The sequence below is a fragment of the Pleurodeles waltl genome, chromosome 4_1 (genome assembly GCF_031143425.1).
Source record: "Pleurodeles waltl isolate 20211129_DDA chromosome 4_1, aPleWal1.hap1.20221129, whole genome shotgun sequence".
NCBI classification, from domain to species: domain Eukaryota; kingdom Metazoa; phylum Chordata; class Amphibia; order Caudata; family Salamandridae; genus Pleurodeles; species Pleurodeles waltl.
The window spans coordinates 215,591,625-215,663,713 of NC_090442.1; positions in this window are offsets into that span (position 1 = coordinate 215,591,625).

Consider the following 72,089-nt stretch of genomic DNA (forward strand, 5'->3'; position numbering starts at 1 on the left):
CTCACTTCTGGGATAGGGTTCAGGGGAAATTGGAGGGGATGCTGAGTTAGAAAATCTCGGGAAACCCTAGGCTTGTGCTTCTCCACGTAACAGATGATCTAGGCAGGACAAGATATCAGAGGGAACTTCTGTGGTTGGGCCTAGTTGTCCCCAAGAGAGATATTGCGAAGGCATGGAAGGAAGTGGCAGCTAAATCAGTTGAGGCCTGGTCCAAGGGAATGGACTTTTGCATGGGCATGGAAAGTCCAATTTACAGGGCAAGAGGATGCCCAAAGAAACATTACAAGATATGGAAGGGGTGGGCAGAACTTAGAGGCATAAACTAGAACCTTGTCCAGATAAGCCATGGACTCATAGGGGCACACAGTCAATGCAAAGGGGAGGTACGCGGGGTGCAGGTAAGGAAGGAGGAAGCAGATATTGGTTCAACAAATATTCTGTTTCTGCCTGATTGATATTGCTGCCATCTTGAGGTGTATTATTGAACATAATGCTGAGTGCTGTGCATGCTACGTGGAACACCGATTTTGCCCTGATTGCAACATTAATAAAATGTTTTTCAAAACAAGAATTATGGTATTCAAGTATATTCTACATTTTTGTTTTTCTTGAAGGATCCCAGAATCCCCTTTTTCCTTTGTTCCATACCTTTCACTTTTCTGCTTTGCTGTTGTACCTTTTTTTGTTCCCTTCTTCAGGTGAAGATCCTGACAACCTCCTTATTTTTTTATTTCCTGTATCTGAATTTATCCCTCATCTCTCCTTCCACTTTGCCCCTGCTCCTTCCTTCTTTTTCTCCTTTTTGACTTTCGTACCAGACCATTCAAACTCTTTTTTCACCCCCTTCACCAAATTTCTTTTGCCCCTATTCCTTTCGTAACTAAAGAGGTCTCTTTCCCTATAATTTTTTTGCTATTTATGTCCTTTCCCTTTCATCCTCCTCTGCCATCCTGTTTGCCAGCTACCTGCCCCTTTTGGTATACCTGTTTTCATTTTGGTTTTATGTGGCATCCATGGTTCCTCTGCTTTTCGGGCCCAGATTCAAATGAAAACTTTAATTTACCTGTTTTCTCATTTTTTATTGCTTCACACATTTTACAAACAGAATGCAGTTTTACGATTCCACCTTTTTTGGAATTGTTTGAAATATTTGTGTATATTGTTTAAATAAATGTCTTATCTTCAGACCTGGGATTTGATACCAGCTCTCTGATGTTTTTCTCATTTGTTTCTCACAAAAAAAAATAAGAATTTGGTTTCTCAAGTCATGTATTCTCCTCACATCGTCTCTACTATCCAACACACTACAGTCATCATTACCACATTGCCTTTTTCAAATATGAATGTATTTGCGTCATAGGCTGATACCCAACCACATAAAATAATGTTTGAAATAAATAATCTATTTAACAATAACTGAGGCTTTCATGATAGTATTTATGTCCTTGTTTATACTAATACATACATAGAATTACAGGCAAACATGGTTATGCTCCAAATATATTGTTGGGTGCAGATAGTTATGCAAATTGATTAACATGCTAAGGCCTTTGCCTCTTAGGATTATTTTAATGAATAAGCCGGAGTATTTCTAAATATTTGTTTGACTAGAGTTGTCAGAATATTTTCTTTTGCAGTTCAGAATTTCCCAAGGTGTTGCAGTGATCCTTGATTTTGGTTCAATAAATTCTTTGTGGGAGGAGGAGCCAAGATGGGGCCGAGAATGAACGCTCTGTGACGAGCTCCAGAGTAGGCCCCAGCCGAATCTGGAGGAAATCCTGCAAAATGATGGTGAGTGCCGTATTCCCGCTTGAGAAGATGCCGAGGTGGCCGGAGGGGGCTCATTTGGGCCCCGGGAACATGTCGTGCTAAGAGGAGAATCAGCGGTTACACCGCCAGTCGCGAGGTGCAGAGAGAGGCAGACTGTGGCCTAGATTGGGGCCGCGAAGGATGGTGGCTGACTCGGCTGGACCCCCCTCCACCACCTGGGGAGAGGTGGATCGACTACCCCCGAAACAGGGGAGATGCCGTTGGCTGGTGTGGGACCACGCAGGGTCTTGTTTAGCCCCTCCCCCACCCTCAATAGAGCCTGGGCCGCATCGAAAAGGCTGGGAAGCCTGAACTAAACAGATGAGGGGGGCAAACCCAGCGGCTCTGGCAGAGAGAGAGAGAAGCATGATGGGTACACTCTATAATGGGGGATAATGGGACTATACATAGCACTGACTCAGAGATTGCCAAGGTATTCGTGCAATACTATGAGAATCTGTACGGCAGGCACACAAACGCAAGCGAATCCCGCATTAGGAACTACCTGGCATAGGTCCCCCTGCCAAGCTTGACCACAGATGAGGGGAACACCCTAGAGCTAGATTTAGAGCCTGAAGAAGTTAAGACATCTATTGCTGCAATGTCCCAAGGTAGACCCCGGGACCCAACGACCTCCCGATAGAACTCTTCAATGGAAACTCAGACGCTCTCACCCCCTATCTCCTGCAGTTGTTCCATGAAGCCTAAGAAGTGAGTGAGCTCCCATGTGACTTGCGGAGGGCTATGGTAGTGGTGATTCCCAAGGAGGGGAAACCCCCAGATGAATGTAATTCTTACTGACCCATTTCACTTTTGAATGTAGAAGTAAAAATCCTTGCTAAGATATTGGCCACACAACTTGCTACAGTCATGCACTCATTGATCCACTCAGACCAAAGCAGCTTCATGCCAAAGAGGTCCATGAGACTCAATCTGTGTCATATCCATGCTTGGATCGATGCCATGAAGGACCATGGGGACCCCCACTTATAGTTAAGCCTTGACGCCCAGAAAGCATTTGATACAGTTCACTGGCCTTTCATGACACTAGCTTTGGAGAAGTTTGGGTTTGGCCCAAGATTTCAGGTGTGGTTTAAGCTACTGTATACCAACCCAACAGCAGTGGTCCGGGTCAATGGTCAACAATCAGATGAGTTCCGACTATAAAGAGGCACGTGCCAGGGTTGCCCTCTCTCGCCACTGCTGTTCGTCCTGACAATTGAACCCCTCACCAGTGCTATACAGTCGCGCACAGATATCCTCGGCTTTTGGGTGGACGAGGGGGAGAAATAATTGGAAAAGATTTTGCTATATGCAGATGAAGTTTTCCTTTGCGTCACTAGCCTGACAGTGACGCTGCCCCAGATCTGGGAGATACTTGAAGAATATGGAACCTATTCAGGCTATAGAATCAACTGGTCCAAATTGACACTCCTTCAGATAGGGGGCCACAGTCTATGTATTGTACTGCCAGCTAACTTACATATAGATAGAGTTGCCTTTAAATATTTTGGGGTCTACATCTCGACAGATCTCACTAAAAGAAGAGAGCAAAATCTAACAGCAGTTATCTCTGAGCACCACAGGGACATGGAGTGATGAAGGAAGCTCCCCCTAATGTTGCCCGGGACGGCAGCCATGTTTAAAATGATCTTGCTCCCTAAATTGCTGTATGCCTTCCAAAACACCTATGTGATAATTGCAGGATGACACCTTTGCCAAAGTAAATCAGGAGGTCTGTACATTCGTGTGGGGCAGGAAAAACCCCAGAATTGCACTGCAGACATGCCAGAGAAACTCATACAATGGAGGGATAGCTCTACCGGACCTCAGGGTATATTATTGGGCAACGCACTTGACAGCAATAAACAATTGGGAACACGCACAAGGGGACCACCCCACATATCAGCTCGAGAAGCCAATTCACGCATAAATCTCACCTGCACTACCTATACCGTGGTTGGGCAGGCAAGCTCTTTTGCTACCCACAAAACTCACGATAGAAGCTTGGTATAAGGCTGGACGCAAGATAGGTTGGCACGCTACACTCACTAGGGAAACTTCGATATGGGAGGGATCCTATCTGAGGGAACTGGGGAGTTTGCAGGGCTTTCTGGAATGGGCAATCATTGGCATTTCTAAACTGGTCCACCTTATAAAGGAGGATTCACTGAAGACCTTCTCGACCTACAGGAAGAATACTTTTCTTCCCATTCTCAATACGAGCCGAAAACTTACATGAATTGGGCCTTTCAGATTACGCTCCGTTAGAGGGACGCCTCCTTATGGGTTAACTGGAAGAGAAAGCCATCTCCTGGGTGTACAAAACCTTAAACAGTAACATGACAGAAACTGTCAGGTGGCTCAGGGGCCGATGGGAGGGGGACTTGGGGCCAATGGACGATACTGAATGGGAGATCGCCCTAATGGACTCCCGCACAGTGCACATACGAATCCGACTAAGGTTCATTCAGTTTAAAACCCTGCACAGGATTTATTATGATAGGGTGAGGCTGCACACGATGGGAAAGGCCTCAACCTTGACATGCCTTTGTTGTGGGTCCCCTGAGAGCACATTCATACAACTCTGTGGACATGCCCGAACGCACAGAAATACTGGGCAAACATTAGAGGTGAATTGGGGGAGGTGCTCGAAACACAGATACCAGTGGAACCTCGCTACATATTACTTAGATCCACACAGATGTAGTTTTTGCCTTGCGCCAAACTCCTCTTCAGTGTCCTGGACTGGTGGTGGCAAAGAGGGATGTAGCCTAGCAGTGGGGCTCTCCTGATCCCCCCATGATTACAGAGTGGATGCGAGGAATGGACCTGTATATGATGTCTGAGAGAGTGACTTGTAGAGCCTGTGGATGCCCCAAAATTTCTATAAGGTATGGGGCGCGTTGATGCCATACCACGGCCTGTAGGACATGTTAGCCCCTTCACATGTTGGTCACTACACTTGCATGTAGACGTGCAAACCTTCTTCATGGTATTATTTGTATTTGACTGTAATTGACTCATGGACAGCAGGTGGGGGCTCCAGGTGCTTAGCACTTTGTCTGGTGACTGTCTGCATGGTCACAATTATTACTGATAGTGTCGCTCACCTTATTCTAGTCCACAATACTGGCCACTGCCCAATGTTCATGCCACATTGTGAATGTCATAATACCTTCAACATTGCCAACTTTGGTGCTTATGGATTTGTATATGCTGCCCCATTGCAATGGTGGAAGAGCTACAATATACTGATGTCCTGTGCGATGCTTCTGTCTTCACTCTTATGGTTCTGTATTGTTATCGAAAAACTAATAAATACATTTAGTAAAAGATTTTAAAAGATAAAAAATTATTTGCGTACTCCACTTGTTAGCAGTAGACACCTTCACTGTTCTGGCGGCATAACAAACGTGTATGTATGCCTAGGTTTTGTTACTGGACAGGAAATAAATTAGCCTATGGTGTTTAATAATCCTACCTCCACACTCATACAACAAGAGTTTAGGAAGAGGGGGAGGCATCCTGTTCATTTTTCAGCTGCTCAGGAGTCCCCGGACAAGAGTCACTAAGCAAGAAAGCTATTGAAATAGAAAGGCTGCCAAGTGATGAAATAATATTTTGACTTGTTTACGCTCATGGCTTTATGGAGCACAACTCGTGCACATCTGTATGGGATCAGGGTGCTGTATAATGTGTCAGCTACTACAACAGGGCTGGGGTCAAAGTATCTACTAGCAAAGTGGCACACAATACAATATGTAACTGCCCCTTTTAGTTTTTAAATATATAGGTTTGTATTAATGTGGACATATAAGTTGCATAGAATAACATGTGATTGGGACTGAAACGGGTATTATATGTAGTGATGCCCACTAAATGGCATTCACTGTACTTAACAGCACTCGTTGTACACTTATTAGTGGCATGCAATAACATATGTCCTGGTCCTAGCCTTGAGACTGTTTCAGAATTTGTATATCTGTGACTGTGAAAATTGTCTTGAATTCCTGTTTGTGCTTTTCTTCCATAGGACAACCAAGCTAAATACTATCCATCAGAAACTACCGCTCAAAAAACAACTCTGGTTTTGGAAAATTCGTAGCTTTTTAGCTTCTGTCAGTTCTATCCGTTGACTGGAAACAGCAGTAGGATTTCATGCACACAAAATTTGGAACTCATTTAAGATCTTTTAAAATGTCCTCCAAATTGCCCAATGGTACACCCCTCAGTGCTGTAACGGGACAGCATATGACTATTTGAAAATACGTACTGTAAACGTTATATAAAGTTCAGTGACCGTGCTATATTAACATACGCACTGTTCGAGACTGGGAGAATAAAAGGCAACAGTAAATTAGTTTTCATTCATCACAGTGCCCATGAAGTCCTTCTCCAACTTTATTTTATCTGCACTAAAATTATTTATCAGATCAGATCATTATGTTTGGATACCATTGATATACTAATAACTTTTTATATATAATAATTTTCTGTTTAGGTTTGAGACATACCTGCCTGGGGTGCTCTACAGAATCGGTACATTGACGTGCAGTTGATTTTTTGCGTGAAAAGTCCAAGCACCAAAAACAAAATAACCAAAAGACAAGAATACGTGAGAATGCGATTAGTGTAGCTCTAGGCCTTCAGTTCATTTAACCCCATGAGGGTTCACTAAACAGAAAATACAACTGAAATCAACGATTCTTAAACTTTTGACTTCTGTAGACCCCCACTGAATTATTACTGGAATACATGGACCCCACTGAGTCATTACTGGAAGTCAGGGACCCCCACTGAGTCATTACTGGAAGTCAGGGACCCCCCTTCTGAGTCATTGCTGGAAGCCAGGGATATGGGCCTAAGCAATTTATGCAATTTGAACCTCAAAGCAATACAAAAAAATACAGAAACAAGCACATCTCAAAAAAAATCAGAAATAACTGGATGTTTTATTAAATTCACAAACAAGCATTTTAAAATCAGAACTTTAATTTTAATGGGAAGTTTGAAGCTGTTCGAAATTCGTATTTTGATACTAAACGGCAAAGTGATATGCCAGGCTTAGCATATTACAGTGTCTTTTTTGCACCTAACGCATGCTCTCTTTTTGTTGCCACTTCTGTTGATGCCGCCCATCATCGATACCATATTTTATTTGCCTTATTTTCTCCTCCCAATAATCAAGCGAAGCATACCACTTTAATATTTAGCCTCCAATTTCAAATCCCTTTACATTTACAGGTTGTTAAATGTTACATTTTACATTTTGCTTCTTTATTCATATAGTATTTAATGATTTGCTAATATTTTTCCATTTTCTAAACAGTTGCGACCCCTAAGGGTCCATGGACCACAGAACTAAATCAGCAGCAGATCATGCTCTAATAGAGAGCCCAACAAAAATACAGTAAGAAATCCCAAGCAATAAACACCCAAGAATAAAATAAAAGCAACAGTTCATCACACCGATGAGTTTGCATTGCAAGGTAATGTACTTGGACAGGCTAGAACCTTCTCTAGGCTCATTGGAGGTTCACCTTCAAACCGGAGGGAATAGGAACTACCAGGCCTTTGGCACAGGAAGGAACCCAACAAACGTATGGAGCGGGGCAAAATTTGCTGGGAAGGTGTAACCAGACGTCTCCAGACGCCGGTCTTCAGGAAGGCACAGAAACTGACGAAGGATTCCCCGGGGGCACCCGAGGAGCTCTGGACGTCATGACGTCAAGCGTCATGTACGCCAGAGTGAATATTGAAAAGAAGGAAGCCGCCGTAGACCCGGAGATCGCAAAGGATCGAAACGCACAAAGAACAACAAGAGAGCAGAACGAACGACCAAACGAAGCGAGTCCCCGGGAAGCAGACGAGCACCGCGAAAGAGGAGCCATACCCAGGGAGCCTCCCGCCCCTGAGCCGGTGAAGTCGGGAGACCGTCAGGAAGCCGGCGCGTCCCTGGAGGGGCGTGGCCTACCGAGGTACGGTCGTACCGAAAGGGGGAGGGGGACACCGGGTGGTTACGGGGTTTACGGGGCCTATGGAGACTACGGGGAACTGAGGGGAGAGGGCTGAGGTCTTATAGGGAGGGGGAGGTGGTGTAAAAAGAGAAACCAGGATACCCTCTAACCTCACGGGGACCCGACCATAAAAAGCTGCTAATAAACCAACAAGGGAGCTACACGAACGCACTGGGACAGGGAGAAGGACGTGAAGAAAAGTAACCCTCACCTCCCTGCACTCCTGTATCTATCCCCACCTCCCTACTAAACCTAAATAGCTCTACCTATTATTTAAACCCCACTTACCTGTTTTTCTTTTCTCCTTTATTTTGGGAACCTGGGCCGCTGACGCATGGGAGGAGCAGAATCTTCCTAAAGCCGAACCAGACCCCACAAGGATCCTTATCCAAACCCTGGAAGAGAAAATAAGGAAACAAGAGACTTTATTATTTATCCTTTGAGAGAATAAATCAAACCTGACATTCTAAGAAATAGTTAATTTGTCTTAAGACTGTAAGGGAAATAAATTAATTAACCCCGTAAGTACGCGTCTGTCGTCTTAATCCAATATCCCTTCGACCCGGGATAAAGAACCCGCCACAGTGGTGTCAGAAGTGGGATATTGGACCAGGCGACAGGCAGTTCAAGACCATGGAGGATAAACCCACAATCTCAGATATGATGCAGCAGTTGGCCGAGGGACAGAGGCATCTACAAATAGTATGGGAAGAACAACAGAAGGAGGCTAAAGTAGAAAGGGAGGCCCTGCAAAGCGCGCTCAAAAGTCAGGCCACTATCATGGCCAACAATCAATTGGTTCATGAAACTGCCATCAAAAATCTCACGGATACCATTGCTGCCACCCGGGTACATCCGAATGTGCCTAGTTCGGTCCTACAGCGTTACCAGGAAGGCAAAGATCCTGATGCTTTTTTCACCAATTTTGAGCGAGTTGCCACTTCCGCTACTTGGCCCCAAGAGCGATGGGGTCAATATATAGCACCATTATTAACAGGAACCCTCCAAGCGGCTTATCAAGCGGTGAACCCAGGGGGAATAACTCCATACCAGGACATTAAGAAGAGCATTCTGGAACGGGTGGGTTTCGATTCAGAACACTACCGAGTCCGGTTCAGAAAGGCTAAGTGGGGACCCTCTGAGAATCCCCGAGCCCTATACTTCCGGATCAAGGATTTAGGTCTCAAATGGTTAGGCCCCATTGGGACTAATCGGGAAGACATCATCGAGATCATCCTCTTGGAACAGTATCTAGACGCCCTACCCCCCAACACACGTCACTGGATTAAACAACACCCAAACCCAGACACTAACACCACCATCGAGTTAGCATGTGCCTTTCACCGCTCCCTCGAGTTTAAGGTCCCCCCCCTTCGGTCAACCCCTAGTCCGGTTCGACCGAGTCCCCTTTCATCCTCATCGGCAGGACGAAGAACCAACGAGGATACTGGAAAAACACGAGGGTTTGAAAAGCCGTATGTTCAACAGCCACAGTGTTTTAGTTGTGGTGAATGGGGACATATAGCCCGGGTTTGTCCCCTAAAAACCGAAAAACCCGAACCAATGGAAATAGGAATTACTAGGGGACGAGTCTTTTATACCGGGGGAAAAGAAACCCCATATAAGAAGAGACTGGTTATCAATGGAAGACCCACCCTGGCCCTCATTGATTCAGGATGCAGTCAGTCCGTAATCCGAGCTGATCTACTCGTTAACCCTACCTTTACTGCCGGACTTACTGTATCCATCTGTTGTATTCACGGAGAAACTAAGGAATATCCTCTAACCTGGGCAACCCTGTCATGGGAAGGAAAAGAAAATCCCATAAGGATGGGGGTAGTGGAACGACTAGTGGAAGAAGCTATTATAGGAACGGATTTTACAAAATTTCCAGAGCTTCTAGATAGTACCAGACATTCTGAAGAAATGAATACATGGTGGAAAAGTGCTCCCTTCTCTAACATACCTATACCGACCCCGTTAGACCGGTACAAACCCTCTCGGAGTGAAAAAAGAGCAACCAGAAAAGCCTACACACAAGAAAACTCGAGCCCAGAGAGGGTAATTACACCCGTTCTTACCCTTACTAACCTGCCCCCCTTCCGGAGCTGCCAAAGAGAAGATCCAAGTTTGGTTCATGCCTGGAAAAGTGCACGACCCCGGGCCCTCCAAGATAAAGGTCCATCGTTCACAATAGTTAAAAATCTATTATATCGAGTCACTAGCACTGGCCGAGAAGAAAAGAAGCAATTGATAGTCCCCGAACCCTACAGACAACAAGTTCTACACCTAGCCCACAGTCAGCCAGGGGGTGGCCACTATGGGAGAGAAAAAACGGAGGAGTATCTGTTGAGGAGGTTCTAGTGGCCGGGTGTCTTTTCTCAGATTAGGAAATTCTGTCAGCAGTGTCCTAAATGCCAAATGATTGATCCTGGTACGAGGAGAAGAGCCCCTTTACAACCCCTCCCTATCATAGATATTCCCTTCTCACGAATAGGAATGGACATTGTTGGTCCGCTCCTACCCTCTTCCCGGGGATACCGTTACATATTAGTGTTGGTGGATTACGCCACAAGGTACCCCGAGGCCCTCCCCCTTAGTAGTATTAACACCAAGAGCGTCGCCCACGCCATGATAGGCTTCTTCTCCCGAATCGGTTTTCCCCGAGAAATCTTCACAGACCAAGGCACCCAATTCATGTCCTCCTTAATGGCACAGATATGTCAACTTTTGGGGATCAAACAATTGTGGACTTCGGTCTATCATCCCCAGACTGATGGTCTGGTGGAACGGTACAACCGAACGCTGAAAAATCTTCTAAAGAAATCTATCTCTGATTCAGGTAAAGACTGGGATAGGAAACTCCCCTTAGTATTATACGCTGTCAGAACCCATGAGCAAGCTTCCACGGGCCATAGTCCGTTTAAACTGCTGTTCGGACGACAACCCAGGACCTTATTAGACATGGCAGCGGAATTATGGGAGGAAGAGGATGGGGAAAAGACCCTTCTGAAATATACCCAGGAATTAAAAACCCACCTACACACGGTGTGGGAAAACGTGAGAGTAAACATGGAAAAGGCTCAAGAGAAACAGAAAAGGTATTATGATAGGAATACTCAGTTGAGGACTTTTTCCATAGGGGATAAAGTGTTAGTGCTTCTCCCCAGTTCAGACAACAAACTGTTAGCAAAGTGGCAGGGACCATATAACGTGACTGGAATCATAACACCGGTGACCTATAAAATTCAGCTAACCGATAGACCCAATAGGTCACAGATCTTTCACGTTAATCTGCTAAAAAAATGGGAAGAACCTGTGACCGACCCGGTCTGAGGATGTCTGGTTAACACTGTTAAGGAATTGGAGGTAGGGTGGTGCCCCACTGATCGCCCTAGTGGAAGCGAGATACCGGTCATAAACACAGACATCTCGCTTCAACAACGCAAGCAGTTAAACAAACTCCTCTATGAACATACTCAGATATTCTCCCTGACACCTGGTAGAACCAAGTTGGTACATCATCAGATCATAACCCCTCCTGACAAGATAGTGCGGTTACGCCCTTATCGTATCCCTGAAGCTAGGAAGGTTCTGGTAGAAAGCGAAATAGAGAAAATGCTAGACCTAGACATTATAGAACCTTCTCAAAGTCCCTGGTGTTCGCCTGTGGTATTGGTACCCAAACCGGATGGGTCTATACGTTTTTGCATTGACTTTAGACAAGTCAATTCTATATCCCAATTTGACACGTATCCTCTCCCAAGAGTAGACGAACTTTTAGAGAAATTGGGGAAAGCTCACTACATGTCTACTCTCGATTTGACAAAAGGCTACTGGCAGATCCCGCTAGCCCCAGGAGACAGAGAAAAAACGGCCTTCTCCACTCCCTCCGGACTATATCATTTTAAGGTTCTCCCTTTCGGGTTACATGGGGCACCCGCCACTTTTCAACGTCTCATTGATACTATTCTACGACCGCATACCAGCTACGCTGCCGCCTATCTGGATGACATCGTCATATTTAGCGAGACATGGGGGGACCATTTAACGCATATAGGAAAAATCCTTACAGCATTACGAAGGGCTGGACTGACAGCCAACCCTTCTAAGAGCCGACTGGCCTTTAATGATATCTCTTACCTGGGCTATCACATAGGAAAAGGTATACTGAGACCCCAAATGGACAAAATTGAAGCCATCCTACGCATCGATGCTCCCACCTCGAAAAAGGAGGTCCGTTCTTTTTTAGGCCTGGTAGGATACTATCGACGCTTTATCCCTCATTATTCCACCTTGGCCGCCCCCCTGACTGATCTTCTGAGAAAGGGACAACCTAAAACCATTACGAGACTAAACCCAGATCAATATCATAGTTATCGTACCTTACAGAAATGCCTCACTACTCAACCGATCTTAAAATGCCCTGAATTTAATAAACCCTTCCATCTTCAAACGGATGCCTCCGACGTAGGATTGGGAGCCGTACTTTTTCAGAAAGATGAAACCGAAGTTAGCCATCCCGTGGTCTTTATTAGCCGTAAACTGTTTCCCAGGGAACAGAAATATCCCATTATCGAGCGAGAGTGTCTTGCCATTAAGTGGGCAATCGAAAGCCTCCAATATTACCTTTTGGGCAGGTCCTTCCTGTTGTATACAGATCATGCTCCCCTTACCTGGCTCTCAAGATATAAAAATACCAACAACCGCATCCTGAGGTGGTTTATTGAGCTTCAACCTTTCTCCTTTCAGGTCTGCCACCTCCCAGGTGACCTTATGGGTCAGGCCGACTATCTATCCCGGTTCCCGGGTCCTGTGGGACTCGAACAGCCCCATTCAAGTGAGGGGATGTGTAACCGGACGTCTCCAGACGCCGGTCTTCAGGAAGGCACAGAAACTGACGAAGGATTCCCCGGGGGCACCCGAGGAGCTCTGGACGTCATGACGTCAAGCGTCATGTACACCAGAGTGAATATTGAAAAGAAGGAAGCCGCCGTAGACCCGGAGATCGCAAAGGATCGAAACGCACAAAGAACAACAAGAGAGCAGAACGAACGACCAAACGAAGCGAGTCCCCGGGAAGCAGACGAGCACCGCGAAAGAGGAGCGATACCCAGGGAGCCTCCCGCCCCTGAGCCGGTGAAGTCAGGAGACCGTCAGGAAGCCGGCCGCGTCCCTGGAGGGGCGTGGCCTACCGAGTTACGGTCGTACCGAAAGGGGGAGGGACACACCGGGTGGTTACGGGGTTTACGGGGACTATGGAGACTACGGGGAACTGAGGGGAGAGGGCTGAGGCCTTATATGGAGGGGGAGGTGGTGTAAAAAGAGAAACCAGGATACCCTCTAACCTCACAGGGACCCGACCATAAAAAGCTGCTAATAAACCAACAAGGGAGCTACACGAACGCACTGGGACAGGGAGAAGGACGTGAAGAAAAGTAACCCTCACCTCCCTGCACTCCTGTATCTATCCCCACCTCCCTACTAAACCTAAATAGCTCTACCTATTATTTAAACCCCACTTACCTGTTTTTCTTTTCTCCTTTATTTTGGGAACCTGGGCCGCTGACGCATGGGAGGAGCAGAATCTTCCTAAAGCCGAACCAGACCCCACAAGGATCCTTATCCAAACCCTGGAAGAGAAAATAAGGAAACAAGAGACTTTATTATTTATCCTTTGAGAGAATAAATCAAACCTGACATTCTAAGAAATAGTTAATTTGTCTTAAGACTGTAAGGGAAATAAATGAATTAACCCCGTGAGTACGCGTCTGTCGTCTTAATCCAATATCCCTTCGACCCGGGATAAAGAACCCGCCACAGAAGGTTTGGTGCAAACGTAGACAGAAGTGACAATAACCAGAGGAGGAAAAGTGCTGTCGACGATGAAATGGATGAAGACGAAAAAGCTAATTTTTTCTTGTTGGGAATTTCAGTCATTTGAAAACAGGTGGTGGAGGGGTAATTATTAAGTGATAAGCACCTGTCTATATCTCTAAAAAAACTTAATGTAACTGTTCTATATACCAGACATTGAAGCATACAACCCTAGCATACGTTATGCAGACCTTACAGAATATGGCAGTCATACTGGAGAGAAGCACTTCCTCTGTAGGCTTCAGCTTGCCTATAGCAATATGTTATCCAGGAGATTATAAAAATTGCAAAACTTTGTCTAGATAGAAAGAGGCCTGTGCATTCAGCATGAGGTGAGGAGGGGCAGGCCTGCTGCAGTCCTTGGTGAATTTGCATATGTTATTCCATGTAGTTGTGGGAAGAAATAAAGACACAAGGGCACAGCTGACAGCACTCTTTGAGGACATATTCCTTCACACATGTATAGGCATGTCTATTGAGAGGGGAAAATCTCATTTTCATTTGCAAATCCATGTCAGTCTATGATTCTTTGAAATGTGCATCCCAAAGCGTTTTGCCAGACAACACTAGTCTACCAAATGCAATTTTTATTTTCATTGATAAAGCTCACATATCTGTGGTTTGACCATTGATTTTGCCATACTGTGAACTAGAGCATGTGGTGGAAGACATATCTTTCTCTCCCACAAATGTAATTTTTGGAATGTTTGGTTCCCTCATAGAACCTTGGCTTGCCTATCTAGTGCAAATAGCATTTGTGTAAATAGTCTTTGTGTAACTAGTATTATATTTTTCCTCATACAAGTTCTGATGAAGAAAGTCTCTTTTCTCTTGTATATTGCATACTAAATGTTATTGTCTGATTAATGAAAATCATTACAATTAAAACAAACTTAAAATCTGCATTTTGTCATTTCTATATATTTTACAATATAGTCTAACATCGTAAACAAAAGGCTGTGCAAGGTACTACTAGAATCTTTAGCTTAAAACCAGAAAAAACCACACCATGCTAAAAAAAAAAGCCTGGCTAGTCATTACAATCATTATGACAAATAAGTACGATAACTGTTTAAAACTACTTATAATTAGTCTTATTTAGATGTCTGTGCAAGATAATACTAAAGTACTTGAGTTTTAACTGTTTCCTTAGGGATAGTGCTAAGGTGCTTAGTTTCCATCCACTACATTCAGAAAAGGGCATTATAACACGTAAGAGGAAGCCACACTAAAAATACTAGTTATGGATCAAATCTGTTTATTGATATTTTGGATTTAGGAAACAAGGTACACAGCTATGCGCCTACAACCTTACAGGCCGGCAGCGTTGGTGGTTCTCCTTTCATACAATCTAAGAAGAGTTCTGGCAGAGAGTGTTGCTATAGTCTGAATCTTACGTGCAGTATTACCAGACAATCAACAGTCAACAATCAACAAGAGCAATTAGCGAAGAAAAAAATAAAAATAAATAAAATAAAAAATACAAATAAAAAAAAGATAAAGTAGCTCCCCCTTGTCATCACGCAGCGATTCCTCCACTTTCCACCCCCACAGGCAACCAGCCCAGCTGTCCGATAGGCCACAGGATCCAGAGCCCAAACTGAAGGGTTTGGCTGTCCATGTGAGGGTCATGTATCCTGCAGCAGACGCAGGGTCTTTAAGTATGCAGGGCAGGTAAGTTCATTAAATTCAGTGGACAGAATCTGTACAAAGGGTCCCCACAATGTGGCCGTTTCTTATACTCGCTAGCTGGCCACCAAGGATAATTTTTCCATCGCGAGGATGAACCAGAGTTTATGGAAGTGTAGCTCGGAACCTTGTCCGTGACCCACAGGGCTAAAATCATCTGATGCGCCGCATTGAAGGCAAGGGCAATCTGCCGTCCTCTCAAGGAGTGGAGGGGGAAGGTGAGAGAGTTGGGCAGGCCCAGAATAGTATAAGTAGGAAGTCTGGGGATCTCTGTGCGGAATACTCTGTCTATTTCATCAAGGATGTTACTCCAGTATCTTTTCAGCTTAGGACAGTGCCACAGCAAGTGTATGAGTGTGCCTGTGTTTCCACACCCCCTCCAGCCAAGCCCAGATTTAGTGGGATCCCACGCATGTATTCTCGCAGGGGTATGGTACCAGTGTGTTGCTATCTTATAGACTGTTTCGGCCCCTGGTATGTTGTGAGCTGTATGATGTGCCCTGTAGTGTGTTCCTTCCCACTCCTCCTCTGTTAGGTCCCTCTCCACCTCGCCCTCCCACCTTCTCTGTCCTTTAGTTTTGGAGAATGGTGTGGCTGCTTGAAGGTGCTTATACATTTCAGAAATCAGCCGTTTGTCATCTTTTTTAGTCAGTAGCCATTTCTCGAATGCTGTGAGTGTTCTCGCTACAAGGGGCTTGACCGCTGGTTGGAGCACCCAGTGTCTGACCTGGTAATATGTCAATCTGTCTGCCTCCGTAGGCCCATATGCCTCTCTTAGGCGATCAAATGGTGTAATGCCATCTGTGTCGAATAAACTCCTCACCCTTCTGCAACCCCCACCATGCCATCGCTGAAAGCCCTCTGATTTCAGGCCAGGGGCGAAGTCGGGATTCGCGCAAATCGGCATCATAGGGGAGGGAAAGGTCATCAGGCCGTTTCTGGTCGCCACCGCGTCCTACACCCTGAGAGTCGCGCCAGTGATAGGTGAAGAGTATAGCCCTGTCGCTCTATGTCTGCGCCGCAGCCAAGGTTCCTTCCAAATATGGGACCCTGCGAACGCTTGGTGCATGAAGGACCAGTGTTAGTGGGCGGCTCCACTCCAGCATGAAACTGAGCCGCTTGATAGTACTTCAATAGGCAGGGGACCGCCAGCCCCCCCCTCGCTTTAGGGAGGTATAATGTGTGACGCGAACTGCGTGCGGGTTTGCGGTCACATATACATTTTAATATCGCCGTCTGGAGCGTAGCTATGGTGTTGGGTTGTGGGGCAAGGGGGAGTGTTTGGAATAGATAGAGTATGCGCTGCAGAATTGTCATTTTGATTGCAGCAACCCTGCCGAACCAAGAGAGTTTATGTTTTCCCCATGTCTCTAGGTCTTAGTACCGTCCTTGAGAGGGCAGCATAGTTCTTATGGGCTGTTTTTGTGGCCGTCGTTGCTAGGTCAATGCCAAGGTACAGGACGTGTAAGGATGTCCAGATAAAGGGGAATTTCCTTGTGTTCAGGAAGGACCGACAAGTTCAGAATTTGAGATTTCTGTGCATTCACTTTGAACCCTGAAGTGGAACCGAATGTGCGTAAAGCGTCAGTGATCACTGGGAGTGAGACCATGGGCTCTGACAGAGAAAGGATCACATCATCAGCATAGAGACTGATAAGGTGGTAGTCACCCCCAAATTTGATGCCTGTTATACGGGGATTGGCTCGCAGTCTTTGTGCCAGGGGCTCCATGTAGAGAGCGAATAGGAGCGGAGAAAGTGGACAGCCCTGTCTCGTTCCTCACCTTATCGGAAACGGCAATGACAATGTGCCGTTGACTCTGACCGCTGCCTTGGGCTCTTGATAAACACATTTTATCCAGGTCAGGAGCATCGGTCCGACCCCGAAGCCCTCCAACATCTGGAAGAGGTAGGGCCAATGCACCCTATCAAACGCCTTTTCCGCATCAATAGTAAGGAGGAGTGCCTCCTTGCGTGATCTGTGCGTTTCGTCTATAAGATGTAAGAGTCGCTTAGTGTTATCCCCACATTGTCGATGGGGTATAAAACCCGCCTGATGCGGGTCAATAAGCCTGGGCAAATAAGGGTTGAGGCGTTGTGCTAGGATGCCAGTAAACAACTTGCCATCTATGTTTAAAAGTGAGATGGGTCGGTACGATCCACATTCCTCCGTGTCCTTCCCGGGCTTGTGGATTACTGTGATGATCGCATCGAGCATGTTGGGAGCAAGAGTTTTGGTCTCTGTGAAAGAGTAGAAGAGTCGTGTGAGTATTGGAGCTAGCTCAGGACAGAAGGTTTCATAGAAAAGGGGGGTGTAGCCATCCGGACCCGGCGACTTCCGGACCTTAAGATGGGAAATAGCCAAAATCACTTCTTCTATCCTGATTGGTTTGTCAAGGAGAGTTGCATCCTTTTCCCGGAGTGGGGTGATTGTGCAGTCAGCGAGGTACGCAGAGGGATCGAGGGCGATCGCAGTGTCTGCCCGTATAGCTCCCTGTAAAATTCAGAAAAAGCTTCCGCAATTTGTATATCAGTGCGCACCTCACCTCGGGAGGGGGAGTGCACCATCTTGATGGTACTAGTGTGGCGTTGTGCCCTTAATTTGTGGGCAAGAAGTTTCCCACAGCAGTTGCCCCCATGTAATAGTTATGTTTGAGCCGTGCTATAGCATACTCGGCCTGATACCAGTCCAATCTTTTCAGCTGGAGGCGAGTTTTCTGTAGTTCCCTCCAAACTCTGGGAGCTACCGTGTGTTTGTGAGAGCGCTCCAGTGCAGCCACCCTCTGCTCCAACCATGCTCTCTGGTCTCTCCGGGCCTTGTTTTCTTTTGTCGAGATCGAAATCACCTCTCCGCGTATTACTACCTTGAGTGCCTCCCAGAGTGTCTCCAGACAGGTTAGCCCATTATCATTCCGGCTAAGGTAGTCTATGATCGCCTGTCGCACTGCATCTACAACACACCGAGACTGCAAGATCGTGTCCCGAAAACGCCAGCCAGAACCCGGGGCTTGGCTGAGGTTGAATTGGGCTGTAAAAGTTATAGGAGCATGGTACGATAGAGCTCGGGGCTCTATCGTGGTCTCCTGGACCCGGGATCGGAACTCAGAAGAGGCCAGAAAACAATAGATGCGTGTGTAAGTCTTTGTGACAGCTGAGTAAAACGAGTAATCTCGGAGGTTCGGATGAGCCTTCTGCCAGATATCCTCTAGATTGCAGTCTGCAAGCCACTGCAGACCAGCAGGAGTAAGAGCCCCATCTGCCCGTGTTGTTGCCCTGATCGGTCTAGATCATTGTCCATAACAAGATTGAAGTCACCACCCATGAGTATAGCTCTGTCGGGGGTAATGAGCGTCGAAGATAGAGCCTGTTTCATGAATGTTTCTTGTTGAGTGTTAGGTGCATAAATGTTAGCTATTGTGAAATGGAATGAGTCTATTCACACTCTGTAGGCCTGGTATCTGCCCTTAATCTCATGAATTTTAGCGATTAATTCCACAGGGAATGTTTTAAAAACCAAAATCGCCCCCCCCCCCCTGTTTAGTGGGAGCTGAAGACCAGTACTGTTGGGGAAACCATTTGGAGCGCATTCGGTATGTGTCTTTGGCCAGCAGGTGTATCTCTTTTAGTAGGCATATATGGCTTTCTGATCGTTCAAGATAAGAGAGAATCACCAGTCTTTTCGAGGGATTATTAAGGCCCTGGACATTGAGGCTTAGGCACTTAAATGTCAAGTGTGTGAATGCGGGGTATAAAGCAGTGGCATCCGAGCTCTGTGAGTAAGCTGGACTCGTGGGCAGCCCTGGATGGAATGTGCGCATGGGGGTTTATAGGTCTCTGCACCAAAATGTGATTCTTGCGGGGGGAGCATGTTGTTACTAACAAAAAGGCACAACAGGTGCTCTTCTAACAACAGTCAAGTCCTCTATAGAAAGTCCAAGAAAAGGCGAGGTTTCAAGCAGAGGTCGGGATATCTTGCAAAGTGTAAGTGCGGTATCCAGAGGACCTGTCGCCCGGGCCCCACCCCAGCACCAGTCAACCCCAGGCTCTCAGGGTGGACCACGGGCGTCCCCATCAGCTTCCAGCACAAGGCAATGGCTATGGGCTGGCACCGGTGGCAATGCTGTCCAAAACCGATTGTCTCTCAAGAGCTCTCTCTGTGGAAGACGGCTCCAGCGGCCTCCGTTTCCGTTCCTTTCGTCGCCATCCAGGGCTGCATTCGGCGCGTCACCCCCAGGGGACTTCACCCTTTGTTCCGTCTCCTCCAGGTTTAAGATCCGTCGGGCCTCTTGAGGCGATTCCACCTGTCGCGTCTGGTCCCCCCATCGGAATGTGAGTCAGAAGGGGTGACCCCAATTGTAAGGTGTGGAGTTGGCCCGGAGATAGTCTGTGATGAGCATGAGTTCCCCACGCCTCTGCAGTATAAGCAGAAAGAGGTCCTAATAGAGCAGTAAGGTGTGCCTCCTACACTGGATCTGGGGTAGATTTCGCGCCTTTTGGATGATATCTTCTTTGGTCATAAAATTGTGGACACACGCTAGGATGTCGGAAGGGCACGCTCCAGTGCCTTGTGGCCGTCCTGCTCTGTGGACCCAGCCCAATATGATCTCCTGCTTACTTTCTGGGCCTAGGAGTGAGCAGAACAAAGCCGTGGCATACTCTCTGATGTCGTCTCCCTCAGCTCCACAAGGAGCCCCTCTAATGCATATATTATGGCGTCGGGATCGATTTTCCAAGTCCTCGGTCGCGATCTGCAATTGCTCCTGTTGTTCACGTAGGCGGATAATCTCCTGTTGAAGTTGTTTGAGTTCATCACCTCTGGATATCTCGTTGTTCTCTATACTGGACACTCTTTCCCCTAACGAGGTGAGATCAGCACGTAGCTCACGCATCTCCTGGGAGAAATCCTGTCGTAGCTCCTGAAGATCTGTCCTCAGAGAGTTAAGCAAGGAGGTGAGGAAACCCTTTGTGACCGGTGCCGCCCGTCGTCCTCCACATCTCCCTTTTCTGCAAGCCCCTGTGTCTGGGTGGCAGCATTGACATGTCTGCCCTGCGATAGGTGGGATCTAGTCAGCATCTCCCAGATTGACTGACCTCTCTTGGGTTTGGTGGAGGCCATCGCCCCCCGAATCTCACAGTGGGGCTCCCACTCGACTCCCGTCGCGCCCTAGTACTGCGCACCATCGTGGGCCGACTGATCCCGCCGAGCCCTCTTCTCCAGCTGCGCTGCACTCTCAGTCCCGGGGGCCGCGGACCAGCAATTTCGGAAAGGGGCAGGAGGGCCCAGCATTCCCCGCTCCTCCTCATCAGGTCCTCTCATGGCCCACATCCGAGGGCTTCAGTCCCTCTGAGGGGCGGGAGGCCGAAGCCGCGCAACACAGCCCCACGCTACAGATTCCGCCCCCGTCCCGTTACCTCCACGGCCCGGTGCATGTCGCCGGCTCCCGGCCCCCGGGTCGCTCCTCATTAACGCCGCTGGGCCCAAGTCCTCTCATCGGAGCCTCGCTCTGTCGCGTGAGGGCCGTGAGGAGTCAGAGCAGCCCACATGTGTCTTGGGCCTCCCTGGCGGCTCAGTCAGGCACAGCTCCTCCGCCGGCTCCACCCCGCACTGGACCGCTCCGCTCGGCCCCCCAGGTCGCAGCAGCGCCCAAGAGCACTCAGGGGCGATCAAAGAAGGGGGGGCCTGGGGCCGCAATGCAGTTTCTCCAGGCCCAGGCGGCGGAGCGCTCCGAGACACGACCGTTCACACTGCCATCTTGTCCACGCCACCTAAAAATACTAGTTATTTAGGTAAGGATGTAAACATTCTTTCCGCCTCAGACAAAAACTTCATAAACCAGCAAGTCAATGGGTTTGACTTGCCCGATAAACATAGCATAACGGTTTGGCAACATGTTCTCACTCCTGTTTTTAAAAATAATGGTTTAAAAAAATGTTGACTTGCGTAAAGCAGGTTAGGACATACACATGCTATGCAATAAAGTTCCTTGGGTATACTCGCACAATCTACAACAAATGGTTGCCCATTGTTGCAGACATTTTGGAGTTATGTCCTTTATTGGATATCTGCCAAATCTTAACTTCAGAAATGCATCCCTCATACGTGATGCGAAGCATGTAGACATATAAGGCTGGATTTCCAATTTCTCATAGGAGTTTATGACTGTCCAAGCATGCTTCTTGGCTGCTAATGCATCCTTATCGGCACATTACCAGAGTAGTTTTATCATTCGATTCAAAAGATTTTCAAAGCAGACTCTATTCATTTCTGGAGGCCCAAATATCTGTAAATCAAAACTATGACAGCACACTGATAAGTAAGATCTCCAGGCACCAGCATTCATGGATTTTTTTAATTATTGTCAGCACGTGTTTGATGGAATACCAGGCTCAGATAAAAACAAGGAGTATAGGCTTTTTGGGAAAGCAGCCTGCCTCGCCAGAGCTTGGCTTTGCAGACCAAACTCCAATCAGATTTCTGCAATATTATTTGGGATCATAAAAACAGATTGAAAAGCCTCCATTTGCAACAAGTCCAGTAATTTGGCGTCCCTGCCTTTAAAATTGACTGAGGCATAGGCTAGCGCTGGGATCAACATAATGCCCATGATTTTCACCAAATGTTCATATGTTCGGCACCCTATTTTGTCTCATAATAATTTAAAAGAAAGGATTGGATATGATGTTTTAGCTCTTAAAAGATTAAAATGATCTTTAAATGTGAATTTATCATTAAATAAGATTCCTAGATTTTTTTAGCTCCTAACGCATTCAATAGGCTTTCCTCTTACATGTCAGGCCTGCAGTGTGGAGTAGTATGCACTATTGCCATTATTTTGGTTTTCTTGATATTCAATTCCAGACAATTCATTGTGATAAATGCCTTGAAAGATCTGATTATTCGAGCTAAGCATGTAGGAGTCTGACTAAGTAGTATTGTGTCATCAGCTCGTAGTAGATATTTTAAATGACAATTTGCAAATTTAGAAGAATGGACTTTAATATTATCCAAATGCTGATACAGATCCGCCAAGAAAAATTTGAATAAACATGGTGCAAGCACACATCCTTGTTTTAGGCCATTGAAACTTATAATTCGCTGTGTCAGACTAGTTCCATCCACTAACTTGATCTGTACCCAGGTATTAGTGTAACGGAGTACAACCAAGTCAAGTAACTTTCGAGGCACTCCTCTTGCCGCTTTTTTTCCATAGCTAAGCTCGTGCTTTTAGGTCGACAAAACAAATATACAAGTGTTCCTTCTTAAGAATTGTGCTCTCAGCCACAAAGTAAGGGTCATTTGGTTGGTGATTGTTGACTGGCCCTTACGGAATCCTGATTGATTGATTGGGATTAAATGCTGTGATACTGACCTGGTCCTCCAATAATCGGGAGGCAAAAACATTTGCCTCAACATCTATTAAAACTATTAGTCAGTAATTAGTCGGATTTTCGGATGGACCGCTTTTATAAATAGGCTGAAAAATGCTTCCATGGAAACTGCAGCCCGATGGCTGTACTGATTGGTGATGAAATCTGCCCAAACATTTTTTGTGATTTTGGTGCTACAAGCCCTATTGCCACAGTTTTCGAGATTGTTGATTATCCCCCAAAAAGCCTTGGTAGTATTTGACTTACTTGCACATAGCAGCCTATTCCAAAGCTCCTGATAGTAAGCCATCTTTGCATTCCATACTTCTTGCTTTTTTTTTCGATAAACATATTTTATTGTTTTTTAAGAAGAAAAAAAAGGAAATAAAATAAAATTAAAGACAAAGCACAGAAGTATATCGAGCAGAGAGCAATTACAGTTTTGTATGACATTGCAATAGATATCAAGGACAGCAGTAAATACCAAAAAGTCACAATGTGGGGATGGAAATCTAGGCCGAGGGGGGTGGGCTGCAGTCCTATTTCCAGTACGGCCATCTTGGCCAGCTTCTTATCTGTTATTATGGCAGCAAGTCTATCCATTTTCCCCCATATCTTTTCAAATTTCCGGGGGCTACCCCTAGAGTCGTAGACCACTTTCTCCTGGGTTGCGCACCAGTCTACCCCTTTTCTCCATTTTTGGAGTGATCGGCCCGCAGGGGAAGATCCAGGTCGCTGCTATATCTCTCTTGGCTATCAACAGGGCTGTGGCCACCAGGGCCAGATGAGCCCGTGTTCCTCTCATGTCTTCCATCACTCCCAGTAGGACCAGTTTTGCAGATCTTTGTATTTCATAACCCCAAACTTTCCCCAGTCCGTGGAGCACCGAGTCCCAGTAGGGCTGAATCACTCAGCAGGACCAAACCATGTGGAAAAAGTCAGCAGGCTCGATCAAGCATCGTGGGCATTGGGCAGAGGGTCGAAGGCCTGCACGGTGTAGCCTAGCAGGGGATAAGTATGCGATGTGTAGGTAGTAGAATTGCACTGTGCAGAGCTTAGCCGACACCGCTAATGACCTAGGTGCCATCATAGCTTCTCTCTATTCCGGTTCTTCTAAGGCGCCCACCCATACCTCCAATCTAGATCTAATGAGATTCAGATCCCAGGGAGCACTGTTGATCAGTGTTTTGTAAATTTGGGAGACACCTTTCCCCCCCTAGGGTCCCCATGAGTAATTTGGCTTCTAGCGGGTTAAACTCTGGCAGAGAGCCTATTGTCGGTATGTGGGTTCTTAAAGCATGTCTGCGTTGGAGATATCTGAAGAATTGTGTTTGGGCTAGCTGGAAGACCTCCCTTAGGTCTTAAAAAGATTTCATAGATTCCCCTGACCACACGTCTCCCACCAGGGAGATGCCCACCAAATCCCATTCCACAAATCCTTCCAGTGCCGCAGTCGCACTTAGCCATTTCCCTCTCCATAGTTGTGTCTGGTGGGTAACAATGGCGTTCCAGTGGGTGTATCTTAGGGCAGCACGCCACGCCAGAAAAATCACTTTGGTGACCTCCCCCATTCCTCGGGGTAGGGGACTCCCATACATTATATCTAGAAGGCGAGGGAACCCGAGGAGTTCCAACTCCACCCGGTAAGCTGGGTCTCCCCATCCCCGTTAAACCAGTTGTGGATCACTATTAATTGGGAGGCTAGATAATATAGGTAGGGGTCTGAGGCACCCAGGCCTCCATCATATACCCCTTTTCGGCTGTGTTGGGCCGCCACCCGATGTCTGGCACCCCTCCAGAGAAACAACCCCGTGGCACTTTCAAGAGTTCTAAACCATGAACGGGGGATGAGTAAAGGGAAGTTTTGAAAGGTGTAGAGGAGCCTAGGCAGGATCATCATCTTATATAGAGCCACTCGGCCCATTACGTTTAGCGGCAGAGTCTGCCATTTCTGAAGGTCAGCTTTGATGCGTGACAACAACGGTGTCAAGTTTTTGGCCCAGGTCAGTTCTGGCAGTAGTGACACCCAGATGCACAGGTATTTAAAGCTTAGCCTGCGCAGTGGTATCTGCTCTTGCCAATCGAAGCAGTCTCGTGAGTGTGCAAGCGGGATTAGTATGGATTTGACAGGGTTCATTTTCAGTCCTGACGCCATTTCATAGGGATCTAGCAGCTTGAGGCATCTTGGGCCTGTTGCGCTGGGCTCTTCCATGTACAGCAGGTCATCGTCAGCATAAAGCGCTATTCTGTCTTCCTGGGAGTGGCTCCAATGCCAGCCGCGATATATTGGGTCAGATCTGACCATCTGGGCCAGAGGTTCAATGGGTAGGGTGAATAGAAGGGGAGACAGAGGGCAACCCTGCTGTGTGCCCCGGTGAATCTCTAGGGTCGAGGATAGGGACCCATTAACTTGCACCCGGGCAGTGGGGTTGACGTATAGTGCCTGAACCAAGCGACAGAATCTCGGGCCAAGGCCCGCACTTCGGAGTACCAAATGGAGAAATCCCCAATCGACTGAATCAAAGGCCTTTTCGAAATCAATGAGTAAAAGGGCAAGGTTTCGGGTTAAACGGCTAGGTTCAGCTAGTGATATGTGCAACCAACGGATACAATGCCGAGTGCTGCGAGTGGCCATGAAGCCACATTGATCTGGGTTTATTAGTTTTGGCAGAACCCTTTTGAGACAGGTGGCAAGGATGGCTGCAAAGATTTTAATCTCAGTGTTGATCAGCGAGATAGGCCTATAGTCGGCACAATGTGTTGAGGGGGGTTGGGTCTTGGGGAGCACCACAATGATAGCTGTATCTAGTTCTCTGGGGAAGACACCGCTGTTATCTACGTCTGTAAATAGGTTTAATAGGTGTGGTATTAATTCTTATCTAAAGGCCTTGTAGTATTCTGAGTGGAGTCCGTCCGGTCCCGGGGTTTTCCCAGTGCCCAGTGCCGAAATGGCCGCTTGGATTTCTTCTGCGTCAATGGGTTCGTCCAAGTCCCGCGCCTCTGGCACCAACAACCGTGGGAGGGGGATTTCATCCAGCAACTGGCTGGCTGCACTCATATTGACCCGTCCCGACGCCTGATTTTGGCCCTCATTCTAACACTGGCGGGTGGCGGTTGCCGCCCGCCAGACGGGAAGCGCCATTTGGCCGCCACGCGGCCAAAATACCGCTTCCCGCATTCCGACCTTCCCGCTGGGCCGGCGGGCGCTAACAATGTTAGCGCCCGCTGGCCCAGCGGGAAGGGGGCCTGCAACATTGAAGCCGGCTCCGAATGGAGCCGGCGGTGTTGCAGGTGTGCGACGGGTGCAGTTGCACCAGTCGCGCTTTTCACTGTCTGCTAGGCAGACAGTGAAAAGCAGGCTGGGGCCCTGTTAGGGGGCCCCTGCACTGCCCATGCCAGCGGCATGGGCAGTGCAGGGGCCTCCAGGGGCCCCAGGACACCCGTTCCCGCCAGCCTCTTCCTGGCGGTGTAAACCGCCAGAAACAGGCTGGCGGGAAGGGGGTCGGAATCCCCAGCGCTTGCAGCGCTGCCCTGGCGGATTCGCCCAGCCGGGGCAAAAACGTCGGGAAACCGCCGGTCCCGGTTTTCCGACCGCGGCTTTACCGCCGCGGTCGGAATGGGCAGGGAAGCACCGCCAGCCTGTTGGCGGTGCTTCCGTCATTTTAGCCCTGGCGGTCTCAGACTGCACTCATATTGACCCGTCCCGACGCCTGATTTTGGCCCTCATTCTAACACTGGCGGGTGGCGGTTGCCGCCCGTCAGACGGGAAGCGCCATTTGGCCGCCACGCGGCCAAAATACCGCTTCCCGCATTCCGACCTTCCCGCTGGGCCGGCGGGCGCTAACAATGTTAGCGCCCGCCGGCCCAGCGGGAAGGGGGCCTGCAACATTGAAGCCGGCTCCGAATGGAGCCGGCGGTGTTGCAGGTGTGCGACGGGTGCAGTTGCACCCGTCGCGCTTTTCACTGTCTGCTAGGCAGACAGTGAAAAGCAGGCTGGGGTCCTGTTAGGGGGCCCCTGCACTGCCCATGCCAGTGGCATGGGCAGTGCAGGGGCCCCCAGGGGCCCCAGGACACCCATTCCCACCAGCCTCTTCCTGGCGGTGTAAACCGCCAGAAACAGGCTGGCGGGAAGGGGGTCGGAATCCCCAGCGCTTGCAGTGCTGCCCTGGCGGATTCGCCCAGCCGGGGCAAAAACTTTGGGAAACCGCCGGTCCCGGTTTTCCGACCGCGGCTTTACCGCCGCGGTCGGAATGGGCAGGGAAGCACCGCCAGCCTGTTGGCGGTGCTTCCGTCATTTTAGCCCTGGCGGTCTCGGACCGCCAGGGTTAGAATTACCCCCATAGTGTTCAGTAGTACATAGCGAAGGCATTTGCGATTTCTGCGTGGCCTGCGACAAGGTTACCCTCCCCATCCTGAATTTCAGGGACAATCCTGGAAGCCTGGTGGTGAGATACCAGCCAGTGTAGCGTTTTCCCGGTCTTGTCCCCCATCCATAGAGTTTTGCAGTGCTTGCTCTCCATAAGTTCTTAGCTGCCTCTAGGGATTGGTCTCTTATGATATCTCGGATTAAGAATAGTTGTCGCGTCGTTTTGTCGTTCGGGCTTATTTCATTTTCGTTTTCAAGGACCTTGGCCCGGAGCTCCATCTTTTCGATATGTTGGGCTTGTGTGCGTTCCTGGTTCCGTACCAGGCTTTTGGCCCTACCCCTCAGTACTGCTTTGCCCGCCTCCCTTTGAGTACCCGTGGAAGACACCAACCCCTCATTCAGCTCAAAATATTCCTGTATTTCCTCACGCATCTGTTCCACATAGCTTTGGTCTTGGAGGTACCATGCGTTTAGTCGCCACATTGGGCGGACCTGAGATTGCGTGTGACCTACAATGAATCGGAGTGGAGCATGGTCGGAGATTCCCCTTGTCAATATTTCAATGTAGGAGAGGGTAGTGCAGTCTGTGCTTGGAAGCAGAACCAGGTCTATCCTGGATTGTGAACCATGAGCAGCTGATGTGTGGGTAAATTGACGCCGTCTTGGGTGCCATACTCGCCAAGCGTCACAGAGTCCCGTCGCTGAAAAACAACTCCTGAGTCCCGCTGCCATTGTGTGTCTATGTGCGGAGATTCGGCCGGTCACGTCTGTTGCTGGGTCTGGGGTGGAATTAAAGTCACCACCCATCATCGTGAGCCCCGATGGCAGGTTCAGGAGTAGCTGGGAGAGGTCATCCAAAGTTTTGCGAACTAATGTGGGGGGGACATAAGCGCTGACCATAATAATCGTATTCCCTTCAATTTTGCCTGTAATGGCTATGTATCGCCCATATTGATCTCTTCGTACCTGAATATTTGTCATGGGGAATGACCGATGAAGCAGTATGGCTACCCCCATTGAGCCACGAGTGAACCCGGCGTGGTAAACCCTGTCAAAGCCCCTGCGGGCTAGGAAAGGACATTTGCTTCCCAGGAGGTAAGTTTCTTGCAATAGGAGTACGTCTGGCTTATGCCTGTGTATGTAAGTAAACACAGCAGTGCGTTTTATCTTACCCAGGAGACCATTGACGTTCCATGAGATGATCTGTGTCTGTGAGAAAGTAGCCTCTTTCTAGCCTTGTTACCCCCACTTTTGGCCTGTTTGTGAGAGTATGTCAGGGTGTTTTCACTGTCTCACTGGGATCCTGCTAGCCAGGGCCCAGTGCTCATAGTGAAAACCCTATGTTTTCAGTATGTTTGTTATGTGTCACTGGGACCCTGCTAGTCAGGACCCCAGTGCTCATAAGTTTGTGGCCTATATGTATGTGTTCCCTGTGTGGTGCCTAACTGTCTCACTGAGGCTCTGCTAACCAGAACCTCAGTGGTTATGCTCTCTCATTTCTTTCCAAATTGTCACTAACAGGCTAGTGACCAATTTTACCAATTTACATTGGCTTACTGGAACACCCTTATAATTCCCTAGTATATGGTACTGAGGTACCCAGGGTATTGGGGTTCCAGGCGATCCCTATGGGCTGCAGCATTTCTTTTGCCACCCATAGGGAGCTCTGACAATTCTTACACAGGCCTGCCACTGCAGCCTGAGTGAAATAACGTCCACGTTATTTCACAGCCATTTTACACTGCACTTAAGTAACTTATAAGTCACCTATATGTCTAACCTTTACCTGGTAAAGGTTAGGTGCAAAGTTACTTAGTGTGAGGGCACCCTGGCACTAGCCACGGTGCCCCCACATTGTTCAGGGCCAATTCCCCGGACTTTGTGAGTGCGGGGACACCATTACACGCGTGCACTACATATAGGTCACTACCTATATGTAGCTTCACAATGGTAACTCCGAATATGGCCATGTAACATGTCTATGATCATGGAATTGCCCCCTCTATGCCATCCTGGCATAGTTGGCACAATCCCATGATCCCAGTGGTCTGTAGCACAGACCCTGGTACTGCCAAACTGCCTTTCCTGGGGTTTCACTGCAGCTGCTGCTGCTGCCAACCCCTCAGACAGGTTTCTGCCCTCCTGGGGTTCAGCCAGGCTTGGCCCAGGATGGCAGAACAAAGGACTTCCTCTGAGAGAGGGTGTTACACCCTCTCCCTTTGGAAAATGGTGCGAAGGCAGGGGAGGAGTAGCCTCCCCCAGCCTCTGGAAATGCTTTCATGGGCACATTTGGTGCCCATTCCTGCATAAGCCAGTCTACACCAGTTCAGGGACCCCTTAGCCCTGCTCTGGCGCGAAACTGGACAAAGGAAAGGGGAGTGACCACTCCCCTGACCTGCACCTCCCCTGGGAGGTGTCCAGAGCTCCTCCAGTGTGCTCCAGACCTCTGCCATCTTGGAAACAGAGGTGCTGCTGGCACACTGGACTGCTCTGAGTGGCCAGTGCCACCAGGTGACGTCAGAGACTCCTTCTGATAGGCTCCTTCAGATGTTGCTAGCCTATCCTCTCTCCTAGGTAGCCAAACCCTCTTTTCTGGCTATTTAGGGTCTCTGTCTCTTGGGATTCCTTAGATGACGAATGCAAGAGCTCATCCGAGTTCCTCTGCATCTCTCTCTTCACCTTCTGCCAAGGAATCCACTGCTGACCGCGCTGGAAGCCTGCAAAACTGCAACATAGTAGCAAAGACGACTACTGCAACTCTGTAACGCTGATCCTGCCGCCTTCTCGACTGTTTTCCTGGTGGTGCATGCTGTTGGGGTAGTCTGCCTCCTCTCTGCACTAGTCTCCGAAGAAATCTCCCGTGGGTCAACGGAATCTTCCCCCTGCAACCGCAGGCACCAAAAAGCTGCATTACCGGTCCCTTGGATCTCCTCTCAGCACGACGAGCGAGGTCCCTCGAATCCAGCAACTCTGTCCAAGTGACTCCCACAGTCCAGTGACTCTTCAGTCCAAGTTTGGTGGAGGTAAGTCCTTGCCTCCCCACGCCAGACTGCATTGCTGGGAACCGCGACTTTTGCAGCTACTCCGGCCTCCGTGCACTTCCGGCGGAAATCCTTTGTGCACAGTCCAGCCTGGGTCCATGGCACTCTAACCTGCATTGCACGACCTCCTAAGTTGTTCTCCGGCGACGTGGGACTCCTTTGTGCGACTTCGGGTGAGCACCGTTTCACGCATCCTCGTAGTGCCTGTTTCTGGCACTTCTCCGGGTGCTACCTGCTGCTGAGAGGGCTCCTTGTCTTGCTCGACGTCCCCTCTCTCTCCTGACATAATTAGCGACATCCTGGTCCCTCCTGGGCCACAGCAGCATCCAAAAACGCTTACTGCACGATTTGTAGCTGGCAAGGCTTGTTGGCAGTCTTTCGGTGGCAAAACACTTCTGCGCGACTCTCCACGGCGTGAGGGATCCGTCCTCCAAAGGGGAAGTCTCTAGCCCTTGTCGTTCCTGCAGAAACCTAAGCTTCTTCTGTCCAGTAGAAGCTTCTTTGCAACCACAGCTGGCATTTCCTGGGCATCTGCCCATCTCCGACTTGCTTGTGACTTTTGGACTTGGTCCCCTTGTTCCACAGGTACCCTCAACTGGAAATCCATCGTTGTTGCATTGCTGGTTTGTGTCTTTCCTGCAGTATTCCCCTATCACGACTTCTTTGTCCTTAGGGGAACTTTAGTGCACTTTGCACTCACTTTTCAGGGTCTTGGGGTGGGCTATTTTTCTAACCCTCACTATTTTCTAATAGTCCCAGCGACCCTCTACAAGGTCACATAGGTTTGGGGTCCATTCGTGGTTCGCATTCCACTTTTGGAGTATATGGTTTGTGTTGCCCCTATCCCTATGTGTCCCCATTGCATCCTATTGTAACTATACATTGTTTGCACTGTTTTCTAAGACTATTACTGCATATTTTGGTATTGTGTATATATATCTTGTGTATATTTCCTATCCTCTCACTGAGGGTACACTCTGAGATACTTTGGCATATTGTCATAAAAATAAAGTACCTTTATTTTTAGTATAACTGTGTATTGTGTTTTCTTATGATATTGTGCATATGACAATAAGTGGTACTGTAGGAGCTTCACTCATCTCCTAGTTCAGCCTAAGCTGCTCTGCTAAGCTACCATTATCTATCAGCCTATGCTGCTAGACACCCTATACACTAATAAGGGATAACTGGGCCTGGTGCAAGGTGCAAGTACCCCTAGGTACTCACTACAAGCCAGTCCAGCCTCCTACATTGGTTGTGCAGTGGTGGGATAAGTGCTTTGAGACTACTTACCACTCTTGTCATTGTACTTTTCATAAGAGAAAAATATACAAAACAAGTTCAGTGTGTGTACACATAACTAAAAAGTTTTGCATTTCCTCTTTTCACTCTTTTCTAAGTGCTGAAAAGTACTTCTAAACTTTCAAAAAGTTCTTAAAAGTTTAAAAAGTTTTTTTTCTGTCTTTCTAAAAAGCTCTGACAAACTTTTTTCTCTTTTTCTATCACTTTAACTCTCTCTAAAAATGTCTGGCACAGGCCAAAATGTTGACCTGTCCAAAATTGCATATGATCACCTTAGCTGGAAAGGAGCAAGGAGTCTCTGCATAGAGAGAGGTTTGAGTGTAGGGAAAAATCCTTCCTTGGAATTGTTACTTAACATGCTTAGAGAAAAAGATAAGGCTAAAAGTGCCCCATCTGTTGAAAAGTAGCTAATGGTTCCCAATCTGATCCAGGGACTCCCCCAGGAAAAGATTCAGGAAAGAAACTTCTTAGCCTGCCCATTACTAGACAGTCTAGCATAGTTGGTACTGAGGTGGAGTCACATCATACAGATGATGTGCTCTCACATTACACTGTCAGCCAAGCTGTTAGGGTGCCCTCTGTAAGGGACAGGTCTCCTTCTGTTCATTCCCATCATACTTCTGTGTCTAGGAATGTCCCTCCCACCAACCCTGATGACAGATTGTTAGACAGGGAACTCAATAAGTTGAGGGTGGAACAAACCAGACTGAAGCTTAAAAAGCAACAGCTGGATTTGGATAGACGGTCTTTAGAACTAGAGAAGGAAAGACAGAAGTTGGGTTTAGAAACCCATGGTGGCAGCATCAGTATTCCCCATAGTCATCCTGCAAAAGAGCATGATTCCAGGAATCTGCATAAGATAGTTCCCCCTTATAAGGAGGGGGATGACATTAACAAGTGGTTTGCTGCACTTGAGAGGACCTGTGTTGTACAGGATGTCCCTCAAAGGCAGTGGGCTGCTATCCTATGGCTATCATTTAGTGGAAAAGGTAGGGATAGGCTCCTTACTGTGAAAGAAAGTGATGCCAATAATTTTACAGTTCTTAAGAATGCACTCCTGGATGGTTATGGCTTAACCACTGAACAATACAGGATAAAGTTCAGAGAGACCAAAAAGGAGTCTTCACAAGACTGGGTTGATTTCATTGACCATTCAGTGAAGGCCTTGGAGGGGTGGTTACATGGCAGTAAAGTTACTGATTATGACAGCCTGTATAACTTAATCCTGAGAGAGCATATTCTTAATAATTGTGTGTCTGATTTGTTGCACCAGTACTTGGTGAACTCTGATCTGACCTCTCCCCAAGAATTGGGAAAGAAGGCAGACAAATGAGTCAGAACAAGGGTGAACAGAAAAGTTCATACAGGGGGTGACAAAGAGAACAATAAGAAGAAAGATGGTGAAAAATCTCAAGATAAGCATGGGGATAAGGGTAAAACCAAAGATTCCACTTCAAATCTTAAACACTCTTCAGGGGGTGGGGATAAAACAAATTCTTCCTCTTCTTCTCAACCTACACAATTTAAAAAGCCTTGGTGCTTTTTGTGTAAAAACAGAGGCCATAGGCCAGGGGATAAGTCCTGTCCAGGTAAACCCCCTGAGCCTACCACCACTAATACATCAAACTCTAGTGTCCCTAGCAGTAGTGGTACTAGTGGTGGGACTGCTGGCAACAGTCAAGTTAAGGGTGTAGTTGGGTTCACTTATGGGTCCATAATAGAAACTGGGGTAGTTAGTCCCAAGACAGTTTCTGTCACACCTAGTGGCATTGGCCTTGCCACACTGGCTGCTTGTCCCCTTACAATGGATAAGTACAGGCAGACAGTTTCAATAAATGGTGTTGAGGCCTTGGCCTACAGGGACACAGGTGCCAGTATCACTTTGGTGACTGAAAACCTAGTGCACCCTGATCAATACATCATTGGACAACAGTATAAGATTATTGATGTCCATAACTCCACTAAGTTTCTTCCCTTAGCTATAATTCAGTTTAGTTGGGGTGGAGTTACTGGCCCTAAGCAGGTGGTGGTATCACCTAGCTTACCTGTAGACTGTCTCTTAGGTAATGACCTAGAGGCCTCAGGTTGGGCTGATGTAGAGTTTTATGCCCATGCAGCCATGCTGGGTATCCCTGAGGAAATGTTCCCTCTCATTTCTACTGAAATGAAAAAGCAAAGGAGAGAAGGCCTGAAAACTCAGGATCCCTCTCCATCAACAGGTAAAAAGGGTATCACAGTATCCCCTAACCACCCTACCATTCAGGATACCATTCCTGTGGTGGGAGAAACCTCTCCTGGGGTGGCACCTGTTCCAAGGGAATCATCAGCTGGCAAAGCTGGACTCCCTGAGGTAGAAGTACCTCTCTGTGGGATAACTAACATTGGTGACAAAAAGAGCACCATTTTAGTTAACATGGAGCATCCCTCCAACCCTCCCAGAGAAACTTTAGTGCAGAAACCCTGCACTGCCTCACAACACTTAGGACAGCATCCCTGCCCTAGTGTGGAGCTCATAGGACAGCATCCCTGCCCTGCTCCAACTCAAGAGAAACAGCATCCCTGTTCTCTCTTCCAGCCATATGGACAAAGTTTTTGCCAAGCTATGGCTTTTCTGAAACAGCATCCCTGTCTGGCATTTCTATCACTACAAATAGGTTCAGTGGACAATTCCCACTGTTCTAAACTAAAACTTACTGATAGAAACTCTGAAAATACATCTTCACATTGTTGCTTAGCTAAAAAACTTCAAACAGGGTGGTTTACATCCCCACAGGGAAGTAACCATATAGTGGATGATAAAGGGAGTAACCAGTCTATTGCAGAGCTACTCTCTACTTATCACCACTTAGACAATAGTCTCAACTGGCCAAGGTTAGCCTTATTGTCCTTCGTTTGGCGGGGGGGGGGGGGTTGTGTGAGAAAGTAGCCTCTTTCTAGCCTTGTTACCCCCACTTTTGGCCTGTTTGTGAGTGTATGTCAGGGTGTTTTCACTGTCTCACTGGGATCCTGCTAGCCAGGGCCCAGTGCTCATAGTGAAAACCCTATGTTTTCAGTATGTTTGTTATGTGTCACTGGGACCCTGCTAGTCAGGACCCCAGTGCTCATAAGTTTGTGGCCTATATGTATGTGTTCCCTGTGTGGTGCCTAACTGTCTCACTGAGGCTCTGCTAACCAGAACCTCAGTGGTTATGCTCTCTCATTTCTTTCCAAATTGTAACTAACAGGCTAGTGACCAATTTTACCAATTTACATTGGCTTACTGGAACACCCTTATAATTCCCTAGTATATGGTACTGAGGTACCCAGGGTATTGGGGTTCCAGGAGATCCCTATGGGCTGCAGCATTTCTTTTGCCACCCATAGTGAGCTCTGACTATTCTTACACAGGCCTGCCACTGCAGCCTGAGTGAAATAACGTCCACGTTATTTCACAGCCATTTTACACTGCACTTAAGTAACTTATAAGTCACCTATATGTCTAACCTTTACCTGGTAAAGGTTAGGTGCAAAGTTACTTAGTGTGAGGGCACCCTGGCACTAGCCAAGGTGCCCCCACATTGTTCAGGGCCAATTCCCCGGACTTTGTGAGTGCGGGGACACCATTACACGCGTGCACTACATATAGGTCACTACCTATATGTAGCTTCACAATGGTAACTCCGAATATGGCCATGTAACATGTCTATGATCATGGGATTGTAGACCCTGGTACTGCCAAACTGCCTTAACCTGGGGTTTCACTGCAGCTGCTGCTGCTGCCAACCCCTCAGACAGGTTTCTGCCCTCCTGGGGTCCAGCCAGGCTTGGCCCAGGATGGCAGAACAAACGACTTCCTCTGAGAGAGGGTGTTACACCCTCTCCCTTTGGAAAATGGTGTGAAGGCAGGGGAGGAGTAGCCTCCCCCAGCCTCTGGAAATGCTTTCATGGGCACATTTGGTGCCCATTTCTGCATAAGCCAGTCTACACCGGTTCAGGGACCCCTTAGCCCTGCTCTGGCACGAAACTGGACAAAGGAAAGGGGAGTGACCACTCCCCCGACCTGCACCTCCCCTGGGAGGTGTCCAGAGCTCCTCCAGTGTGCTCCAGACCTCTGCCATCTTGGAAACAGAGGTGCTGCTGGCACACTGGACTGCTCTGAGTGGCCAGTGCCACCAGGTGACGTCAGAGACTCCTTCTGATAGGCTCCTTCAGGTGTTGCTAGCCTATCCTCTCTCCTAGGTAGCCAAACCCTCTTTTCTGGCTATTTAGGGTCTCTGTCTCTTGGGATTCCTTAGATAACGAATGCAAGAGCTCATCTGAGTTCCTCTGCATCTCTCTCTTCACCTTCTGCCAAGGAATCAACTGCTGACCGCGCTGGAAGCCTGCAAAACTGCAGCATAGTAGCAAAGACGACTACTGCAACTCTGTAACGCTGATCCTGCCGCCTTCTTGACTGTTTTCCTGGTGGTGCATGCTGTGGGGGTAGTCTGCCTCCTCTCTGCACTAGAAGCTCCGAAGAAATCTCCCGTGGGTTGACGGAATCTTCCCCCTGCAACCGCAGGCACCAAAAAGCTGCATTACCGGTCCCTTGGATCTCCTCTCAGCACGACGAGCGAGGTCCCTCGAATCCAGCAACTCTGTCCAAGTGACTCCCACAGTCCAGTGACTCTTCAGTCCAAGTTTGGTGGAGATAAGTCCTTGCCTCCCCACGCCAGACTGCATTGCTGGGAACCACGACTTTTGCAGCTACTCCGGCCTCCGTGCACTTCTGGCGGAAATCTTTTGTGCACAGTCCAGCCTGGGTCCACGGCACTCTAACCTGCATTGCACGACCTCCTAAGTTGTTCTCCGGCGACGTGGGACTCCTTTGTGCGACTTCGGGTGAGCACCATTTCACGCATCCTCGTAGTGCCTGTTTCTGGCACTTCTCCGGGTGCTACCTGCTGCTGAGAGGGCTCCTTGTCTTGCTCGACGTTCCCTCTCTCTCCTGACACAATTTGCGACATCCTGGTCCCTCCTGGGCCACAGCAGCATCCAAAAACGCTTACCGCACGATTTGCAGCTAGCAAGGCTTGTTGGCAGTCTTTCGGCGGGAAAACACTTCTGCACGACTCTCCACGGCGTGAGGGATCCGTCCTCCAAAGGGGAAGTCTCTAGCCCTTGTCGTTCCTGCAGAAACCTAAGCTTCTTCTGTCCAGTAGAAGCTTCTTTGCACCCACAGCTGGCATTTCCTGGGCATCTGCCCATCTCCGACTTGCTTGTGACTTTTGGACTTGGTCCCCTTATTCCACAGATACCCTCGACTGGAAATCCATCGTTGTTGCATTGCTGGTTTGTGTCTTTCCTGCAGTATTCCCCTATCACGACTTCTTTGTCCTTTGGGGAACTTTAGTGCACTTTGCACTCACTTTTCAGGGTCTTGGGGTGGGCTATTTTTCTAACCCTCACTATTTTCTAATAGTCCCAGCGACCCTCTACAAGGTCACATAGGTTTGGGGTCCATTCGTGGTTCGCATTCCACTTTTGGAGTATATGGTTTGTGTTGCCCCTATCCCTATGTGTCCCCATTGCATCCTATTGTAACTATACATTGTTTGCACTGTTTTCTAAGACTATTACTGCATATTTTGGTATTGTGTATATATATCTTGTGTATATTTCCTATCCTATCACTGAGGGTACACTCTGAGATACTTTGGCATATTGTCATAAAAATAAAGTACCTTTATTTTTAGTATAACTGTGTATTGTGTTTTCTTATGATATTGTGCATATGACACTAAGTGGTACTGTAGGAGCTTCACTCGTCTCCTAGTTCAGCCTAAGCTGCTCTGCTAAGCTACCATTATCTATCAGCCTATGCTGCTAGACACCCTATACACTAATAAGGGATAACCGGGCCTGGTGCAAGGTGCAAGTACCCCTAGGTACTCACTACAAGCCAGTCCAGCCTCCTACAGTGTCTGATTCAGGTGGGGTGAGTATGTAAGAGGTGTTCGTCCTGGTCGCCTGGGGTTTCTTTTATTGGACCCGGGAATATTGGAGAGCCCTTATCTGGTCTTTGACTCTGTGGGGTGTGTGCTTTCCGAAGATCTGTGGAATCCCTATATTTCCTGTTCTGTCTGCTAGACCTAAAAAAAAAAAAATATTGTGGGGACCTAAACGCGGTACCAGTGGCCTTTGGAACCAGGCCTGAACTCCCTCGCCCCCCAACTCCCACCCCACCCCATACTTCCCCCCAGAAGCATCTGTCACCCATATAATTACCTCCCTTCTAGAACTGGTGAGGTGAACTATAAACTGATAAGTTAGAGGTAACGGTAGTGGTGGACCACTCCATTTTCTGGATTAAGTCTAAAGTTACGGTGAATATCGATAAGTTTGTCTTGACATATCTCCCGTCGATCCATTAATAACCTCTCATCAGATGGTTTTCGCGCCAGCGGTATCACAGCACCGGGCTGTGGGACAAGTCTGTGTCCTCCAGGGGTCCAGGGTGGGTCTGTCCTCCACCTGGCGTGACGGGGCTGTCTTCGGAGCTCCCAGGGCCTCGGTCCGGGTGCGGGTTCCGTGGTTTTGCCCGGTAGGTTCTGGAAGGCGACTGTGAAGGGGATCTGATCTGCGTCCCGCGTCGCTGAGAACATGTGCGACGGCGCCGGTTGGGCCGCCGCTCCCCCGGCCGATTCGGCTGTGGACCCTAAAGGGGTCTGGCATTGTCTTTGCAGAGGCCCAGTGGGATCTCTTCTGTCAACCAGGTTCAAGCCGTGGTTGGGTGGTCGAAGAATTGGGTTTGGTTTTTATAGACTACACAGAGTTGCGCTGGGAACAGAAGTCGGTATTGGATGTCCATGGCCTTAAGTTTTTGTTTCACCTCAGTGAATGAGCGGCATTGTTGTTGAACTTCTTGCGTGTAGTCTGGGAAAAGAAGGACTTTTACTCCATTGCAAAGGAGGTCCCCTTTTATACGCGCCTCTTGCAGTATCGCATCTCTGTCTCGGCGTCGCGGGTCCCGGTCTGCAGTGGGCCGCGGAGGCCGAAGGTCGCTCCAGCAGCACGGGACTCCACTTTCAGCTCCAGGCTCCGCAGTCGATCCGCTGCGAGCAGGCTGCTGCCGCGCAGCTTCAGCAGCCCTCCGCCATCTTGGGCACAGCCGGCCCCTGCCCCACGGCGTGCGAGAGTCGAGCCGAAAAGTTCAACAGCTGGACAGGGGGAGCGGCAATTCAACGTAGGATAGGTAGCAGGGTCTCAGGGGGTCAGTCTTAGGCTCCGATGGAGCTGGATGGCATATCGGCTAGAGGCGGATGACGGAGGGGTCCGGAGCACTACGAAAGTGCATCCGCCATCTTGACGCCTCTGCCACGCCTCCGCCCATACTTCTTGCTTATATGACGTTCTTAAAACTCTCAGTTTTCCTTTAAGGGAACAGTGTGTTAATGAGTGTTTCTGATGGAAAACTGCCCTTGTTGCTCTATTAAGAGCCTTCTTTTGTTGGTACAGCGTAGAAGTGAACTACTTATTGTGAGTATGTGTAAGAGAATTAGCCTTTATTATATTTTTTGCAGCAAATTGCTCAATTAAGGATTTGCAAATGTAATTCTATTTATCCACCATTGATCTTTCAGTTATCTCGTCAGGGCAGCTAGATCTCATTAGTAAATCTGCAAGTCTCATTATTTTGTCCTGTTTGGTAGAGTGCCAAACCAGCTTTTTCAGATTATAAGAAGATGGTACTTGGTTAAGCACATTGGATTTCTGGATACGTGCAAACAGACAGATCTAAAATTAGCTATTGGGGACTGTGATCACTTTCTAATTTTCTTGTAATGGTAAACCAACAATATTGGCGGCCATGCCCTTTGTGATGATGGTATAGTCTATTATAGAGCTATGATTGGAGTTTTTAAAGTTCTGTACCATGGGTGGCTTCTTTGGGGAACTTTCACTAAGCATTATTAGGCCAAGTTGACATAGATGAATATGACAAAATTAAATGATGCTACTGTTTGTCTTATCAAATGAGTTTATTGAGATTAGATGAAGATTAAAATCACCAGAGATGATTAGACTTGTAGTTGGGTGTATTTTAATGATATCCCACAAAGCAAACAGCAGGGTAATTTTGTTATTTCTCCTTGTGCTCAGACAGATGTTCAGTAAGATTAATGGGGGAGTGAAAGTGTAATTTTACACATTGCAGCCATGTCAATTGAAGATTAATTTCCTGGACTGTGAGATCCAAATCTGTGGCTTTATATAATGAAAGCCCTTCTTTACCACAGCCTTGTTGTGTTGTAGGGGTGGCTGTAAGGGCAAATTCTTGGTAGTCAATAATTAGAGTACTTTGCTCTTTCTATGTTTCTTGAAACATCAAGATTTCAAAGCTTTGTAAAAAAAGGTTATGGCTTCTGAGTCTTCCAACAGCCTTGCAAGGTCGTGCACATTCCAGGAGAAGTCTCATATGCACATTCGGCTTGGCGGGGTTGTTCAGGCATCAATCCTGAACGCCAGACTTTGTTTTGGATAAGACTGCTGTGAGCCATGCCCAGTACTCCATTAGAACTTTTCTCTAAGGAATTTGTTCGCAAGTATGTGATCCGGAAACTGTGTTTGTTATTGTAAGGCCTAAAATATTTGCTTTGTAAAGAGAGCCAATCACTTCTCATAACAGGGGGGTCATCTGCTTTGAACTAGAGGTTTTTGTGGTAGACAATGCTTCCCTCTTTGATGGCACTGTGGGGTTCTTGCTCCTGTTGGAGGTTCCCGTCTCTTGCCTGTTTCTCCAGTTGTGTTCTGCATTTGTTCACTGGATCTGTTTCTTCAGTTCTTGTTTTATTGGAGCCAAACAGTCATCATTAGAGGGTTGTTCCCATCTGGGTTTTTCCTCCCTTACGACTCGCCCCGGGAAGCACTATCTGCTTAGGTGCGTAAAGTGTTGGCAGCACTGTGGCTACTGGAAGAGGTCACCCTGCCTCTGGAACTGCACTTTGGTGCCCCTCCCTCCCTCTGTATGACTAGGACTGTCAAGGACAGGACTCTAAGATCTTCTTGTCGTCCAACGTCTACAAGCAGAAGCCCTCAATCTGACAGATGTAACAAAGCTACCCAGAATAATGCTTAAATCTAAAAAATTGCATTAATGACACCAATTGTCTTTGTATAACACTAACAACAGGAAACTGATGACAGACAGAGTACTGTTGGTAATCTTTTGCCTAATACAAAGGAATCACTCAAATTTCTTACCCAAGGAAAAACAACAGGTTTAGATCTAGCAGGATGGAGCAACTGGTGCCCCATCTTGACAGGTACTTTAAATGTCTCACCCTGGTTTCCAAAGACGTGCTGCCACCAAACATCTTGCACTTGTGTACCTGACCTGCACACTCCACATCACCATCAAGCGATCTGGCACAAGCAGCCTGATGCTCCCTTAAATTGCCTATGTCTCCAGCCATCGTTGTTGCAGAGGCCTACTGTCAGAATCCCGTTCATAGGCCATGGGCATTTTACTCCTAATATCCAGGGGCCTGACTTACTATTGATCCTGAGCAACTGGAACGAATATTCCTTCTGCACTTGATTCTCAGTTGTAACTATGATAGGACAGTTCAAGGCTAACTCTGGAGAGAAGTGTGAATACAGGTTAGTGAACATGACTCATAAGTTAAAGTGCACACAGCAATGTCAACAAATCAATGTCCAGTCAAATACTTATTTTTATGATAAAAATACGTTTTTTATTTCTAACTGTACACATTCAAAGCAAATTTATGACAGATATAAAAAATTACACATTTGCCCCAGAGCTCGGGTCTCAAGTGTTTCACTCACAAATCCCTGCCCCACCCATTCTTTGTAATGTGGTAGGTTATTCCCCATTCACTGGTGGGCGTAGCCAGGGAAGGCTCACTAGTAGTCCTTAACTCAAGAGTCTACTCCGACTCTTAGCAAATTAGTCAAAAGTGTCTTCACACCACAGCGCCCTTGGCAATGAGTCCCCCTGGATCCGATAGGCCCAAAACCAATCTTTCCCAGTACAGCAGCAGGTAAGCTTGCAATGTCTCAGTGAGTGTCCAGAGTGCGGGCACTCACAATTATCTAGCCCTGTTTGGAGAGTCAACTGCGCGAAGGAGGCACAGAAGCACCCTGCATGGGGCTCTCTTCTGAGGCTCCAGCAGGGATCGGAGGTGCGATGGTGCTTCTCCTGCACAGTAAGTCATGCTCTCCCCAATGGGGGGAGGGTTTGGATTCCAGTGCTCCCGGCTGGACTCCCAGTTGTGTAACGCAGTCCATACCACGGCAGCCCCTTCTGGCATACAGGGTCGACACTAGGCTCCGCATAGGGTTCGGCCCTCAGTATCCAGCAATAAGTTTCACGGTTTCACAGTGGCCCCTCCTGGCATATGGAGCCACCTCAACCTATGCAGCACAGACTTCACTAGCCCCTCACTGTACTAAGTTCACACATATCTTTATTGCAGCCCAATCTTGGCATACATGGGCTGCAGACTGGAATTTGCACACGGGCATTGACTTGATCGGTGCAGCAGACTTCCCCTCAATCCTCATACCCGGAGACCACTTGAGTGGGCTCCCTACAGGACCTCGGTCCCTCCACCACTCTCCTCTCACTCAGGGCAGACGGGTCTTGGCAAGTATGCATGCGCTGGTGCTCCAGGCTCCAGAACAGATCGATGGTTTCCCTGGGTGATGTCCCCTCACTCAGCAAGGAGACTATTCCTGGCCACAGGCAGAAGTCTTACAAAGCTTTCCCTCCTCACACAGCCCATCTGGCTGTTTGGCAGGTGCCCAGTTTTTGGGGTCTCAATCTCCCCTTATAATAGTCCATTTCCAGACACCAAATGTGATTTAGGGTTTGGCTTCTTGAAGTTTTATGTTGGGGTTCTGCTTCCTTTGAAGTACTCCCTTCTGCTCTCGCTACTCCTATTGAAAGGCTGTCTGTCACAGCAGGAGTGACCCCGAAGCTGATAGTCCCACCACACAGGCCATGGGAGTCACTAGAGTTTACACTTGGATGTCAGCCACAGTGATATTTGCAGCAAAAGGTTCATCTTGGGCTCTCAGCCCTGCTCGTTGAGGTTTCCTTATCAGCCTCATCTCCTTTCTGTGGAGTGTCTAGTTCCTTTGTTTGTGAGATCTCACTGAATCAAAGAGCACCTTTAAAGTGTACAGGGGGAGTCCCTCTCTACCTTCTCCAGTGTGCCCCCCCAGTTCACAGGAATGCAGCAGAACACAAACCTGTCTGGGGGGTTCCTCTACCTCATCATGTCTACACTAGACAGGCCTTGGCTTCCATTATTGGTACACTTGCACTCAGTGTATACACACAGCACACACACTAACCAGTACTGTTAACTCAATGCATGGTGCCATTCTAGGCACACACACATTCAGCACACACATTCACTCTGTGCGTGCTGCTCAGCACTGTAGCCTTTCTGTATTGTCATGGTTTGCCATCTGCAAGCACACATTATGTTAGCACACACATTCACTATGCTTACAATGTGCAAAGCTTCAACCTTAATGTATTGCACTTCTTGCAAGTACACTTACTCCCAGTACTACATCCCTCATGTAATGTACTCCCTGCACATATACATACACCTAATATATGCACTCACCATAGACGCGCTGCACATCAAAGCTCTATACCTGTACTGTAATCTTCCCAGGCACACATAAATCTAGCGCAGTCACCACTCCTGCTTGCACTGCACTTTACATCTTACTGATGTCGACCAAGGATGTGTTAAACACACAGCAGTGGACCTTTAAAAAGGTGAGTGAGCTGGTAGATCACAAACCAGTGATACAGGTTAAAAAGTACTGGTTCAGTCATACTGATCACTACACAGTATGTTGCCACCACCGCGCTTGTGCTGCTTTCCTTCTAGTGAAGGCAGTATCCTTCCATCACAATGAGGATAGCTCTTTGGGTGCCCCTCCCAGTCTAACTAGACCGCAGTCAATGAGGCAGGCCTATGCCATGGCACACACGTGATCCGTGTATTTGCCTATGACAGCAAAAATCAGCATTAGGGATCCAGACGACAGTACAGTTGGGCACTCAGTGCATGGGTAAATGTCTATTACCATGCAGAGGACTTTTCTGTTCTAACACCTACAAAGGCCTCTGACCCCATGAAAAAATAAACCATAAGAGTCACGGCAAATGGGATGGATTAGTTAGCTCCATCATCCCTTCAGGCACACTCCTGGCCACAATGCTTAGGCCACCAAGGACCTGAAGCTTTGATTAGAGTGCCTGATCTGAACATTCCTGCTTCCATCATCATGGGACTGTAGAACCTAAAGCTCCAACCTAACACAGGGCGATGGAAACTGTGGCTGAGTTTCAGATTCCAGTGCTCACAGTGCTTAATTTGTGCTTGTTGTTTCCAGTGCAGAGTACCAGCACCTAAATTTGAGGGTCGGTGCTTATTTTTCTGCCTCAAGCATTTACTGCGAACAAAAGACACATATGGAAAGACTGAGGAAGGGAAAAACGGAAAAGCACCAGAAAGGGGAAAAGCAGGAAGCTGTAGGAATGAGCTGAAGGGGCAGAGAGTGGCTGTAAATGGATTTAAGAGGCCCGAGATGGCTTTAGGATTATGCTGCCTCAGTATTCCGTGCTCGCACATTTAATTACAGCAGCCGCATGTTTCAGAGGAGAGCTTTGAGCACCAGCACGTTTTTATTAACAAATTAAGCACTGGGTGCTTGAAACCCTTACTGTCCTCTTAGTGCCCTAATGCAGTCTTCATGGGTCTCACTGAATCGAATTACATCTTATGCCAGATGGTTAGTGTTGAATGCAGCTTCAACCCAATTTAGGAAGCCAAATACTTTTGTTAACATCACTCAGGAACTTCTTTCCAGAGCAATCCCATCACATTTGTATCATAGCCCCTTCTCTTTTTCGCATCCTCAACACACTCCACCTACATTAGCATACATTTAACGAAGATAGTGTGATGTGAGATGCCAATAAAACATAATTTTATATGACAATTTCCTGTCATTGTGAAGTAACACTTGCAGAGTGCTCACCTTGGAGCTTCTGGGATATGTTAAACCTTGGGTTCTCCCATTCACCTCTATTTCCCTCCTCTATTTCATCCTACTGATCCGTGGCCCACTTCTCCTCAAATATCCACTGTTGTTTAATCGCCTTGCAGACGATGTGCTATACATATAAGAAATCAGACCTTATGGCCCTGCGTCTTCCGTGGTAAACTCTGATAGGCCGCCAGAGGCCTGTTAGCAACCAGTCTGGCGGATGAAATCCTCAGTACCAAAGCCACAGATATTGAAGCCTCATTTACAAGTGTCCAAGGATGTAACTGTGTCCCTAACGGCCTGAGCTGCCGACTTTGAACTGGGGAACCAGGTTAGATTCTCGGCATCGACTCAACATCCTGCGATTCTGGCCAAATCACTTAGGGCCAGGTTTACTGAAAAGTGGTGCAGCGCCGTGCTGCGTCACTTTAGAAACATAGAGATGCGCCGTATTTATTGGAATACGGCACACCCATGCGTTTCCCCCTGCACTGGCACTACATTGTGCTGGCTAGGGCCAAAGCAGGCATCTTTGCACCATCATGCAAGGGTGTCTGCGTTGAGGGGTTTGATTGTTTATGTGTGGGAAGGGACACCTTCCCCACATAAACAATAATATCTGGCAATTTGGATCTTTCTATGTGTGTTGCAGAAAGCAGCACACTGAGAAAAAGCAAAAAACGAGGAGGAATAACAGTATTCCTCCTCGTTGCGCCTTGCTAACGCCAGCCCTGGGGTGGTGTTACAGTTTGGCGCTGCCTCTGGTTTGCGAAAACTCATAAATCTGAGGCAGCGTCAAAATGCAATGGGTGTTGCTGTGGCACGCTCACAGCAACACCCATTGCACACCCCTTCCACACAAAGTGCTATGTGTTAAGGGGACGTATTTACAAGGTGGCGTTAAGCCACAAAAAGTGGCTTAACGCCACCTTGTAAATATGGCACAGGACATAGCGCCAAGGGAGCGTCACGTAGAGTGACGCTCCGGTGGCGCTAGGGGCTCATAAATATGCCCCTTAATCTTCACATATCCCTACAAAAACTATGAAACTATACAACCAATACAACCGGTACTCAAGTAACGCGGTTCAATGCCTTGGGTCGAGTTGACGTTATATGTAACCTGCATTAAAAAAAAAAGTTTTAAAAAAAACCTCTGAAGCATTTCCTCGCGTGTTCTGCCCCCACCCTGCCTTGCATACTTCGCCGAACACTACTGGTTAGAAGTGAGGGCTGAAGAGGAAAGGGGTGAGCGACGGAAGGTGAGATGTCAGACCTTCCCTAGTTTAAAGCTGGCCTGTGTTTCAACTGCTATCCTCCTGGAATGGGTAAGATAACAATTCTTGGACCTCAATGGGCCATGGCTTAGTCATGATTGCTAGTCACCTATGACCCTCTGCGCTGCCACCTGCTCCATCTTCATCCATTTCTTTTCAGTTTCTTTACATGTCCCTAGATGCTTTCTGGTATTTTAGGATTTCTGAGCACCTTAGATTTAGGCATCATGAGGATGTATTTGCGCTATCCACGCTCGTCTGTTTCCACCCAAAAGAAACGGAGTATTAACTTCTGCATGCCAATAACTTCTGATTCCAAAGCATTTTTAATGTAAGTATTGTTGAATAAGCGCACACTCTACTAATGGGGTTATTTACACTTGGGTAAAGAACAATAAGCATGGTGTACTGGTTTAAACATATTGCCACACTAGATGAATTTTGTTTCAAATTTAAATTGATGGACAGTATATGTCACCGGTCATTCTGTTCACGACCTACCAGCACCCCAGACTACATACTCGAAGCAGCTAAAAATAACCCCTCCCTCTTCCCCCCTCCAAGCCCCCCCCCCCCTCCCCCAAGCACCAGTATCAGGGGTCGGTTTCAGAGGCAAATGAGGGATCAGTATTTCTATGCAATGTTTGCATGATGCAAATAATTCCCAACAGACGTCGAGAACTCAGTACGCACAGATGTTGGGTGTCTAAATCATATTTATCTCTGCAAAATAATTTCAGGGGTTTTGAGTACAACGGGTATTTTGCATACAAAAAGTGTGTAACGTGTCCAAGTGCATTTTGCTTTGAAGTCTTTGGAGAGCATTTTCACTTTTATTGCATCAATATAATAATCAGGCAAAAGTTCCCAATAAACTTTGTGCGCGCGGACACATATAATGCACAGATGTTATATAAGTTCGGGAAGGCACAAAGTCTTTCTAGCTTAACTTCTTTCAAACTCTGACAGAGTGTAATTGTCATGTGTAGTTTTTGGTTGCGGCTGGAGGGCACGAGTTTTTTTTTTTTCAGCGAGTAGCCGTTTTGGGCCCTGTTCCCGCAGTATTTTGTTTTGCTGCTTACAACAGAGGCCCGCCTCAGAGCACACTACGTGCTGTGACTGCAGCAGGGATCACGGGCTTCCAAGCTGTAAACAGAGCACTTTCCGAGCATAACAAGAGCCCTGCGGGCACGGCCTTTTTCACGCACATCCCGAGTTAAGGTGGAACAGCTACTCAAAGGCCTCAGACTCTAAAAAGATAAAGACTTTCTGCAGATTTTCTATGGTATATTTTAGATTTAGCTTTTTGGTATTTTGCACTAAGGGGTTCGTTTTTTTTTTCCCTTTGCTGGAACCCTTAAATGTTCGAAATGTTTCGTCGACACATTTTCGCTTTCTCTGCACTATTTTCTCTCTGACAGTAGGAGTCGGGTCACGTGACCGCCTATTGCATCAGTTCTGCGGCTGGAAACTTTTTTCAAGCTCGTGCTTTTTCGCTTGTCGGGCGATCTTGTACTTTGTGTAACGTGGTGTTAGGTTTCAATCTCGCCCTAATCGCCTGATCCTGAAGCGTAGCTTGTCAGCCTGCAAATAGAGTTGGTTCTGTCATGCAAACGCAAACTGCTTCTTTTGTAAACATCAGCGTTTCAAATAATGAGGAATAAAAGCATAAAAGTGCCCGCCAGAAAACAGGTAAAAATAGTACATAACCTCTGCTATTTTAGCAAAATAGATGTTGTTAGTTATCACTTGTATAGAGTGCAGTCTGCATTTAGATTGGCATAACTTCCGGGAACATTACAGTGCCGGGGGCATTTAAGAGGGCCTAGCGCCATTCTGACGCCACATTAGGTCATTTTTTTTACACTAATGTGGCGTTAGATGGCCAAAAACACAGCGCCATATTTACAAAGTGGCGCAATGCATGCACTGCGTCACTTTGTAACCCTTTGCGCTACATTATGCCTGCGCCAGGCATAAAGTATGCAATGGGGGCATTACACCGTTAGGGAGGGGGCAGAAAAAATGGAACAAAGAAATCTAAGAGATTTCATTGCATCATTTTTGTCGGCACTTTTAACGCCTGCTCTGAGCAGGCGTTAAAAGGAGGCTCCCATTGGTTACCATTGGTTTCAGGAAAGCGCTAAATTAGCATAAAAAATTCTGATGCTAGTTCCCTGACTACCGCCATGGTGCTCCATATATTAAATACGGCGCACACATGGTGGCGTTAGGGGAGTGCTAAGGGGCGCAAGAAAAGTGGAGCTGCACTAGGTGCAGTGCCACTTTACATAAATATTCCCCTACGTTTTTGAACTGTCGCTAAGTCACATAGCTAGGGCTTTAAATGGGCTGGGTCCCTCCAGGTCTTAGACCTGATAGTAATTTAAAATGGACAATGAAATGGCTCTGTATTAATGTCCTTAACTTTTCATGCAAAAATACTCATCAATTTCTGAACAAGTGTAAAACGAGTGTAAAAAACTTTAAGGTAATCCATGTAGTTCCTGCTTATTTTCACATACTAGACTTTATCTTGCATTCCAAGGTATTTTTTTTTTTTCCAGGCGGAATATTATTCTAGTCTAGAGCATAATTTGAATTGAGTTGTATTCAAGTCCTTATAACGGGGCCTAATTGAGTTGTGGCAGAGGCAGTGCAAGTTTCTCTCAGTGCTTGTCAGTGGGGCAAAAAGGTGTTCAGAATCCATGGTCATTCAATCCTTGGCCTGTCTGCAAAGCACACAGAGACATGGTCATGTATGTCAGTATCAGTTGTGATTCAACACAAATGTGTGGGTAGGGTGGCATATATTTAAGCCACACCCTTAATTACATATAGGCCCACCCCTTTCAGGGACCCCCATGCACTCTTTTCACTCCACTTAAAGCCCTGCAAATAGTAGATAATTTCTGCTATTTAGCCTGCAGCCAAGTAATCACCACCATAAAATCTTCCATGCATGTTTTACATATTGCTTGAATTATTCTATGAAACCATAGAATTAACAGAACAAGTGTTTAAAGAGTGAACGTTTAGAGCCAATGTTGCAGATTTACAAAACTTTACGTTAACATGCGGAAACGGCATGTATAATTTATGCATCCCCCTGCTCTGGTGCGAAACTGGACAAAGGAAAGGGGAGTGACCACTCCACTGTCCATCTCCACCACAGGGGTGGTGCCCAGAGCTCCTCCAGAGTGTCCCTGGGATTTGCCATCTTGAATTCCAAGGTGGTGGGGCACTCTGTGAGTATCTAAGTGGGCAGTGCCAGCAGGTGAAGTCAGAGCCCTGCCTTGATAGATGCTTACCTGGTTCGGTGACCAATCCCCCTTTCAGAGCTATTTAGGGTCTCTCATCTAGGTGTTTCCTCATATTCAGATTGCAAGACTCCATCAGAAATCCTCTGCATCCTTTACTTCATCTTCTACCGACGGAACCACAGCTGAACCCTCCAGGAACTCTACAAACAGCAATAAAGAAGCAAAGACGACTTCTGCAACATTGTAACTTCAGCTCCAGCCAGCAACTGTTCAGCACTCCGTCCATCATCCTTTTGTGTTGCTAAAGTTGCCCTAAGTGGGAAGGGTATGCCCAGACATGGGTCCAGTGCACACTGTGCCACTGGATTCAAGCTAGCCTGGCTGATGAAGGGTGATACCCTGAAACGGTCCCAGGATGCTTGTTTCCGGTCCAGGGAGGATCCGGCCTGGCAGTTCGGGCTGGACTGTTCACATGAGGAACAGAGACAAGACTGATTTGCAAATTGCTGGGTCCAAACTGGGGTGGCATGGTGCACCTTTTTTGTCCCCATGCTGTGGGACTCATGTGCACGCTGCCTGGTCTTCTGAGGGCTCTCTGAGTTGCTGAGAGGCCCCTCTATCCCCCCTTCCTGGGTAGAGGCCACCAGGTCCCTCCTGGTCCCTGGCAGTGCCATTTTCCAGTAACCGCAAGCTTTGCATGTGCCAAGGCTTGTTGGCAGAATCCAGCGACGCAAACCAGACTGCAATCATCCATCCAGCGTGGGACATCTTCTGCACCAACCAGGAACCCACATCTGTCTTCTTGGGTGCATAACTGACTTTGTCTTCTCACCAGTAGTTCTTCTTTTGCACCTTCATCCAGGTTAGCAGGGGCTCCTGTTCTCCCTGGACTCTTCAATGCTTCTTGGACTTGGTCCACTTCTTACACAGGTTTTCAGGTCCAGGAATCCATCATTGGTGTGTTGCGTTCTCTTCTGGTTCTTGCATAATCTTCTATCACATCTTCTTGTGTGTTTCAGGAAACTTACTGTGATTTACTCCTGGTTTCCTGGGCTCTGGGGTGGGTTCTATTACTTACCTTTGGTGTTTTCTTACACTCCCAGCGCCCCTCTACACACTACTCTTGCCTAGGTGGGAAACTGACTTTCGCATAACACTATTTTAGTATATGGTTTGTGCTCCTCCAGGCCCATTGCAACCTATTGTGATTTTCACTATTTGCACAGTTTTCTAACAGTTTACGTACCTGTTTTTGGATTGTAGTGTATATACTGTGTACATTACTTAGCTCCTAAGGGAGTATAGTCTGTAAGGTATTTTTGGCATTTGTGTCACCAAAATAAAGTACCTTTATTTTTGTAACACAGAGTATTATCTTTCGTGTATGAGTACTGTGTGACTACAGTGGTATTGCAAGAGCTTTGCATGTCTCCTAATTCAGCACTGGTTGCTAAGCTACAGCTACCCCTACGCTGCCTGGCTTTTAGACACTGACTACATTTCACTAATAAGGGATAACTGGACCTGGTATAAGGTGTAAGTACCTGTGGTACCCACTACAAACCAGGCCAGCCTCTTACAGACACACATTGGAGGGAGGAAGAGACAAACTCTTCGTTGCACAAGAATAGGGTCTCTTTCATTCTGAAAGGAGGTTACTAGTCAAAAGGGCCTGGTTGCATCTGAGGAAGAAACAGGGTTGATAAGAGAATAATAAAGACCAGGGCTGGGACCCTTTGTTAAGTTTTTGATGCATTTATCACTGAGGCTGACATCCATGTGCAAACCTTTAGACCAGTGGTTCCCAACCAGTCTTCCGGGGACCCCTGGGGGTCCACAAAGCCTCCTCAGGTGGTCCGTGACTGCTTAGTAAATTTAATAATATTAACAGATTAGGTCCCCAGCTTTCAGTAATGACTCATTTGGGGGGGGGGGGGGGGATTCCAATAATGATTCAGTGGAGGTCCCAGGGTTTCAGTACTGACAAAGTGAGGGTCCAAAGAAATCAAAAGGTTGGGAACCATTGCTTTAGACACTCCATTGGCCTGTGTTTGCAGCTAACAAGATTGGAGCCTGTCTTGCTGTGATAGACTGCTTTCTGAAAGAAGAGCACAACTAAGGGATAGGCACTTCAAAGTGGGTAACCCCCAAACATGCACTTCCAAGACTGAGACTCTCAAATTGTCAAAATGAAGCTGTATACCAGCATGAAGAAGCTCAGCATGTCTGGCTGTGGTGACCAGAACTGAGGACTATGGGGGCAATTTATATTTCAGCGGACAGCCTCATTGTTTCGCCAGAGGGATGGAGTAGATTACTATGTTCCCCTGATGTAGGGATAGCCCACTTAATTTATAAATGGTCACCAAGCTGGCGGTCAGTTATGAAGCATTGGGAGGAACCACCGTCAGGTTCCTGTCAATGCATATTGCTGTGTGGTGCAGGGTTGCGTCAGTATGAAGCAACCCTGCACAAAACAGTTTAATTTTTTTAATTAGAAAAAGAAAATCGTAAAACAGTTTTTTTTTTTAAAAGTACAACAAAATAATGCTTCATCTTCTCCCGTGGCAAGGCGAGCATTAATTATTATATTTTACTGTATCACTCCTGGCAGTGATGGACATCAAAAACAATGGCTACATGTCCACCCATCCAAATTGGGCAGGTGGACATGTAGCCATTTCTCCAACAGCCCTTACTCCGTCGGGCAATGGGAGAGGTTTGGCTATGGTGGTGATGGAAGTCATCACCTAAACCAAAACTATGGTCGGCCCACAATTACATTGGGTGGGATGGCCATTATGTTGGTGGTGTGTATACTCTGTCACAACGGAATATACACATTGCCAACTTATAAATCGGCATTTAAGTCTTTGCCAGTCCCCCAGGCTGGGTGAGGAAACATCACCTGGGAGGGTCAAGAGCAGTCACCTGGAGCCTGTAGCACCAGCTTCTGCCTGAATCAATGCCAGTGGTCCCTGTGAAGTAATAGAGACCGTTTGGATGAACCTAGGTCCAGTGAGGATCCTGGTGCTTGGATCCTGGGAGCAGAATCTGAGATTCTGGCTCATCAAGACCGCTGCACTGATTAGGCAGCTGGTCAGTGTGACATAGTCCATGACCTCCTTGCCCGGTGTTGCTGCAGTGAAGAATAAGGGTTATCCTTCTTGGCATTGTGCTGTGAGAGGGAGGGCCATCGCCAGACACAACATTGTGACCTGAAAAAGGTCAACACCATAGTTGTTCCACCCGAACCCCCGTATGACAGGTGGGGTCAAGGAGAAGAGAGAAAGCTATCGCTCACTAGGTGCTGCTGTAACCCTAACTGTGTGTCAGGATAAAGGGGCTGTGAAGGAAGAAGAGGGCTGTCACCCTGAATCCACATACATCTGAGAAGACACTGGAGACCGTGACCCATGGAGAGTCGGAGGAATTACTTCAACTCCCCTGTCTGGGAGCATCGGAGACCTGTCCCCAGGTTTCAAGAGAGATTTCTGACATCTGAGGATCGCCAAGTATGATGGCCAATACTCTGCATGCTGACCACAGCTTCCTGCCATCTGGGCACAGTTTGGCTTCTGAGATGCGCCTGGGGACTCTGAAACACGACAGCGGGTAAAATTGGCAATCAGGATGTGTGGCCTTGGGGAACATCTGATTGATGTGCTCCTGTGCAAGGACTTGGGGATCTTTGCAACAGAGCCCCCATAGAACTTTTGAGACCTGAAAACCTTACCTTTCTAGCTTGGATGTCACCACAATTGAATGGGGAATAACCATCAGTAATAAGTGGGAAGAGGGCACTGCAAAGCTGACCCGGGTAACACTAGTAGGCTATCCTTAAGAAGACTGTGTATAATATTTGCAGTGTGTTGTATTGTACTTTGTGCTAGTAAATAGATACTCCTTTTTATATAAAAGCTAGTATTTGACTTGACAAACATTTATGGGATTGCTGGATGTATTTTGAGTTGTGAGCTTGTTCCCGCCTTCGATCTACCTCCTCACCAAGAAGCCTTGGACTGCTCTGTCTGCGTTATCACTGAAAGTCAAGTGCTAAAGGGGCCCTTGGCCCAGTTTCTCAGAGCTGATAATAGGTCAGGCCTCAGGACATCAGGAGCAAAGGCCTCAACCACAAGAGTTGGGCCAAGTAACTCCTGCTTGGCCTTTGAAAGGGGGTGTGTCAGTAAATGTGCACTAATTGATTCAAAGAATAAATCTATTAGATTCCCAGATGGATACCAACCAGTAAGTGGGTAAGGGTTTTTCCTTTGCAAGACCACACAACTTACACATTGGAAACCTCTCTCTCAATGCACCTAAGCAGTAATGTTTGCTAGTGTCTCAAGGTCTTCCATTCACTCTCATTACAATGTACAAAACTGGTGCAGAGAAATTTTGCCCTGACATTTTTATTTACCAAAGAGCACAAATATTGCATTTGCACCAAAAGACAATTGCATAGTTGGACTGGATATTTAATTCAAATGTCATTTTTGCACTGGTCATTTGGTCCAAAAGTCAATGCAAATTTGTGCAACACCAGTTTTGTAGTATCTAATATGGCAATGCCTGGCACCTGACAAAAAGTAGACTGAGGGGGTCATTCCGACCCTTGCGGTCCATGACCGCCAGGGCCGGGGACCGCAGAAGCACCGCCAACAGGCTGGCGGTGCTTCCTGGGCCATTCTGACCGCGGCGGTAAAGCCGCGGTCAGAAAAGGGCAACCGGCGTTTTCCCGCCGGTTTACCCCTGGCCCAGGGAATCCTCCATGGTGGCGCTGCTTGCAGCGCCGCCATGGGGATTCCGACCCCCTTCCCGCCATCCTGTTCCTGGCGGTTTTTACCGCCAGGAACAGGATGGCGGGAACGGGTGTCGTGGGGCCCCTGGGGGCCCCTGCACTGCCCATGCCACTGGCATGGGCAGTGCAGGGGCCTCCTAACAGGGCCCCATAATGATTTTCAGTGTCTGCTTTGCAGACACTGAAAATCGCGACGGGTGCCACTGTACCCGTCGCACCCCTACAACTCCGCCGGCTCCATTCGGAGCCGGCTTCATTGTTGAGGGGGGTTTCCCGCTGGGCCGGCGGGCGGCCTTCTGGCGGTCGCCCAGCGGGAAAGCCAGAATGGCCGCCGCGGTCTTTTGACCGCGGTGCGGTCATTCGGCGGTTCCCTCCAGGCAGGCGGCTCCCGCTGCCCGCCGGGGTCAGAATGACCCCCTGAGTCTTCCTGCGCATAGCTTAACTGTTAGTTAAATGGTCATAGGACATATGACAACTGTACTTAGATTTATAGATTCTGATGGTAGTGTGTGAAAAAGCTGTGCCAAAGTGTTCTAGACATGGTACCAGTATATCACGACCAAAACACTGTCTGTAAGAAATATCGTTTCCTAAATATAATTTGCAAAAATATTGACCTAATGGAGTTAAAAATAAAAAAACAAGACTTTTTTGTAAACAATATTTAGGATATAATATTTCTGTCTTGCTATATTTTGGCTAACAACATTCTGACATTATTTATTTATTTAGTGGAAGTGAGGAAGTGGGGCGTACTGAATGGTGAGGTTGTGCGACCTCACTGTGTAATAAAGGACAAGTAAGTTTTGTTTTTTAAACCTTTAACTCAACCCTGAGTAGCTGTGGCTCTAAGCAGTAAGGCTTACATTAAGGAAAAAGTGTTTAGCACTTAAACAGCACTGTAACAATTGACTAAGAAATACATGAGACACTCAAGAAATCTGACAGCAATCTTTAAAAATAGATTGTATTTTTAGACAGAACAATGAAAAAAGATTCACTGAAGGGTTCCAACGATATAGACTTTACAAGGTATTGAAAATATGCATTTTTTCCTATTCACAGCGAACAAGCATTGCCAAATGCATCCAATTTGACACAGAAACTTTTTCAAGAAAAACTTGGGCACGTGTCAATGCAGTTACTTAGGGTTGACCAACTCTGGTAGGGAGCCAGTCAGGGAGACTAGCTAGGTTCACATAAAGAGTTATTTCAGAGGTAGGAGCAGTCCTCAGTCAGTTTCAGACAGTTTAATCCCTTTGCTGTTGTGGTCTTAATAAAAGGGTTACAGGATGCTGAAGGTGCTCAAGGATGTTGTAGATGCAATGCAGTAGACAGGGAGTCTTCTGGTGGCTACTCTTCTGTCCACGAGAGTCGGCATTACTTGAGGTCCTCTTGGTCCTGGTAGAAGTCCAGTTGCCACTGAGCTTCCAGTTGCCACTGAGCTACCAGTTGCGCGGTATTGAGGTTAAGACCAAATCCTTTCCTAAGGAATATTTTGCTTTCTGGGCAAGCAAGATGCACCCTGATGTCTCTCCCAGGTCCAGCAGACTCAAGTGCAACTTTGAACATTAGGTCCTGAGCTCTGGTGCTACACGGCATTGAGAAATGGAGGCTTGAGGATTTGGGCTTCCAATTCGCCCCAGCAGGCTTCTTCATCTGTAGTGGCCCTGTGCTGTGAACAGGAGGTCAGCCAACTGACCCTTAGAATCTCTTGCTTTGCCTGGGCTCTGGTGATGACAACTCTATAAGCAAGACACAGCAGGCACAGTCCCTACTCCTTTGCTAGCCGCCTCGTTCAGCAGGTGCAGTCCACAGGCATGCAGCCTCTCTTTGCTGGTTCCTCAGTGCAGGAGGGCAATCCTTCTTCCAGTCCAGTCAAGATACGAGTTCAGGGTACTAGGGGTGCCCTCTTATGCTGAGAAAATGCCCTCTGGGTAGGATGGGATTGGTAGCAAATGGACTACCAGGTCCCCTCCCTCCTGATGACCACTTCCTGGGAATCGTTGCATCCGGATATCCCAGGATGTCCGATTCTGCACACTCCCAGCAGAGCAGAATCCCTCTCTCATCATCTAACGTTCCCTAGCCCAACCCAGAGGTGTGGTTGCCTTGGGAGCTACATGCCCCCCGAAAAAACAGTTTGGCAACTGGTTTCTCCTTCCCTGCCCCTAATGCCAGTCTGTCTACCTAGACAAAAGAGCTCCTCTCCCAGGTCTTACCCATTAGCCCTTCAAAGGCAGCTTCTCCTTTGAAGAACACCTTTTGGGCCAACATTTGTGTTGCTTCTTACAGGGGGGAGGTACACGTCTCTCCAGTGCAGACTTTTACTGTCTCATTTATTGGGAGTCACTAGCACATCTGCCCAGGAGGGTAGAAAGCTGTCTTGGGGCCAGACTCCTTGTGCAACCATTAAGGGCACAGGAGACTATAGACAACAAAGTGGCAACTTAATGAAAGTTGCACACCACAACTTGCTACATTGGTTTCAACTAGAAAATCTAGTAGAGCTTAATGTAACCAGTTGTTTGATACCTCAGAATATCATCTTTGGTCGTACCATTCAAGAGTTGGCATACCTGAGGGGTCAGCATGTAACCCTGCACTGGCCAATGAGGTGACCAAGTTCTTCTGCAGTAAAAACAACAGCTCCCCATTTTTATTGTCAGAACATGTAAAATACATGTTCTGCCTGTGAGATATGCTGCACCCTATCTCGGGGTGTCTTGCACATATTGCAGAAGACATGGCTTTGCCATTGCTTTAAATGGCAAAGTCAGGTTAGCAGTGTGAAACTGCTCTTCCAGTTGCAGTGGTAGACTGGGAAACTCAATTTACCTCTGGCACGTCCAGTGTGACACAAACAGTGCTGCAATCCCTTGGTACCATATACTAGGGACCCATAGGTAAGTTAGCCTATGCCAATTGGGTATAAGTCAATTTAACAAGCATGTTACAGGGTCAGGGCACTGCACTGAGGTCTGGTTAGCAGACCTCAGCGCACTCTCAGGGTTGAAAAACAAACAGCATCTATCCAAAACCTGAGGCTGCAAAAAAAGAGGCATTTGCTTCCACTGGAGATTTTCAATTAATGCATACAAGACCCTCGATCATCACAGTTTTTCACACAAGCGGCTGTGTAGGTAAACAAAGGGCCCATGTAAACAAGGGACACCATAAAATGGTAGCACCAACTAATCTAACTAAACAGTGATGATAATAGAATAAATACAACAATAATAATAATTATTATTATTATTTACACAGTTGTAACTATCATGTCAAGTCAGATGTAGTAACATCCCATGTAGACCTGTACCAAATCTGGTCATTCTTTGCGCTCAAAGGAATAAAACAGCACTTGAGCGACACGTGGGAGGCAAAAGATGCTTATCTTCCATGCAGTACAGAGAGATAGCTTTCATCATGCCGCTCAAAGTGCAGTACAAATCAGTGTACAATATTGAGGTGTAACAGTTGAGTAGACTAAAGCCTCCGCCCTGCCATCATTTAGAGTCCATTCAATTAGGTAGGAAGTACTTGGTGAGTAGGAAGTATTTTAGTTGTCTTTCATGATCGGTAAGGAGGTTATAGTGCCTTGAGCTGGGTGGGCATTGATTGGGGGCACGCTTCTTGTTAAAAGTAGGATTTTTCAGTTATTGCAGGTCAGAGCTTCAAAGAAGACGTGAGCCTTCACAGATCTTCAATTTTCTTTTGCCAACTACTGAGATTGGGTGAAATTTACATCATGGAAATGCAACTTGGAGAGAGAGTTCATGATTATTTGTGGCAGCCATGGTGAGAGTGAGAGACCTGTTTAATGCCCAATAATCTAACCATGATGCAAATCAGTGTACAGCTGGATGAAAGTAGGGGCAGGAAGTTGCAAGCCCTGAGGTAATACATAATTAAACTGTGTGAGGATTGAACTATGTACAGACAAAGGGTGCTGGGGGCTGCAGGGTTCTACAGCTGCCACCGATGTCATGGCAAGTACCCAAAAGAAAATGGAACATACTGTTGATTTTCAAAGTATTCGTTTTGCCACATTTGTGATCAAAAACCTATTCAGAAAAGTAAATTGTCAGGTGCAAATTATACCATAAACACTTTTTCCAGTAACCTACTGCTCGTTTTTAGGAGTCTGACTGCATAACGTGAGCATGTTTTGTTTTCCCTGAAAATAAATAACATTAGCGGGGGCACCAAAGAGGGTGAAAGGAGGAAGTTATGTTAATGGCAAGATCTAAAATCCATCAGCTCCTCCTTTAAAACGTGTAGACATATTTTATAAAGCACGATGATCAATAAAAGTGCACAAGAGTTGTGTCGTTGTAATATCTAAATATAACAGTAACCACTCTTTTTGTATGGCCAAATTACCTAATTGTACTAGGCAGTTAAGATCCACTTTGAAATTAAATTGCCATTTGTCCTGTATTGATTTTTCCGGTCAAGATTGCCACGGTTGTAGATCAACAAATCAGTGTATTGGGTGGCAACCTATTTTGTGGCATTATAGCAGGTTCAATGCATTAGTTACATACCTTACATTCTCTATGTTACATATCAAGGTATTGTTTTAATTGATTTAAATGTTTTTAAAAGTGCCAGCCTGTGAAAGAGGCCACTTCATAACCTCTGTGTATATGGTTTTAAAATATAAAAACAGACTTTCAACTGTGTTATTGGTATTTCCCTCTGTGTTTGTGGGGGTCTGTACAGCACACACCTGAACAGTGAATTACATTATCATTTAAAATGTCAAATCCATTTAGATGTAGAACATGTGTTCTGTCTATGAACATATCACACCATGTGGTGTTCTTGTTGTAGGATAAATGTGCTTAAAGGTCCACTGTCCTCCATTGAAAAAATGCCAGGAGGGAGATAACAAGGGGCACCACCTTCCCAAATAAATGATTTGGACATTTATCTGCCGGCTACCATACTATTGTTTTTAGTGAGATAGGGGTACTAGCCAACACCCCTACTCCGAGAACTGATCCCGCACCACTGCTCTATAGTGCAGTACTACAAAGGAGTCCACTCACCGGGGAGGTGATGGCTGCATCTGGTTAGCTTCTTTGCAGAGGCGGAGGCTGTGGCTCCATGATGACTAGTTGCACCTGACGGGTGGGACCAGAGGACCTACACAGTTACGCAGGTGCTTAAAGGCGGCTTAACAATGAGATGGTGGCCACAAACAGGATTGATACATTTCCCTGCTTGAATACACAGATCCAAGATCTGCATATCCAGGCGTTCTAATCACCACCCATATGGCCTGGAATCACAGGGCCCGTCGCTGATGATCTGGGTTTCCTTGTAGGCAAGGATAATGGGAAGTCACTGATCCATTCTTCAGTCAAGTGACATGATGACATGGGAACATTTGCAGGCGTTTGAGAATCTGCATCTATGCTGCGGTATCAAAATCTCAAAGTTATGCTCTTTGCTTGGTTTTCCTGTAAAGAGAACCTGTGATGCAGCTTCCCAGGCAAAGGAGGGCCTATTAATTTATAATGATCAGTAGGTGATACTACTAAATATAATTGTTTACCTCTTGCTTCAATATAGGTTTAGATACCATGGCCGCAGCTTTCATAAAAGCTGACCAGTAAGAGATAGTGCCATATAAATATAAAAATATATATAATATATACTTATATGTGTGTGTATCTCAGATATATAGTTAAATATATGTGTGTGTGTGTTTACCTAGTGGCGGTCGCTACTAGGTAGTTTTAGTTAGGACCTAGTTTTTATAGAAAAAGCATTTTTTTACGTGCCTATGTCTTTGGCACCGGTTCACGAATCTCCACAAAATTTTCCCCCAAAAGTTTTGCTCACATCAGCTGCTGTCGAGAAAGTTTCAGCATGATCCGTCAAGCAGGGGCCGAGAAAAAGATGGGGTCAAAAAAGTTGCGTTCCCCATGTTAATTCCCATAGGGATTTTGAACAGGAAGAGTGCCCGAACTACTGGATGGAATTAAACTAAATTTGGTAGAAATGTAGCTCTTCGTCCAGAAAGCACCCTTTTTGTTATTTGGTATAAATTTGTTCAGTAGTTTTTGAAATATTAAAGGAAAAACAAATTTGTATATTAAGGGACACAAAGGCTCCGCGAACCACCCGATCTCGGGCTGGGATCTGATTGGCTGTCAACACTTCACCAAGAAATTGTTGGCAGCCATGATGGGACTCAGCTTCAGTCGAGTCCCTGAAAAAAAAAAAAAAAAAAAAAAAAAAAAGGGCCACGGTACGGACACCGTAACCCCTTAGCTCCGATGCTGCGGTCCCAGAGGGACTCTCCCAGAGCAAAAAAGCATTTTTTAAAAATGTTCGGCGGGTGTCATGGCAGATCCAGTGAAGCCCCCGGGTGGGCCAGGTCAAGGGAGCATTAACATTTTGAAGTGGGGCTGCCTGGCCCCTCTGCAGCCTTGGGGCCTGCCATCTCCCCGGGGTTTTATACAAAATGGATGGCCCCCTTGCAGCCCCGGGCACAACTTGAAATCCAATGTGGTGGGCCACCCGGCCCCCTCCTGGGCCACGCATCCCCTGCATCCAGAGGGACTCCCCGGGGCACAATTTGTTATCGAATGTGGGGAGTGACCCCTCCCCCCCCCGCAGCCCCGGGGACCACCACCTCCCTGGAGCAAATATTTTGTCCTGTGTGGGGGGCTGCGCAGTGCCCCACAGCCCTGGGGACCACCACCTCCCCGGGGCTAAAATACAATAATGAGGGGGTCCCGTTTCGGACCCCAAGCCCCGTGTACTGCCACCTCCCCAGGGCCAATGTCATATGTTATACAGGTGGCTGCATAGCCCCCCCCATGCAGCCCTGGGATCACCACCTCCCCGAGGCTAAAATACAATAACAAGGGGGCGCGAGTTATAGTTACCTTAAGCCACAAGTTATAGTTACTTGAGATAAGTCTAACTATAACAGGTAAATTTCCATGGTTTGGTACATTTCAAATGTGAGCCTTACTATAACATCCCTGTAACCTTTGGTTTTTAAAGTGAATATATATATATATATATACATATATATATATATATATATATACTGAACAAAACAAAGGTTACAAGGACGTTATAGGATGGTTCATATTTACACACACAAACCATAGAAATTCAGCAGTTATAGTTATTGTATTTTATACCAAGAACCCAGTCCTAACTAATGTTTTGGTGCTGGTAGGCAGGAGCTCAAAGTACCAACAACAGAAGCATAACCACAAATTCTCTTCAGAGGACAGGGCGTTCTAGATTGCTATCACTAAACCCAACGCAAGGCAGGGACACTCATATTAATTGATAAGCATAACTGACCCTTCCTGGAAATGCTATTTCAAAGACTTCAAACGAAAACAAAACATGTATAGAAGCTGAAGAAAAACGTTTTTGGAAGCACAACACGTACAGATACTGTGTCAATTACTTTATAGATCCAGTTTAGGAAAATGTGCTTGTTTTTTTAAAAGTTGTCTTTTAGTATACTTTTGAGAGACATATGCATTTTTAGAAAATGAAACTGTTTTAGAATGCTATGTATTCTGTGCTCTCAGATTATCTAGATTGAAATTATGATTGTCTGTATGAGGTACATTCTGCCGATCTATGTTTGCTGCATCTCAAGCCGAATATCAATATTACTTTACGTTGTAATTTTGCAAAACAATACATTTTAATACAAATGTTACATATCTACATATCAGTATAGAGTAAACCCATTCCTGGCAACATACAAATCGCACATTTTATTATGACCAATATTATTATGAAAAGCAATAACCGTGCAAACTCCAGGTGCACTTCTGGGATTAGAACTTGACAGATCGAAGTATCACCTATCAAATTGTTTGGCATGTTTGCTTCACTAGAATATGACAATGTTTTCTATACATCTCAGTAGTATTTTTGCAATCTCAGTACTTTTTAGATTATGCCTTTATCATGAATTAGTAAACTCATCAATGGTTTGGCCAAGAAATGTAAGCAATTTGATAGGACAAATCCTTTACAGACACGTCTAATTTTATATCATTCACAAATGTAACCACTTTGCATATGGTCTAATTTTCATTAAATCTGTGGTCACAAAGAGGAACGAGGACAAAGGACGAGTTCCTTCATCAAGTTGTGGAAGTCTGAAGAGGCTTTCTAGATCTATAACTTCCCCTAGTAGGTAGTTTATACCGCTTAATACAGTATTACACCATCACTCTTCCCATTTTTTTAAATATTTGATCTGTTGATCCTTTTTATGAAAGAGATGCCATTGCTCGTCAATATGTAGTTTGCCTTCCAGTCAGTAATACACTTTATAAGATAGTATCACCAATATTTCAAAGTGATAGACACAATGATGTATTGCTTGTTTAGGTCAGCAGTTGATGTGATGGAGTAGAGCAGCACAGACAGGATGATACTTGGGAAGCTCCTGTAACAGTCTCCATGTTACATTTCACTGTAGGATGATATGACCTACCTGATAATAGACGTATGCGTCTCTATATTTGGAATTCTAAATAGTGAAAGGTGTGGTACTCTATGGACATTGTCAATACATTAGTTACATCTTCTTCGATGAGCTGAAGGATACATTTTATTGTTACCAATTTAACTGCCATATTGTTACTACAGCAAAAGTTACACTTGCATTTTGAAAAGTGTAGTCAATATTTGTAGTATGCATTCCATACAGCAGATGTCCAACATTTTATGGATCTACAAAGGGTCTCAGAGGTTGTTTAGGGGAATCTACAACATTCCTAAATTTCATGGAGTGTCCCAGTGCATAAGACTACTCATGCAGACTTACCAGCAGTTGGAAATTTGTGTGGGCCTGCGTCACAAAAATGCTCCTGTGAGTAGGCGTTAGGTCAGTCCAGGAGTAAGTCAGGAGCACTTTTGGCTCGTCACTGGAAATCATTGGTAATCCAGAGGTACTCTAAGAGTAGGGTGCGGCAAAATCTTCACGAACTGGGTCCATGTACAAATGTGATGTAAATGTGTATTTGCACGTGTCATTTTTTTATTTTTCACCTCAATTAAATATAGATGCTTTCTCTCATTTCCCACTTTGGAAGTGCAATTGCTTTTGACAGGAGCAAATATTTATGTGCTACCTGGGTGAGAGCTACCTGCAAAAACTACAAATACCCACAAAGTGGAAAGTTTGTTGGTGTTCACCAAACAATAAATGACCACATTCGTCTTCCAACTTGAAACTTACAACTACATAGTGGGGGAGCTTTCATGTCCTTGAGTATACTTTTTTTAACATAACAAATCTTCATTATGTGAATTAGGATTTAAGATTAACAAGAGGACTTGTTTGCACGTTTGTATTTTATTTATGTATGGAAATTGTTCTATCATTTGAGTCTACAGTGTGTTTGTATTTCACTGATGTTACAAAAATGAGTGCCAAAGTTTAGCAGCCGTGACAAACAAGCACTGGCAAAGCCAATAAGATTCTTCTTCACGAGAGCTACTGGCTCTGCCAATGTCTTTTAGTCATATTGTACAGCAGCATGAAGTTGAGTAGAGTTGAGTGGAGTGGCATGGCATAGAGTATTGGGGATTGACATTCAGTGGAGTAGAGTGGCTTGGAGTAGTGTAGAATGGCTTGGGGTGGCTTAGAGTGACATAGAGTAGAGTGGAGTGGTGGACAGTCATGTGGAGGGGCATAGAGTGGCCTAAAGTGGCATCGAGTGGCAGTAAGAGGTGTAGAGAGGAGTGACATAGAGTAGAGTGGAGTGGTGTAAAATAGAGTGGAGTGGACTTGCATAGAGTAGAGAGGCGTAGAGTAGAGTGGTGTAGAGTGCAGTGGCTTAAAGTGGATTGGCACAGAGTAGAGTGCTGTAGGGTGGAGTGGGATAGACCAGAGTGTCGTTGAGTGATGTGGCATAGAGTGGAGCGGCATGGCATAGAGTGGCGTGGAGTAGAGTAGAGTGGCGTGGAGTGGCATAGAGTGGCATAGAGTGGCAGAGAGTGGAGTGGAGTAGAGTACAATGGCGTAGTGTAGAGTGGTGTAGAGTAATGTAACCCAGGGACCCCCACTGAATCATCATTGGAATCCGGAGGCCCCCGCCTGAGTCATTACTGGAAGCTGGGGACCTACTTTGTCAATATTTGTTAATATTTTTTAATTTTCTAGGCTCTTGCGGACCCCCTGAGAAGGCTTCGCGGACCCCCAGGGGTCCCCGGACCACAGGTTGGGAACCACTGGCGTAAAGTGAAGTTTAGCACGTCTAGCTCATGGCTGCCTGACCTAAACCAGAAGAGTGTCTGTCAGAATGACTTTTGTTCAGTCTGACAGACACTTTTCTTCCATGGAAAAAGGTGGGGGAAGGAGCCCTTCAGCCCGTAGGGACAGGCTGCTGCTGATTTTGACATTGGTAATTCTGTGGGTTTTCGGCAGAGCTAGGAGTCTGAAATAGGTGTAATATTAACCTGATACTAAACACCATCCTGTGCAAAGCCATTAAAAATGAATCAATTAGTTAACTATGCCTCAAGGGAAAGACTTCGCAAAACAAATAATTGCGTGAAAGCACTTCGAATAGCGGCCCATCAAGAGTTGATTGGCTGAAGTGTCATTAAGGCCTTGCCCGCAGCCAATGAGATTCTGGAGAGGTTTTTGCAACCACTGGATCTGGTGGGTGAGGAAGTGTAGGATTCCTTCAGTCTAGTCACTGATTGTCTAGAGATAACCTACCCGCTTCCTTTCTTGTCCCCACTGCTCAGCGATTCACACAAAGCTTTCCACTGTGGTTTTTTACTTGAAAGAAAAAAATGGTTCTATGTTTTTCTTAGGGTCGAGGATTTAGGTCGCACAAAAGTGGAAAATTGAAGGTGTGATAAATTTCAAGCTGTTTGACTTTTGGAGAGGATTGAGATGCACGTTTGGGTTCGTTGAGAAATGAATTCTGCCTTTATCAAATATCACTGTCCTAGGAAAGATTACTTTCAGACCTCTTCATTCACCGCTTATGTCACCCTGAGTACGGTTGGCTATTACTCCATGGATGCAATCTGAGAGAGATTCCCTGCAGATGGATGGATTATCATGTGGCAATGAGGCCATGGCTTTCCTGCCCCATGGGGCAGTTAGGGTGAAGAATATGAGTCCCCATAGTAAGTCCCTCTTAAGAGTTCCTTATTTTGTTAAGAAAAAAAGCTGTGATTATTTTATGACTCAGTCAAATGCATCCAAACCCCAAGCAGCATTAAAGCGCGAAGCATTGCTTATCCAGGCAGGCCTTGTTACTGGGAATCTAGAAGCCAGCGTGCAGTGCTTCACTCAGATTCCACCTCTACAGGAAGACTAGGAAAAGAAAGGAAGGAACAATTGGCACTCCTCTGAGGGACATTCCAGAAAAGGCAGCCTTGTGACAATCCATAATCACAGAGCGGCCATGATCACTGCTCTTCCCCTCTCAGTGATTCCTATACACTCATTCATTCCAACACAAATACAGGACCTTGAGGTGTCGGGATACCTGGCTACTGGCGCTAAAACGGTGTCTACATTTAATCCTGATACGAATACACTGTAATACATCAAATTCTGCAAGGTCACTTCCATATAGTTTAATTCCCCTTTATTACCTAAATGGAGGCATACCTGTCTCAGGAGGCATCCACAAAAAATACAAAGTAGAAATCAATGCAGAAACAGCTGACAGGGAGCTGCAGACAGGGATCCGTCAAGGCCAGTGGCAGTGGCTGAGATTCATTCAAGCATTCCAACCATCACTTTGTTTTTTGATGCAATAAAGATGTAGCAACCTGGAAGCAAACACAACGCATTCCCCCTTCTGCATGACCATCAACAGCACTGGATCGCCCAGACTAGGCCTATGAAACTAGGAGCACATCAAAGAAAGGTACTGGGATGAAAATGGAAAAGAAATCACCTCCAGGGGCTGAGGGGGTTATGGGGCCATCTTACTGTTGCATATACAATGTAAATTCAAAATAATGTAACAGACTGAGAATTCATTGGCAAGCTTCCAAGCTGAATTAATTTCAAACCCACCAAAACATAGAAATAACTACAATTATATCATATTACAGTATCGAAACATATGGAAATATACAGGTATTAGAGTAGTTCCTCATAGCTGTAGGATGGCCACACTCAACTTTTTTATAACCGTAGTAAAAAAAAAAGAGTGTTTGTGGTGCACTGATGAGTTTCGTAGAGCCTCGGTGTGCAAATGTATTCCTTTGGAACCTTGGTGACAGAATTTGGGTGAGTGTTAAAGAGCAGGACACTCTGATACTAAGGCCAAGAGTCCATAAATACAATGGAATTCATTGCTAAAAGAATGTGTACTTGTGGGTTTACGATTTTGCATTGATATAAATTTACTAATTTCAATAATTAATACATTTTTACTAGGTAACTCCTAGATATCTGTACCAATCGCTGCTTTTCAAACACAAGCATGGAATAGCCTTATCTCTTTCCATACGCGGGCTAACTTTGAAGGGTCAGTGTCCTCCAAGGTAGGACTGAAAAGTGAGAGAAAGGGACAGCAAGGGATCATGAAGCTCTGTCAAAACAGAAATCATTTTTAAACTTTGTTTTGACATTGAAAAACTCTAATGTATAACAAACACCACATAGAGCAAACAGTTACCCAATGACTGGTCAGTGGAAATCAGGAGAAACCAGCCACGATGATTACATATACAGATAGGTGCAATACCAACCATGTCCTGGAATTTGGGCCCTAAGCAAGTAAGGGACCAGTATGCCTAATCATTAGTGCCAGGCAAACAAAATGCTTGCCCTTAGCATGGTCATCCATTAAACTGAAGCTTCAAAAGCAGAAGCCCATTTTTCTCCTAAATTCTAACACGCTGTTTCAATTCATCGTCTGACTACAGATAACCTAAGCTGTCTACTGCGAGTGAAAATATGATTCATACTGGGCCACAACATTTTGTGGATGGTTAGCCTGCAGATGACTTTACATTTTGGTTTTAACAATCAGCACAGATCAGCCAGCAGCAGAAGCAGCTTTTCCAGTCCTGGCAGGGACTTCACACATGTAACTGTCCTAAAAGCTCTCCACTAAGTGCAAGCCAGACACGTTGTCTTTGTCAAGGTTTGTTTAAACAGTGATGTGAAGAAAACAATCTTAGTAGTTCCAAACACCAGATGAGAGGCTTGTAATGTATCAAACTGCAAAAGGGAAACAGTAAAAATGGTCGTGGGTTATGGGAAAGTGTTGCACCTGGCCCTTTTTGCAGGGTTATTCCCAGTCTTTTTGCATCCTTCGTCCTAATTTTTCTGACCAGTTTGTATTGGCTTAAAGACTCTGGGCACTTTACCACTGCTAAAACAGGGCTAAAGTGCATATGCTGATTGGTTTATCCGTGATTGCCATATTTGATTTACTGGTAAGTCCCTGGTAAAGTGCACCAGAGGTGCCCAGAGCCTGTAAATCAAATGTGTACAGTGGGCCTGCAGCACTGGTTGTGCCACCCACATTAGTAGCCAGGTAAACATGGCTCTGACCTGCCACTGCAGAGTCTGTGTGTGCAGTTTTAAACTGCCAATTCGAGTTGGCAAGTGTACCCACCTGCCAGGCCTAAACCTTCCTTTTTACTACATGTCAGGCACCCCTAAGGTAGGCCCTTGTAGCCCCAGGGGCAGGGTGTAGTGTATGTTTAAGGTGGGACATATACTGATGTGTTTTATATGCCCTAACAGTGAAATACTGCCAAATTCGGTTTTCACTGTGCAAGGCATATCCCTCTCATAGGTTAAAATATCCTTAAAGCACAGGTTCCTTTTGAAAGCAGATACAAATGTGGAGTTTAGGGTCTCTGAACTAACAATTTAAAAATACATCTTTTAGTGAAGTTGGTTTTTTAAATTGTCTGTTTGAAAATGCCACTTTTAGAAAGTAGGCATTTTCTTGCTTAAACCATTCTGTGACTCTGCCTGCTTGTGGATTGTCTGTCTAGGTCAGTTTGACAGTTGGGCTGTTTTGCACCTCTCTAGACAGTGACACAAAGGGGGTGGGGGTGTAGCCTGCATATCCTGATGAGCCATCTGAGCTAGAGCGGAGGGAGGAGCAGTTGTTCACACCTGAAAGGACTGTGCCTGCCCTCACACAATGCAGTCTCCAATACCCTGGTGTGTGTCTGGGGCCTGGCCTGGACAAGGAAGGATCTCACAAACACTTAAGACTTTGCTTTGAAGTTTGCCAACTTCAAATTCAGAAAGGGGTATAAGAAGAAGACCCACAACCCCAGACTTTAGAATCTTTCTGGAATCAAGAGGAACCTCTGCCAAGGAGAAGAGCTGAAGAGCTGGAGGAGGAGTACTGTACCTTTGCTGTGTTGCTTTTCTGGAGTGGCCTGCAATTGCTGCTTCAGCCTTAAAAGAGTGCAAAGGGTGAACTTTGCTATGTATCCTGCTTGAGAAAGTTCTCCAAGGGCTTGGAGTAGAGCTTGCCTCCTGTTGGAAGTCTCAGGGATACACAAGACTTCAGTTTCATCTGTCTACAGCACTGGGAACTGTGTGTTTTGTGCTGCAACAGAAGAAAAACCACTGTGATGCCACCAACGACGCTGCTGGCCTGCACCGTGACCTGCCAACGCCGCACGGAGACACATTACCCCGCTTCACACCGCGACCCTGGTCTCACTGACGCTGTCATCGAACAACCTCACCGAGCCGCTGCTCCCACTTCGACCTGTGGGCCCCGCACTCCGGCATTGCCTGCTCATACCGCAGCCGGGCATCCCCGACAACAACGCTCCTGCTGACACCGGCGCCACGGCCTGTGGACACCACTCATGAGGTACCCAAAGCACCGTCCCGTCCCACAGCTCATCCCCGGTCCACTGACACCAGCACCATCAACTCGGGTGTCGTCACCAGGCATCCCTGCCTGCACCGTGGCCTATGGACACCGCTCATGATATTCACAAAGCACCGTCCCGTACTGCACCGCTGGTTAGGGCCTACCGATGACAGTGCTTCACCAATGACGATGCCGCTGCCTGCACCGTTACCTGGTGACACTGCACGTCACACCACAGCCCTGGTCTCACCAACACCGCTGGATGCCACCACCGTGACCTCAGGGCACCGCACGTCGCATCGTCCCGCTTTGCACCGCAGCCCTGACGCCATCCACGCCAGCACTCCTGACTTCATCAGCCCAGAGTTCGATCCGCAAGGCGTGTGACTTCAAGGGCCAGACGACTCTCGCCCTGACTCTGGAACCGACACCACGATGCAAGCAACGTCGCTCTCCGGAGCTGACACGAGGATCACTGCGCCCTGCAATTCCAAAGGTACTGTTTGAGGGTCTCTCCAACACCACAGCTGGCCCGCGACACCGCGGCCGGCCTGAACTGTGGTATTGTTGATCATGACGCCGTGATAGCCCCAGGTGGAGCTATCGACTTCAAGGAACTGTATTTTTTAGAAAATCTTGCAAAATTCATATCTTTAACACTGTATGTTGGATTGCTATCATTTTGGTCTTGTTTTAGACAGATAAATATTGGCTATTTTTCTAAAACTGGTGTGGTGTCCTTTTGTAGTGTTTTCACTTATTACTGTATGTTATGTGCACGTGCTTTACACATTGCTTCTGAGATAAGCCTGACTGCTCATGCCAAGCTACAAAGGGGGTGAGAAGGGGTTATCTGAGCGGGTATCTCCCTTATCCTGACTAGAGTGAGGGTCCCTACTTGGACAGGGTGCAAACCGACTGCCAACTAGAGAACCCATTTCTAACAGAAAGGCTAGATGTTCACTTATAATCTGATTCTGAGAGTAAGGAACCCCACACAATCATTATGGTGACAGACAAGTAAGATATTGTTTGAGCTGGGCATATAAGACAAAAAGTAATAAAGAAATCTACCTTTTTGCTGGACCCTATGCTTTACAACATAGTGCACTTTACCCATGTTAACCAGTAGTAAAGAACATGCGTTCCCCCTTCAACTAAGGTTAAATTGGCTTATTCCTGGCTGGCACACTTAACTTGCCTGTACATCCCTAGAATATGGTGTAAAAAGTCCACCCAGGGCCTGAAAGTTAAATGCCACTTGCAGATTATAGCACCTATTGTGCGATCCACAGTAATCCCCATGACTCCAGGCTTTCCTGTGTAGCCTGATAATTGCAGTGTAAACCTTCACTAGAAGCTGTCAAAATAAACCCTTTTTGACAGGTAAACACCTCCCTTTTAAATATTAGTTAGTTACCCCTAAACAGGCCTACTAGTCCACAACATAGGGTACATGGTATTTAAAAGTGGGACATGTAGCAAGTTAATATGACTGTTGTTTGCCTACTCACTGTGCAGGCCATATTTCTGACATCCTTTACTTCTCCTAACACATGTTTTACTAGCCCTCCCATAACGATGAGCTGGTCAGACCATTGATCCTTAATAGCATCTTGGCTTGAGCCCTATCACCCAATCTCCCAAAACTTCCAGAGAAGTTGCAATGACTTTGGCATAAAGTCACCAAAGAAAAATGTTTTTCTGCCTTATAGACTACTACCCTGAAGATGTATTAGCATTTAATAACTGGCTATCAATCTCCTGAGACAAAATAGCTCTGCTTCAGAATATTAAATATCATGGAGCCAGACCTTCAGCGCCCCGGTATTCTGAAGCGCTCGGGGGATTTGAAACTTTGCTTTAATAGAAGAGAGAATACAGGGCTTTTCTCAATGATAAAATAATAAACATATGGTCCTATTTTCAGCCAGATACTAATAACATCTCCCAAGATAGTTATCCAAGTATTGTCCCCACTTCCAGGCCCAGGGAATTTCATTCTCTCATTTTAGAAACTCTTGATTCCCTGCTGATTCTGATTATATCAGGCTCGCTGTTCGACCTTTGCCCCCCACGTTTTATGGCCTTAATAAAAGATTTTGTCACTACCTAAACTAGGAGGAATAAGTAACAAATCTTTAGTGGCTGCTTCCCTCTCATCCGATTGTAAACATGCTTCTATAGAACCTCTGCCAAAGAAACGTCTACAGATACAGGTTTTGGAGAATTACAGACGCACCTCCTTGTTTCCTCACTTAAATTATAGAAAGCCATATTAATGTCAGCTCACTTCCCTTCAGGAAGAAGAACAGTTACTTCATGAAGTCCAGTCCGAGGTTAGATCACTTCACAGTATGGAGGCTGCTCTCAGCTTGCTAGTGAAGGACGAAGGAGGCTTGTTAGATCCTGGACCAGCCCGGTTCCACGACCCTGATCCTACTGGACCTCTTTCTTCAGCATTTGATACTGTTGCTCATCCAGTGCTTGTGGAAATAGTAAAATACATCAGAGTGTCAGGTCTGGCCCTGGAATATCTGAAGAAACCTTGCTCTTCGAAGAAGGATTGAAAATGGAGCTCGATGTTCTCTGTCCATTACCAACTCCTGCTTCGTGTGCCAGAAACCTTGGGGTGATATTTGGTACCTGCCTTTCAGTTGTATCTCACATCTCCTCGGTTGCCTGCAGCTCAAAGGTAATTAGTTTATCTCACACCTGCCCTCATTCAGGGACATGTGTGAAGAGGTGTGCATTGATAGCAGATTCCAAGCTCTCCTTGGACTACAGACTTCCTGAATTTTAGTTCCGTCATCAATCATAAACTGAATGTCACTAATCAAAAGTCTGCACAAACGACTGATAGCTTGTCACTGGGGTTGTCACTGTCTTCAGAAATGGCAATCTTTTGACAGGGGAAGTTTGACACCATTTAAAGGCCAGTGCAGCTTGCTTTCTATTTAGCAGCTGAATGTCAAAGATGAGTAACCTCAGTGGATCACTTTAAAGGTATGGGTGTCAGAGAGATTCTGAAACCTTACTTCTTGGAAAGTATAAAACCGGGATGGGTAGAAAGAATGTGATTCAATGTGATCAAATGCATCTGGAAGTAGTAGGCTTTGGGTAGAGTGAGAAGATAATCGAGTTAGAATCACACCCTAAACCCACTTCACTTTCTTGGACAGCTGGGAAACAATACTGAGTGACATAGATTTTTACAGGAAATCACCGGAACTGTCTCACACTATTGGTAAAGTCAAGCACAGATTGTACATGTATGTTGCTATGATTCGTTACGAGGCATCAGTAATTTCCTAATGGGTCAACCTTATAAAATGATTATCACTCTCAAATAAGAGTCTTCTTGGACAGAAAA